Raw genomic sequence first — 60,948 nt, forward strand, 5'->3', positions numbered from 1 at the left:
CTTGAACCACACGGAATGTTTGACCAAGAAAAGAAGGCCTTTCTCAAGATATTTACTTCATTAACAAATAATCTTAAAGGAAAGGCTCGGAAATATTTTCACTTCTCTATCAATTTGGGCGGTATCTACTACTATGAGCAATAAATAGTAAGATTTTGTTCATAATTTTAAAATTCTTAATTTATTCTTCAAAATCTATGTCATCCCCTCGAAGTAATTCACCTTGGCCCCAATACATTAGTGCCAACGTTTCTTCCAATCCTCGAAACAGTTGTTAAAGCCAGTTTCCGAAATAGATTTCAGTGCGCCTAGCAATTCACGTTTAATATCTTCAAATGACTCAAAAGGGTTTCCCGGAGCCGTTGTTTGCTGAATAGCCAGAAGTCACACAGAGCTAAATCAGACAAATGCAGTGGTTGTGGCACGATATTGGTTGAAAGTTTGGTGACAAACTCACGAAAAATCAATGCAGTATTGTGCAAAAACCATGAGTTGTCGCCCATAATTCCGGCCTCTTTTTATACTCTCGCAACAAAGTTGCTAAGGAGAGTATTATAGTTTTGTTCACAAACAACCGTTTGTAAGTCCTAAAACTAAAAGAGTCAGATATAGGGTTATATATACCAAAGTGTGATCACTGACGGGTGACGATTAGAGTTGAAATCCGGATGTCTGTCTGTCCGTCCGTCCGTCTGTCCGTGCAAGCTGTAACTTGAGTAAAAATAGAGATATCATGATGAAACTTGGTACACATATTTCTTGGCTCCATAAGAAGGTTAAGTTCGAAGATGGGCAAAATCGGCCTACTGCCACGCCCACAAAATGGCGGAAACCGAAAACCTATAAAGTGTCATAACTAAGCCATAAATAAAGATATTAAAGTGAAATTTGGCACAAAGGATCGCATTAGGGAGGGGCATATTTGGACGAAATTTCTTTTTTAAAGTGGGCGTGGCCCCGCCCCCTACTAAGTTTTTTGTTCATATTTCGGGAACTACTTTAGCTATGTCAACCAAACTCTATAGAGTCGTTTCCTTCAGACATTTCCATATACAGTTTAAAAATGGAAGAAATCGTTTAATAACCACGCCCACCTCCCATACAAAGGTTGGTTGAAAATCACTAAAAGTGCGTTAACCGACTAACAAAAACGTCAGAAACACTAAATTTTACGGAAGAAATAGCAGAGGGAAACGGCACCCAGGCTTTTTTTAAAAATTGAAAATGGGCGTGGCGTCGCCCACTTATGGACCAAAAACCATATCTCAGGAACTACTAGACCGATTTCAATGAAATTCGGTATATAATATTTTCTTAACACCCTGATGACGTGTACGAAATATAGGTGAAATCGGTTCACAACCACGCCTTCTTCCAATATAACGCTATTTTGAATTCCATCTGATGCCTTCTCTGTATAATATATAAATTAGGGACCAATGATGATAGCGAAAGAAAACTTTACACAAATACGTTATTTGAAAAATATGTTAATGTCGGATAATGAAATCTCGATTATCACTTTATCATGCGAGAGTATAAAATGTTCGGTGACACCCGAACTTAGCACTTCCTTACTTGTTACGAATAGCTTTTCTTAAACGACGCATAACACTCAAATAGTTGTTGTTGACAGTTTGGCCAGTTGGAAGTAATTTGAAGTTCACCACACCTCGATAATCGAAGAAACTGTTAACATAACCTTGAATTTTGACCTGCTTTGACATGTTTTTCTTGGCTTCGGCTCACCTTCGGCCGCATCGTCTGATTCCGGGTCGTAAGCATAGATCCAAGACTCATCAATAATAATACGTTTCATGACATCCTAGTATTCGGAAAGCATTGTTTCACCGACATTAACACGACGCTGTTTTTCGAAAAAATTTAGTAATTTTAGATCTAATCGCTCTTTCACTTCTCCCAAATGATCTTTCAAAATGGTTTTCACTGATCCTTCTAATTTTCCCATGATGCCAGTAAGATGTCTGACTGTTATTCGTCTATTCTCAAGCACCAATTCCTTTATTTTGTTGACATGCTGATCATCAGTTGATGTTGACGTGATTTGTTGTCAACTCGTTCTCGACCTTCTTTGAATAATTTGTACAAATCAAAAACACATGCGCGCGACAAACAATTATCACCGAGGGCCTTTTCCAACATTCTGAACGTTTCGGCACCAGAAATTTGATTCCGGATACAAAATTCAACAGAATTTTATGTTGAAAGGCAACCGTATACTAAACACTAATGATTATATTGATACGACCTTCGGCACAAATGTCACTGATAGTCACACCAACCCATAAAAAAATAATTCTATGAATCCGTTTTCGTGCGAAATTGTAATTAAAAAGTCTCACTATCAGCACTAGCTTGAAATGTTTGATAAATTTGGCGTTAAACGTAATTTTCGAAATAAAGAAGTAGAGAGGTTTAAGAAATAATTATTTGGGAACTAGAAATACACACTAGAACACTTTTCAAGGCAGTTAAGCAATTTTTATGTTAAATAAAACTGACTGGAATTTCATTTCATTAGACATTTAAATTATGTTGTAATCGAACATTAATCTAGTTAAAGTGTTCAAAAGCTGCTCCTTCTTATTTGTACATATATAGGTAGTCGAAAAAGTCTTTTCGTATTTTGTCAATAGATGTCGTTGCAGTCGTATATCTCCAGTGCTACCACTCACATTGCATCATAGCATATAGTGTTGGAAAGGTGAGATTTTAAGTTTCATAAATAAAAAAGTTACGGCTGTTCAAAAATGAGTGAAAATAATGAAAAAATTCGTTATATTTTGAAACTTTTGTAAAAAAAAATGGGAAGAATGCCACGCAAGCCACAAACAAAAATGGTTTGGGATATCAATGAATTTCTTTATTCCTGTGAAAGTACATTCGATGCCATTATACTATGTATATATGGAACTCGATTTCTTTTACATGGCCAACACGGCCAAGCTTGCAGAAGTTCAGACGCTGTACTCAATTTTCGATAGTTTTCAAGCATAAATCGGCCGAAACTGCTGCAATTTCACGTTCGATATTCGTACGAAGTTCATCAATCGTCGTTGGCCTAGACCATAGAATCAACGTAGTCCCACCGGAAATAGTCTAACGGCGTCAAATCGCACGACCGAGTCGGCCAATTGACTGGGCCATTTCGTGAGATAACACTTTCACCAAACTTGGTTTTCAATAAATCGATTGTGACATTCGCTTTGCGGCTTGAGGAGCCGTGCTGTTGGAACCACATTTTGTTCAAGCCCACATCATCCAATTCGGGCCAAAAATATTCGATTCTCATTGAGTGGTAGCGATTCCCACTCACAGTAACGTGGCGGTCTTGATCATCACTAAATAAGTAAGGCCCAGGGACTCCGCCGACCCATAGACCGCACCAAACCATATTTTTTCGAGATGCAATGGTGACTAATAGAGTACGTGTTGCTGCCTGGCCAATTACTTATTGATGAAGCCATTCAGCTATAAATGAGCCTGATCGCTGAAGATGATTTTTCAATGAAAATCCGAATCATTTTCAAGTTGTTGCTTAGCCTAATTCAAGAACATACGACGATTCTGGTGGTCAAGCGGCTTCAGCTCTTGTGCCATTTTGATCTTGTAAGGATGCAGGCCAAGATCTTTTCGCAAAATGTGCCACAACAGCGGCACACGGATGCCCAACTCTTGAGAACGACTTGTGAGAGACTGATTTGGTTCTTAAAGTTTAGGTCACTGACTCCGAATTTCGGTAGTAAATTTTAATAACTTGGACTCGTTGTTAGATCGAATATCTTTCTGTGATGAAATGGCACATCTTACTGAAGAGAAATGTTAAAAAGAGCGGGAAAAATTTGGCGTCCTTCCCTGGCGGCTCTATTTAAAAACCCATAAAGCCGTAAAAACCATAACTCAAGGCTCTCGAATTTTGTTAAAATCTTACAGGATTGTGTACAACCCTATGTTTCTACAAAACTTCAATTACTTATTAATTTGCGAAGTGTTTTATTAATGAAATACTGAGCTCCTCGCGAAAACTATATAAATAGAAAACTTACAAATTTTTGTTCTCAGGAATGCTTCTACCGATATTTTAAATGACCAGAGGCCAGACAATAAATGACATTGATAGCAAATTGGATCGTGTAATTAATTTATTTATAAACATAATTGACATAGCACGTAGCATAGCAAATACCTGAAAACATACAGTAATAACTCGTTAATGTGAATGTATTGATTCGATAGATTTCTAGCAGAGCCTTACTTGTTTGAGACGGAGTTCTTATTTGTGGAAAAAAACTGCTTGATATCGAAATATAGATTGATGAGCGTTATCTGGGTTCTGTTCGTTGCGGGAAATTGGCATTAAATATATCTAGGAACGTTCTGGACATATCGTTCATGAACACTTCGATCTGCGAAAACATTGCCAATTGCGTCTTCTCACTTTAGCTCGCCTTCTAAGGGATGTTTTTTAGCTACACAGAGGATACTTGGTTTAAGATTGGAAGTCGTGAGCTGCTTAAGCCATATATAAAAGAATCGTTTCTGGTCATTCCCAAGAGATTTTTATAGAGAGGAGAGGAAGACCTCCACTCGGTTGGAAAGGCTAAGAGGAGAAGGACCTGGCTACACATCAAATCTCTAATTGGTTCCAAAAAGGGAAAAAGAAGAACGACTGGCGTGCTGCTGTAAACTCGGCTATAATCACGTAAGCGGAGTCTACGCCAACATAGTAGAAGAAGAAGCTAAGGATATTTAGTACCGACCGTCTCAAATTGGAAGGTAATATTTTCCCTGTGTTCATCCTCATAATTCTAGTTTCATGTGTAGAACAAAAACTGTTGCTATGCTTGAGGAGAGAGTTAGGTTAAGAGATCGATCCTAACAGGGATCTCACATTGACAGCTTAGAATGCCGGTTTGTTGTGATTAGGAGAGTTTTAAGAGAACAAAAAATTTTTGAAAATATAATGGGGGTATTTTCGTAATATACATATATGAATTGATAAGAGTCGCTACGTATACAGACCCCCGAGGTATTGTGTGAAAACTTCAGTAGATGTAGGGAAACTATATGCCAAAGTTCACAATTGTTGAAGAAATAAAACAGTTTGTTCACAGAGGCCAAACTGTACAATATGACGCATAGGCACCTGCGTAAGAAGACTACGTCAAAAAGGCTCCGTTTAAAGTAATTAATTCATTAACGGGGCAATCGAGACGTTTTGAGCGACACCTGTTATTAATTAATTAAGTTAACGCTAGCAAAAACTTTTGACTCTTTAACGCTTTAACGCCTTAAGTTGGTACCTAATAATTAGCGTCCAACGTAAGCGACAACAAAATAATTGCTATAAATGTAAGCATACTTTAAGGCGCGCAACCATTAGAGTGTGTGTTTCGAAAGCGTAAAGGAAAATGGCTGGATTCCTACACAAATTTAAACAAGTGTACTTTCGTGTATTCCCCTCAGAAGCAGACAAAGGGCAAATCGGTTCTATTGAATTTAATATTTGGTTGTCACAAATGTCGGGTGTACCGTTATCGCCATGGTTTGTGCCGCTACAGCGAACACGGCTTGTGAATGGATTATTGCTGACCTACGGTAGTTTTTTGACTTTCACAAATTTCTTCTACATTCTTTTTGAATTCTATGATTTGTACATCTGTTGGCCGGATTTCTACGCGTTCACGCAAAACTTCTGTCTGACAATGTCACATTTTGCCGGTGCTTTGAAGGTTCCTGCCTTATACACACTTATATTTTCTTTTATTAATATGAAGTCGAGATTTTTTGCAGATTTATAACGTGTTGTTTCACTTAAGAACTCTGCAGGGAGCCATTTTGAAGCTGAAGCGCGCTACGAAGTCGTACATTAAAACGGATGCGCAGGTAAGAGTGCAAGGCTAGACTTATCTGTTCATGTGTTTTGATATTCAGCGCTTGATTCAGTTTTGAATTTCGCAAATTGAATAAGTGCTGAAAGCCTCAAGGTCCGAAGAGTCCAGTAGGGAGTTATAGCCATAGGCTGGCGATACCTTGCTTTCGTGCTCCAGCACGTGTTAACGTATTCCAACTAAAATACTTGGAATAATACTGTTTATAAATATATTTAAATATTTTTCATATAATCTCTTTACGTTAGCACAAGATATTTGCCCGCGCTGAGATGGAAAACAAGCTCTTTCTCGTCATTTATGCCACTGTAGTGGGTTTCACCGGATTTGTGGCGATGGCTTCAGTTTTTATAAGTAAGAAAATAATTCCTTAATTGCAAATTATGTATTTAAGCAGTTTTGCCAACACAGTTTTTCTTGTTGGATTTATAAAATATGCGGAAAAATTTATATACACGGGTAGCCTTCTATATTCCGGGATTGAAGAACAAAAACTAATATTAATCATAGAAAGTCGTTCCATTGCGTTTCAAAATATTCTCCTTTGAGATGTATACGTTTTTGCGCGCATTTAAACTGAAGGGCATGATCGAGGCTCAATACTTCCTACCTTTTAAAATAAAAAATATTTTATTTATTTTTTGAAGGTTATCTCCTTTAAATGTTGGGCGCGCCTACTTTTCAGATGGTCCATCTGCTGAGTTCAATTTTCCGTGACTCGTTCGAGCATTTCGACTGGTAACTAGCGACTGACATGCGTGATATTTGGCTCGAAGGCCTGAATCGAAGCGGGATTGTCCGCATAGACTTTAGACATTACATATTCCCACAGGAAAACGGTGTGATATCATAAGATCAGGTGGCCAATCGACCGGCCCAAAACGTGTAATTATTTGCTCATCGAAGTGTTCTCTCAATAAATCCATCGATTGATGCGATTTGTGGGAAGTGGCGCCGTCTTGTTGAAACCAAATGTCATCGAAATCACGAGCTTCAATTTCATGCATTAAATAGTCGGTTATCATGGCGCTATAAAATACGGTTACGTTCTCACCGGCAAAGTTTTTGATGAAATATGGACCGATGATTCCATCGATGATTCCACCGATCCACAAACCACACCAAGTTGATACGTAGAACCAGAGTAACACATACACAATTGCGTTTTTGATATTGTTGACGTAGGAACTCTCAGCTATCCATGCTTCACCTCAACAGGCAGCAATAAACCCTCCACCTACCGGTATACTACTTCGAACTTATTCTTTTGAAAGCTATTTTGTTTGTTGATATTCCTTCTGAAACAGTTTGACTCATTGATATATGTACCGTGAGATGATATTTTAAAGTATATTGTGTTTTGAAATCGGTTGGCAACACTGTTTATATTTTCAGGTATATATAAATCTACTGTAACGTTCTTCGATATTTTTTTCAGATCCCGATATGGCTGGTCAAATATTTCCATATCGTGTTGCAATGCCCGCTTGGTTGCCGTTCTTTTTGCAGGTGGTCTATATAGGCGTCACTGACTTCATGTTCGCCGTTCAAATTGTCACGGTTGATTACTTAAATATAAGCATGATGAATTTACTACGATGCCATTTGAATATCATCAAATCCACTTTTGATGATCTTATTTTGGATGAATGCCACGTGAGAAGAGATATGAAGCGTATACGTGATCCCAATGCACGAATGGCTGACATTGTGGATCATCATTGCATACTAAAGTCGTGAGTACTCGTAGAATGAAATATTTTCAATTTATAATAGCTATTTTCTGACGTCACATTACATCTTAACTCCCTCTCAGCTGGTTCTTACGCATTGTCATATTGCATACCAACAATTTTCTTTCCTTCTTCTTTTACCCTCTTTTGTCTTCAGCGTGCGTGATGACGTTGAACATATCTTTCGCCTGTCCATATTGCTGCAATTCTTTACTTCTTTGGTTATATCGGCGGTGACGGGCTTTCAGGCGACTATGAACTCCAGTAACTCAAACAGCGAGATGATAATATATTTTTATTGCTTTTGCATTTTTACACAGCTCTTCGGCTATTGTTGGTTCGGCAATGAGGTTAATGAGCAGGTGGATACTGCATAATTTTGAAGTCCCAATTCCGAATATTTACTATATTTATGATTATTATTGCTCTTTTATTTGTTCTTTGTAGAATAAAACTCTCGCTGCTCATGGTTACGGCTCGTCTTGGTATCACTTTGATCAACGCTTTCGAAAGTCACTCGCAATTTTCCTGCTTAACGCCCAACAACCGTTTAATTTCACTGGCGGTGGATTTGTTGACTTGTCATTGCCCAGTTTTACGAACGTACTGAGCAAGGCTTACAGTTTCATCGCTGTACTCCGTCAAATGTACGAACGTTGAGCGACTGATTGTATTGTGAACAGGTCTTAAGGTTTAAATATAATATAATTTTGGCTGTGGTGTATTCACTTATGTTCAGGGGTTAATAAATATAATCGGATCCTAATACAAGGCTCCATCGTGTGGCTTCGTTAACATATTCGAAAGATGATGGCTTGAAGACCATATCGTAGAATAAGAAGGGGATCCTTTTCGAGGTTCCCTACTTTTTCAAAGAAATTTAATGGGGAATGTTTATTGTCATTCGAAAGAACTTTCTTCGGCATTCATTTTTTGAAGATTATCTCTTTCAAAGTCTGGCCGCGGCTACGTTGCAGGTGGTCCATCCGTTGAGTCCAATTTTCGATGACTCGTTCGAGAATTTCGATTGGTAACTGGCGAACGACACGCGTGATGTTTTGCTCAATCTTGGTGACCAGCAACCCGCCCAAAACAAAAAATTATCTGCTCTCAGCAAATCTATTGATAGATGCGATGGGTTGGAAGTGGCGCCTTTTTGTTGAAACCAAATGTCGCTGAGATCACGAGCTTCAATTTCAGGTATCACACAGTCGGTTATTATGGCGCGATAACGGTCGTCATTGTGGTTACGAAATACGGACCGATGATTCCACCGGAACACACAGCGCATCAAACCTTTGCTTGAACGATATTGAGTTTAACCCCACTGCACCATTCCTTAGCCAGGCTTAATCCCCTTTTTACTAAGTCGCAGAGAGTGTCCTCGAATTTGGCTCTAGATGTAATAATATTATCCGCATATCCTTGATAGCGGCTTTCATTGTTGGTTAACAAAACTAGTGGTCCGTCCACGATAAGGCTCCATAATAGGGAAATAGCACTCCACCCTGTGGGTAGCCTCTTGTAATGCCCAGACGAATCCTGACATACCCTATTGTGGTCTCAGCTATTTTAGTAGGCAGTACGGCCTCTATCCATCTGGGCACCGGTGCTGTCACATTCCTTTTTTTGCGCTCTTGTGAGCCATGTTGTCAAAAGCACCTTCAATGTCTAGGAAGGCGCATAATATTACTTTCCCTTCTTCCAGCGAACTCTTTATCTTCGAGGTTAGCTAGTACAGAACAGTATTAGCTGATCTGCTTGCTCTGCAAGCATGCTGGTTCGAATGCAGGGGTGCAATTTTCAGTGTCTTTGACCTTATTTCACAATCCACGATCATTTCTATATTTTTTAGTAAGAAAGAAGTAGAAATTGAAAGTTTTTTTGTAAAAATTCTACATGCCGAGTTACATAAAACCGAGGTTAATGGTACTTTAATATAATGCATCCATATTTAAAAAGATAAATTTTCAATGTTTGTGCATACATATTTCATTTGGATAATGCCGAAAGCTTTAATTGAAATTTTTATCGCATGTGGAGATAATAATTTCTTTGCACGCTTGCAGACGGTAGAAGCAGAAATATTTCAGAGTTCATGGCAAATCACTGAGTCATCTGGCGATATGATAATTGGTTAAAGTATGCCGCCATTGCGCCGCTTGGTAATTAACATGTCTGAAACTGACTCGATTTTAGAGCAGTTAGAGTCTTTGACGGCTTTATGATGTTTAACTTGATAACTACAAGAAAAAAAAGAGTTCTACAAATCGAAGTAAAAATGTAAAAATTTGTTTCGATTGAAGAAGACTTTCCTACTGGGTGCCAACATTTTATCACAAAATTGCTTTCTTCTAAAAAAAAGTTGTGTATGTCGAAAAAAAACATCAATTCTAAAGTGCTCAACTTCCAGTACACCAATGTCAGGGTATGAGCTGACGTCAGCCACGACCACGGAACATATGGTTTTTGCATGGGCTGTTTATTTTCCTGTCAGCCAAGATATGCGCTTCTTCGTTTCGGCCTTCGAATTCAATTTCGAAATCTACTAGGGTATTCTAGTTTAGATGCTTGAATTTTAGGCATTTTATGTCACTCGTTTGAAAAAACTTTGTCTTTCCGCATGGACAAGCATATTCAGATCATTTCTGAAATCTTATATATGGTACCATTTATAAATATACATATATGTATGTATATATATACATATATTTCGAGTTAGAGAGACTTCGATTACTAGAACTTATCATCAAAACATAAAATTTGACATAGTTTTATTTATTTACTTCGCTTATGTACATAAAAAATTTGTTCTATAATTTTTGGATGACCATAAATTTTTTGCTTGCTTGTTTCAGTAAACAGAACATTCTCTGGCATTAATTTTTTGAAGATTATCTCTTTCAAATGTTGACCATGGTTACGTCTTAGATGTTCCACCCGTTGAGTTCAATTCTCGTTGGCTTCGTTCGAGCATTTTGACTGGTAATTGGCTGAATGACCCGAGCGACGTTTGGCTCCAAGGCCTTAATCGAACCGGGATTGTTCGCATAGACTTCAGAATTTACATATCCCCACAGGAAAAAGTCTAACGGTGTGATATCATATGATCTTGTTGGCCAATCGCCCGGCCCAAAACATGAAATTGTCTGCTCACCGAAGTGTTCTCTCAATAAATCCATTGATTGATTCGATGTGTGGGAAGTGGCGCTATCTAGTTGAAACCAAATGTCATTGAGATCACGAGCTTCAATCTCAGGTATCAAATAGTAGGTTATTATGGTACGATAACGGTCTCCAATGACGGTTACGTTCTCACCGGCATCATTTTTGAAGAAATATGGACCGATGATTCCACCGGCCCACAAACCACACCGGCCCGTTGTTTTCTTGATGCAATGGCAGTTCTTGAATTTCTTCAAGTTGCTCTTCCTCTCAAATACGCCAATTTTGCTTGTTTACATACCCATTGAGACAGAAATGGGCATCCCCGCTGAGCAAAATTTGGCTCGAAAACGTCGGATCTTCTTGGAACATTTCAAGAGTTCATAGAGCGGAGCGATATCGCTTAAGAAGGTCCAACGGCTTCAGTTCGTGCCCAAGCTGTATTTTGCACGTTTTCAATTTAAGATCTCGACGAGGAATGTGCAAAGTCGTTCCCTACATCAGTCCGAGTTGCTACGAACGGTGCCGAGTTGACTCTTCACGGTCTCCGTGTACCTCTTAGCTACGGCTGTTATATTTTTTTCGCTGCGTACTGGACGTGGTCTATTCGGTCGAATATTAACCAATAATGAATGCTGGGTTTAAAGATGAGTAATGGTGTTGCGAATAGTATGCTCAGTAGGCCGATTATGTCGACCATATGTTCAGCGAAGCGCGCGAAACACATTCTTTACAGAACGTGAATTTCCGAAATAAAGTTGAACGACTGGTAAACATTGTTCAGGCGTAAGTCTTTCTAGAATGAAATGCCCAACAATACTGAACAAAAATAACATGACGCGTGATCAGTCAAAAAAAGCTATTGAAAAAAGTCTTTCTACTTGGATCACCTGTTATTAATATTCGTGTTTAGATAGGAATTTAAAATTGCAAAGTTATGAATTGTCTACCTGAATACATATAATCTGTAATAGATCATTTGAAGGGTTAAATATGCGCGACGACCTCTACGTGAGTCGCTGTTAACAAAATTTCCTTGAAAAATGTGACTTAGAAGATCAGGTGCCAATTTAAAAGTTCGATTTATGGAACGAAATTTGTATGAAATTTCATTTCTATTGCTAATTCAAGAGTTCAAGTTATGGAGAACTTCGATCAAAACCCTTGGATCCATCTAAGTGGACAGGAGTCACACCACCGCCATCGCGCCCAGCGAGCTCTTGGAATTGTTCAGAGTGCTGAACCTTTGTGACCATGTGTGTGATATAGAAGAGGGCACAATAGAACTTGAGTCGCAGTGCAAAACTTCAATTAATTAACATCTACATACTTATCTATCTTCGGGTTATGGAAGTTCAGCACTGATTTATAATAGCTTATTTTCCGAGAATTAAATCTAATATTTAAATTTTTTACTGTGTCGTTTAAATTCTTACCTCCGAATATAACTCTATACCCCAAAATGAGTACCCTTGTTTGGTGGCAAGATTTGATGTGCGCCAACATGTGCAAATGGTAACCGTTATATATGTATATATGATACAAGTACACATAAATATATATCGGATCGGATTTACGTGCTTAAATGTTTATTTTATCTTTCTCAGAAACACATCCATATTTATGATAATTTTCGAAAATATTCAAAATTGTTGTACTAAAGAATATCTAAACAAGTAAGGAAGGGCTAAGTTCGGGTGTCACCGAACATTTTATACTCTCGCATGATAAAGTGATAATCGAGATTTCATTATCAGTCATTTACATATTTTTCAAATAACGTATTTTTGTAAAGTTTTATTCCGCTGTCATCATTGGTTCCTAATGTATGTACTACATATTATACAGAGAAGGCAACAGATGGAATCCAAAATAGCGTTATATTGGAAGAAGGCGTGGTTGTGAACCGATTTCACCTATATTTCGTACATGTCATCAGGGTGTTAAGAAAATATTATATACCGAATTTCATTGAAATCGGTTGAGTAAGTCCTGAGATATGGTTTTTGGTCCATAAGTGGGCGAGGCTACGCCCATTTTCAATTTTTAAAAAAAGCCTGGGTGCAGCTTCCTTCTGCCATTTCTTCCGTAAAATTTTGTGTTTCTGACGTTTTTGTTAGTCCGTTAACGCACTTTTAGTGATTTTCAACATAACCTTTGTATGGGAGGTGGGCGTGGTTATTATCCGAATTCTTCCATTTTTGAACTGTATATGGAAATGCCTGAAGAAAACGACTCTGTAGAGTTTGGTTGACATAGCTATAGTAGTTTCCGAGATACGTACAAAAAACTTAGTAGGGGGCGGGGCCACCCCCACTTTTCCAAAAAAATTACGTCCAAATATGCCCCTCCCAAATGCGATCCCTTGTGCCAAATTTCACTTTAATATCTTAATTTATCGCTTAGTTATGACTCTTTATAGGTTTTCGGTTTCCGCCATTTTGTGGGCGTGGCAGTGGGCCGATTTTGCCCATCTTCGAACTTAACCTTCTTATGGAGCCAAGGAATACGTGTACCAAGTTTCATCATGATATCTCAATTTTTACTCAAGTTACAGCTTGCACGGACGGACGGACGGACGGACAGACATCCGGATTTCAACTCTACTCGTCACCCTGATCACTTTGGTATATATAACCCTATATCTGACTCTTTTAGTTTTAGGACTTACAAACAACCGTTATGTGAACAAAACTATAATACTCTCCTTAGCAACATTGTTGCGAGAGTATAAAAATTCAATAAGAATTTGTCTATATACATACATACATACATACATATGCGTACAAGTATATTTTATTTTTTAAGATTTAAATATGGTAAACACTTCAGGTTTTGATTATTTTCCAAGAAATCATTTGGCGTTCCACTAAATGCCCGAGCTCATAAAAATTAGTAATGCTGTCCTATTTTCTTGTTTACTGCTATAAATTAGCGTACTTTGTTCGAAGAAAAACAAATAAAACCAAAATGAGACGAACATACTTTATGAGCAAAACTCGACGAATGCGCTGCAGCTGCTTTAGAGAGACAAGCGTATTCTAAATGCAAATGATTATTTTGATGTGACATTTGGCAGAGATGTCAATGACAGTCATACCAACCTAAAAAAGAATATGTCAACAAATAGGTTTTCACGCGAAATTTATATTAAAAAGTTTCACTATTTATTGGCCATCGTAGTAAGTACACAAATCGTAATGGTTTAGGTCAACTTACAGTGCGTTGAAAAAAAAACGTTTCTAAGTGTAGGCAGCGTTTATTGGGAAAAATATTATAAATAATAATATTATTAAATATTATAGTTCCTACTTCGATATCTTTAATGGCCTGATGGCAACTTGCAATTAAATTTTCCTTCCCAAGCGGCATCGCTTCGTTCTATAAGCTCTTGAAAAGTTTCAAGAAGATCCGACGTTTTCGAGCCATGTTCTGTTCAGCGATGAGGCCCATTTCTGGTTCAATGGGTAAGAAATTCAAGAGCTGCCATTTCATTCTCAACAAAAAAAAACCGTCTGAAGTGGTTTGTAGAATCATCAGTCCATATTTCTTCAAAAAATTTTGCCGGTGAGAACGTAACCGTCATTGGCGACCGTTATCGCGCAATGATAACCCACTATCTGATGCCTGAATTTGAAACTTGTCATCTCGGCTTTTGATTTAAACAAGACGGGATCACTTCCCCTACATCGCTTCATTCAATGGATTTATTGAGAGAACTTTTCGGTCGATTGGCCAACAAGATAATGTGATATCACATCGTTAGACTTTTTCCTGCGGGGATATGTAAAGTCTAAAGTCTATGCGGACAATCCCGATTTGATTCAGGCCTTGGAGCAAACCATCACTCGTGTCGTGCGCCAGTTACCAGTCGAAATGTTCGAACGAGTCACCGAAAATTGGGCTCAACGGATGGACCATCTGAGACGTAGTCGCGCCAACATTTGAAAGAGATAATCTTCAAATAATAAATGCCAAAAAGTAGGGAACCTCGAAATGGATCATCATAACATCTCTAATGGCTCGACTCAACATATGTTGGTTAATATTTTGGATTTAAACCGTGTCAATGCTGGACTCGTACCAAACGTCCCGAATCTTTTGTAAATAAGTATAATCGTTCTCGAATGAAGGTCGAAAATGAGATGCTAGTTAACGTAGCTGAATAGGTCAAATTTGATCAGATAATATGATTAAATATAATTAATATCTTTTTCATAGCATTATAAAGGGTACATTATATCAATCATCATTATATCAATTTAGCGAAAATTTTTGGCGCCGTCTTCGGAACGACTACTTTGAAGCCAAAGTGCGAAGTTGAAAGCATTTCTAACAATATTTTTATCACCGCAAGATGATCAAGATCATCTTTTCAACCAAACTGGTTTTATTCAAAACAACATATAGTCAATTAAGCATCAAATCAGCGTCAATAAAACAATTCTTATTCACTCCGTCAAAGAATTAATTAGTCGGAATTCAAAGTGTTGAATTCAATTTATCGTTGCTGGGGTTGTTAACTCTTTGCGACATATTTTGCGGTTTTATGCCTTGATATCTGTCGCTTCTCGTTGCAGTTACTTAATAGCGTAGCGTAAGAATTTTGGTTTTGCGGTTTCACGACATCTGGTTATTACGATATAACATTGTGGTAGGCAATGGTTTGGAAATGCTAGTCATAGAATTATAAAAATATATACAAAGATATAAATATTAATGTAAATAATTTATTCAAACAACCGCGAATACCAAATCAATAATCTATAATCAAATTGTAGTCCATATCAAGCATCTAAAAAGACCAGTGGTCACAATTAGTTCCTCTATTAACCATTCCCTCGACAGCCGGCTTTACGTAACCGGAACGAACTCGGATTTTTATCCCGCCAAGGACTGTCAACTCGGCAGATCTCTGCCGTTACAACAACAACAACAACAACAGTTCCATTATATCCTTTGATACAAGGATCAGTTCTTTACCTAACCTATTCATATCTAAAAATATTTTCAAGCTTTACTGACTACACATTCTTTTTATAGGCTACTTATATAGGTTACCTCTTATGTTAGGTTACTCAAGTCTTAACCAAATCATAAATTTAATGAAAAGATGCAGGGCGATCAGTCCAACTTATGTATGCATATCAATCAATCGAAGTATTTATGGGCAACGCATTCAAACCTTTTCGATGATTTCACAAAGTCCGCACAACACAGTAGAAAGCGAACAGTTTATGATGCGCGTGGGAAGCTGTGAGACTGCTCTCCATTTTGAGAACAACACGAGAATTTTCTCCGTAAAGTTAAAGACGTCATCTGAGCAGAAATCAAACTTCCAATTACTTACTATAACAATTCGAAGCACCGATCAACATGCATGAGTTCATCAAATCTCATGCAGCAACACAGTTTATAGCATCTTATTAGTATTTTACGCCTCTGGTGATATATGGTAAACAAATCCATTTAGATGGGTGCAGTTTCCATTTAAAAACATATTCACCGGTGTAAATATTTGTAGAATTCACGGTCGTGATAAATTATCTAAACAAGTAAGCTGGTATTCGTTACTGTTGCCAATTGGGCAGAAGAGAAAGAGAGTCAACTTGAATTTCGAAGATGAAACTTGTTGTTCTGCTTTGCAAGCAAACACAACCATATACTTATGTATGTATGCATGTATCTATGGGGATATATATGTACATATCTGCGTATCGAAGCATCGAAATCGAATCTGAAAATGTACAAAAATACAAACAAACAAAAATACGAGGAAAGTTTGATAAGTCTAAACCTAAAATGGCATATACCTACTTGAAGCTATGTACATATATATTACTTGAGATCGCCTGAAGGTAAACTGTTGGTATTGAAACTTTCGTATAAAATTCTAAGTATTTGCTTTGGTCGGATCCATAAAGACTGTGTTGCTTCACCCACTTCGCTTATCGCTTCTTGAAATATCGAATGATATTTGATCTCTCATCAGAAACGGGAAGACTCGATAATGCTAGAGCTAGACAGTCGCAATTGTTTTTCATAAAGGCTATTAATTACTTAACCTCACCGGTTTAGTTATTTAACCGACTAGTGTCGGGAATTATTTAACGGATTTTAAGACCGAGTCGCTAAAACCAGAAAACAATTTTATGCGCGAGAGCAAAAAGTGAAATAAACAAATATCTTTGTGACACAAAATTTGTTTAAATTAAAGTAAATTTATTTAGAATCAATGTTAGGGGTTAATCTATGTAAAAACATAATATTAAGAGTTATTTTTATTCAAGATAATTCATTTCTTTCCATATTTTTCGAAACTCATAATTGCTATGGAATCAGAGCGCTTGATAAAGAAAGTATTATCTAAGTAGATAATGTTATTTTTAAACTCTACTAGATATACCTACATATAATATAAGCATACCAGGCAGGCTGAAACTTTAGAAAAGAACTTTTTTTTGAAAATATCAAAAATATCAAAATTCAATATATCGTGGACCAATCTTCCAATAGCTATAAAATTTGAGAGGTGTCTTTTGATGATTAGGTCTAATTACAAAACATGTACGAGTATATGTATTTGGTTTGTAAGGCCAAATGATGACGAGCTAAGCAATATTATCTTATGTTTGGTGGGGGAGTAATATTGAAAGACACGTCATCTAGTGGGGAATATTTCATTTCATTTCACTATCTTATATAACTAAATATAACGGATGATCCAAGTAGAGGTACTTTCTTGTTGGCTCACCCGTTAGTCGTGTCAAGCTGTCATGTTATTTTTGTTCAGTATTGTTTGACCTTTCAGCATGGAAAGAAATACGCCTGAGCAAAGTTTATAAATCGTTCAACTTTCGCGGGCTTCACTCAACTTATGAAACATTTGAAAGAGATAATCTTCAAAAAATAAATGTCAAAGTATGCATGTTCTTTTGAATGACAATAAACATTCCCCATTAAATTTGAAGTTTGTGTGTTTTTTTCTTTAAAAAAATAGGCAACCTCGAAATGGATCATTCTTTATGTGTATGTTTGTATGTATATTGTACATTGTTTATGCTGAATGGTATGTGGTTTTTTTCAAGTGCGCAAGTGCATTGTACTCAATTACATAATATAATCTTCGGTCAATAGGTTAAAAGCATTTACGTGTATGTGATTTAAGATTGGTGGACTATATGTGTTCCTATAATCATGAGTGTTCCATATCTCTTATATTATATTATTTAATATTATACTAAAAGAATTAAATATACAAGTATTGCTGCATCTCGACTAAGTGGGGTTCTTTGTTACCAACACACATGTTCATTTTTGAATAATGTGTGTTAAATACTTTAGGCACTCTCTGATAGAAAAAATATACAATTTTTAGTGTGTCTGGTACTCCATCGATCTTAGCATGGTTCGGATCTGTTAAGAAGTATATTATAAAAACGACGCACTCGATTGTCTGGATGTTTTAGATTTTTTTCTCAGTGGAGTTGTTTGATTGCACGAGGTTCATGAACTAAAGACGCGATTGTTACCTCATAGAAATTTTTTTTAATTTAACGAATTTGGATTTAAGAATTAGCTTCAGCAGTGGTTTAATCTTTTATTTCACTGCCTTTAAGGGGTCACCATTCTTTTTCATAGAAACTTTTTTTCTACAATAGAACTTTTTTTCTTATATCATGAGGTATATCATGGAGTGTATGAACAAATTTTTCGGAATTTTTTGTTGACATCTGTCGGAGAAATAACTGGGTGAATGAGATGCGTTTTTCACTGACGTACACGATCTCTCATGTTTGGATCATCGGAAACACAAAAACTCAATTTATTCTTAAAAAGTACATACGTGAATGGTTATCGTCCCTACTAGACTCATGAAAAAATGTTGATAAATAAAAAAGTAATTAACGTTTTTTTTTTAATCTTTCCCCATGTTTTTTTACATAAATTTTGTCATAACATTGTCAATGAATTATAAAAAATATAGAAACAATAACCAGGCGTTTTGTGAACATTAAACAAAAAATTAAGCAAATCGGTTGAGTAGTTCGAGCGGAATCATGCCCGCCAGTTTAAAAAAGTGTGTGTTTGAGAAAAACGCGTTTAAAGTTTGAAGTACTGCCAGATGTGCACTCCGAGCGCTCCGAACGACGAGCGGTATTATTATTTTTGGGCATTTTTTGAAACCTTCCAATGGCAAAGTGGGTTTCTACATTAATTCTAAGGGTATAAGGGAACAGAAAATGCAAAAAAAAAAAAAAAATTTTAAAAGATTACCCTACTGACCCCTTAAAATGAACCCGCAAAAAGTTATTTGTAAACAACTTTTATTTTATTATATATTCCTATGTGGTGCCCATTAAAAGCAGAGTTGTATTTAGGTTGAAGTTTTTTTTTGGCTTAAAGTAGACTATAGACTCAAAAATATTATTAAATTTGTGGAATACTGACAGAATGCCACTTTCCCCAATCGAGTCGGCTGTCGTATCGAAGTGTTTGGGTCAATAAGCTTCAGTAGGTAATACTTTAAATCCGTAGCTTCTTAGCGAACATATTTTATTATGCAGTGAACTATGTTTGTCATGAAGTGGATAACCTCGAAGACTCTATAAAATATTCATATGTGGTAAATGATTGACGTGATAAGCTGAATTGATTTAGCCATGCCCGCCCCTTTTGGGAATCGATCTGATTTTGCACACGCTCTTTTCGTGTCCAGAAGCAGCGCATATGTACTATATAGCAGCTGTCGATATCGAACCACTATAGCATATACAATGCTGCCATCCGAACTGTCCGATCAAAAACTCAAGATGCAGATCGTTTTGTACTTTTATGTGTTATAAAAAAAGCACTTATGAAGGGTTATAAAAATTGAATTTCTGGATTCACGTTTACACGTAGAGGCTCTGTTGAGTAAGATCGTTTCGAAGATTGATCCAGTAGCCGAAATTTATTGAAATCAAAATGTCTAAATAAACCCACACATATATTTACTAAAGCCAGAAAGAGAGAAATGCGATTCTCTTCTGTCTACTCCCTAAATTAATTGTCGGAGTTTGACCATTTTTAGGGCTCTGAACTAGCAAAACTCTTAGGGTCAATAACTACTATGTATGTATATGTATGTACATACATATGTATATGAAACAAACTGACCTCGTATTAAAATCGAAACAAGAAAAAACGTTAACTTCGGCTGCACCGAAGCTAATATACCCTTCACAGGTGCATTTCTTTTAGTTACTATGTGTTCAGTTTGTATGGAAGCTATATGCTATAGTAATCCGATCTGAACAATATTTTCGGAGATTATAAGTATTGTTACCTTAAGTAGTAATCCATGTCAAATTTCGTGAAGATACCACGTCAAATGCGAAAGTTTTCCATACAAGCCCTTGATGCCGATCGTTCGGTTTGTATGGCAGCTATATGCTATAGTGAGTCGATCTGAACAATTTCTTTCGATATTACATTACTTCTATGAACAATAACTCATACCAAATTTCGTGAAGATATATCGTCAAATGAGGAAGTTTCCCATGCAAGCATTTGATTCCGATCATTCAGTTTGTATGGCAGCTATATGTTATAGTGGTCCGATATCGACAGTTCCGACAAATAAGCAGCTTCTTGAAGAGAAAATGACGTTTGCAAAATTTCAAAACGATATCTTAAATACTGAGGGACTAGTTCGTATACATATACATATACAGACAGACGGACAGACAGACAGACAGACGGACATAGCTAAACCATCTCAGCTCAACATATTGATCATTTATATATACTTTATAGGGTCTTTGACGCTTCCTTCTGGGTGTTACAAACTTCGTGACAAACTTAATATACCCTGTTCAGGGTATGATAAAGAATTAAAAAGTAACAAATTAAATAAAAAATAAAATGAGACCGCAATTAATTTTGCTTTTTAATTACATAGCTTCAAATTGGTAAAGTATTTTTGTTTATTTTTTTGTTTTCAATTTTTGTTTGCATTGACATTTTGGAGGCGTAAATTTCGTACATATTGTCTATTTGTGCGTGTGCGTGTGTGATATTTTCCTTTTAATGGTTTAATTACCTGCACACTCACACACTTACAAGGCATATACTGATTTTTAAGCACACCGCTGTGTTTGTTAGCATTTATTCGGTGCCACAGCCTTTGTTCTTCGATTCCCAAAGAACATCGGCAGTTCGCGTTCACCACTTGTTGGGCACGCCAGCAATTATCGTGTCGTGGCGACTTCGTTGTTTCATTCAAATCAAATTCATTTAGCTTCGAGTAAGTTAAGCATAATAAATGTTTATTGGAAAACTTGAATTGGGTTGACAAAAATAAATCACATGTTGTTGTTGTTCTTAATTTGTGTACATTAAAAGATAAATGAGTTTTTTGGCTTTTAATACAAACAAAGTGCTTGAAATTGTGTCAATAGTAACATTTTCATATATGTACTACACTATGCGTTTGTATAAAGTGGCTGCATAAAGCTAAAGAGCGTCGTTGTCTCTTACTTTGAAAGAATCTCTTTGATATTTCCTCATTTGTGCTGTGTTAAGACTTGTTGCTTTATTTATATGTTTGTATCTGTGTGTTTTGCGGTTCAAGTGATCCGGTAATTTAAAAAAAATGAGAAGAAATTCAAAGGATTAGCAAAAATTGTTAATCGTTTTTAGTGTGAGGAAAAGAAAGTGCCGTCAAATGCGTGAAATTCCTCCCTTAATGTAAAAAATACAAGAAAATGTCTTTTTGAGAAAAATTTGTTTATGAAAAAATTCTAGGAACTGTTATCTGAATCTGATCTAATTTATTTTTTTTTAATGGGTGCTTTTCGAAATGAATATGAGAATAAGTTCTTCTTCTTCTTAATTGGCGTAGACACCCCTTACGCGATTATAGCCGAGTTAACAACAGCGTTCCAGTCGTTTCTTCTTTTCGCTACGTAGCGCCATATTCCAAGCGAAGCCAGGTCTTTCTACACTTGGTTCATCCAACTGAGTGGAGGTCTTCCTCTTCCTCTGCTTCACCCGGCGGGTGAGAATAAGTTGGCTATTTAAAAAATACTAAAAAGACACTTTTTGGGATGGCCTTCAGCTCCTTCAGCGAATTCGGTTTTATCTCTACGATGAACTCAAAAAGTGTTCCACGGAGCGGCAATTTCAGTTTGGCGAACAAGAAAAAATCCTACGGAGCCAATTCTGGTGAATACGGTGGTTGATCAATAGCATTCATTGTGTTTTTGGCGTTAAATTTGGTCACAATCGTGGTTCAATTCGATGATAATTATCATTGTGTAGAATCCATGAGTTGTTCTTCCACAATTTCCGTTGTTTTCGACGGATTTTCTTACAAAAACGTCTCAATACGACTAAATAGAACTCCTTTTTGACCGTCTGCTCACCCAGAAGAAATTTATGATGCATCAAAACTCAAATATTGAAAAAAATAATGAGCATCACCTTGATTTTTGAGCGGCTTCGGCGTGGTTTTTTGGGTTTCGGCAAGTTTTTTTTTCCCTTTATTCCGATGATTGTTGACTTGTTTGCATGTTAAACTCATAAACCAGTGTCTCATCAGCAGTTATAATGTTCTTCATGAATGTGGGATCGGAATGCGCACGATCAAGCATACCCACAGAGACCTGTATACGATACCTTTTTTTTAAGAAAATTCAGCTTTTTCGGGATGAGTCGAGAACGCGTTTCATACCCAAAATATTCACCAAAATCATTCGAACAGATTCCAGAGGGATGGCTTCTCACTAACACTAGCCTGTCGATTTTCACTTCACTTTCTTATATTTTCTTCAGTTGAAGAGGTCGAAGGTCGTCCTGAACGAGGTATATCTCTCGACCGTCTTTGAAGGCTTTGTACCACATGTAGACTTGGGATTTTGATAAAACTAAATCACCGAAAGCCTTTTCCAACATTCGCAACGATTTCGCACAAGAAATTATATCTCTCGACCGTCTTTGAAGGCTTTGTACCACATGTAGACTTGGGATTTTGATAAAACTAAATCACCGAAAGCCTTTTCCAACATTCGCAACGATTTCGCACAAGAAATTTGATTATAAATACAAAATTTGAGATAAATTCTTTGTTCGATATTTTTATCCATAAAAATCACAACGCACTACTGAGGTGTCCCGACTTATGTAAGCAGCTGCTGTAAACAAACTGGTTGACAGATCGGATTCATATCTGGCATTGTAATTAATGACAGTGTTACCTATTTTATTGGAATATCATTTAGCCGGGGAATTTAATTAAAATTTCCGTGTGTTTTTTATCTCAATATACATACATATATGAACGTATCATTCAGCGAAAGTGTAGGCCGGTGTACTGTCACAGTAAAACTCAATGGATGGATCTATAAATTCGACTAATACAGCCTCTTGCCCGTTTTTTCGTCTCCAGGTAGTCGATGAAATAGACTTCACATTGTGAATCCAGTAAATAGTGACTATATTCTTTCCGGCCATTAGGAAAATCTTTGCCTTCGCAACAGGTTCCCTGGACGAAGACTTTTTGTTTTGACTAATCCTTTTTTGGATTATGGGATATCGGATGATGGAGCACATATCGCTTTGCCCTCAATTTAGTTTTGATTTGTCGTTCAGGCTGTTCGTCTTTTAGATCTGTTGTTCGTTTATCCGGACTTGAGTGAAATTGAGATATCTGGATAAAGCTCTAATAGATTTGGTAAAGGTTGGGGTTTGATTCGTAAATAACGGGTCTTTTTTTGGACGTGTGATATTCAACGAGGCAATACTTTTTTGAAGTTGGTCTCTTTGCAAAATTTGCAAATCGTGCAAATATATTACAAAAATAGTAGTTCGAAAAAAATAGAAAATTATGTTTTGCGATGAAGCTCATTTTTGATTGAATGGATAAGTTAATAAAATGTTGCCTTTGGCGTGATGACAATCCACAAGCCATTGATGAGGAGTCAATAGTCAAATAGTCACTTTTTGTTGTGCTCTACGGACAGAGGGAATCACTGGTCTATACTTCTTCACAAATGAAACAGGCAATGCAATTACAGTCAATGGAAAACGCTATAGAGCTATGATTAATGCCTTTTCGTGGCTGAATTGGAGCATGTGGATGACCCTTGGTTTCATCAAGATGGCGCTATGTGCCGTACAGTCAATGAAAGTATCAATTTATTGAAGGTAACTTTTGGTGAGCGTATTATCTCATATCGTGAGCCTGTGGCGTGGTCCCCAAGATCATATAATTAGCACCGCTGGACTACTTTTGGTAGGATTATGTGAAGTCGCTTGTCCACAGAGATAAGCGCGGCTCGATTGACGATTTGGAACATCATATTCCGCATGTTATTGCTGAAATACGGCTTCATTTGCTGCAAAAAGTGGTCGAAAATTATGCCTCTCGATTGAAATTTATTCGAACAAGTCGCGGCGATCACTTGTCCGCAATTCTTTGTAAAACACAATGGCAAACACTTATCTCTGTAATAAAGCTAAATTCTTGGCCATAATATTAACATCAGTAAGTTGATGAATTTATTCCCATATACTCAATAAATCGGTAATTTTTTGAATATTTTAAGTTACTCTAAATAACACAAAATGCGCTAGTATGTCAAAACGTTCATGAGTATTTATATTCATTCATAATAATTTTTTTCATTGAGTTATAAAATTCATAAGAAATAAAAAATTTTCCCAAAAATAATCAAACTTTAACTGTTAATATCTTTTAAACGGTTGAGTTTACGAAAAAGTCGTGGAGACCTTTTTTATAGAGCATTCAATTTCCTAAAAAATCTAAGGAACAAAATATTTTTTCAAGTAGTTGGAAGCGAGATATAAATTTTTCTATCTGATAATAAGAAAAAATAGAAAACTGTATGTAGGAGGACCTTACCGTTACAATTTGGAACTCATGCTTGGAGAGGCTTTCATAGAAGTGTCTAGGAACCTATTTTCCGAGTACCAAACGAAAAAAAAAATTTTTTTTGAATCACCCTAATATGTATAGTGCTTTCAATATGTGCATCACAAAGGTGTGAAAACTCATACGTTTGATTACATTAAAAAATATTTAAAATTAGTATTGTTGGGGAAAAATTCTTAGAAATTAATGGAAAGATATAAATAGTTTCTGGTTCAGTAAGAATGTGGTTGATATAACAAGAATAAATGTGGATAATACGAAAACGTACAGGTAAAATTATGTGCAAATAAAATTTCTCTATATATATACATACATATTATATTGTACATATATTTATATGCATAATATAAATATACACATATTTTATTAGTCATGGAACCAACCATAAATTACTTTAATCCCCACAAGAAACGACACACCTATAGAATACCTTTTTTTATTGGTGTTAATTTTAAATATATTTGGGAGATAAAAAAGAATAGAAGGCATAAAGTACAAAAAAAAAATAATTTTAAATCTGAGCAAATTTGTCGCGGACTGACAAAAATACTATATTATCGCAAGCATGCCAACGATTAGTCCAATTTTTCATACACTTGTTACAAACCACAGCTGGGATGGCCTTAAGTGCCTTCAGCGAATTTTGGTCTTTAAGGTTTCGGCTCATTTTAAGAGCATCATTTTACATTTGCTGACAGTTTTGACCTCATATTTGCAAGCCCACGTCCTGTAGGAAATACAGATGCGTTTAATGAATGAATGTCCTAAGCTAAATTGTTCATGCTGTCTTTTCTGACCTCTACTCGAGATCGTGTTTCGACAGATTGAGGTCTTTTTGTAAGAATCTAGCGTTGACACGTTTCATGACCAAAACATTCACCTGAATAGTTGAGTCGATCCATAAAAGATGCTGATATCCTCTGCTAAGTCTCTGATGCCAATGAGACGATTTTGAAGCACTGTTTCTTCAACTTTATACGAATTATCGTTTATAACAGAGGTAGATGGACGACTCTCATGAGGCAAGTTTTGAATTGAAAGTAAAACTTGAATATGAAAACGAAGCTGCCAGTTTATTAGTCATCACTTAACTTTTACAACCACTTACTCTGAATGGACATTTGCTTAATGAATGCGTAACACTGCCAAAGGTCACATTTTGAAGACCATAAGTTCACATAATGTGGGCGTCACGTGAATGAATTTCATTAACGATTCAACATAAGTTCTGGGGAATCCAGATGTGTCACAGCAGCATACAAGCCCTATACATACAAAGATATGCGAATTAAGAAACATTTTATCTTTTATTATCTCAGCATTTCCCAGAATTTGACGCTTCTCAAACAATACTAATGTTTGGCCAAATCTCTTTACTACTCTTTGGAGTATGCCTACTCTTTGGTAATGCACGAAGTGCGTTGTCAGAGATACCCAATTGCGTCTTTGAAGACACGGTCAACTTGACAGCCAGCACCAAATTCGGCAATGGCTCATACCTCCATGAGGGACTGTTGGTGCCGGCACATTTGACTGGCCGATATGACTATATCGAGTTGTATGATGGTGAACGTAAGCGAGTGGAGCTACACGTACGCGGTTGTGTGTGTAAACTGAAGAAGTGTGTGAGATTCTGCTGTCATCCCAGAGCGGATATGTACCGGTCAAGTAAAGACTCACAGTCGCTCTGTGCTGAAGAGCTGAATGAAGAGCTCAAATACTCACCGTACGTAAACGTTACGCTACATAACAGTAGTCGCGTCATGATGCATGTGCTGGATGAGTTTGTCGTGCAGCAGGGGATACCATGCGCAGGTGGCTATATGCTAATGCCACATATATACGCAGAGGATCAGTGGGAGTTGCGAGAGGTAAAAAGTGTAATTTAATTTTATTTGCTAAATATATTTTTATTTATAAACATTTCATAGGATGGTACTTTATATCGCCTAGCTGACGCGAAGAACTTATCTAGACGTGAGTATTGCCTGCAATCGATCCCAGTTGGAGACACATATGTACTAAATCCAATGAACTGTCCCATAATCTACGAGGCACCTCCAACACTTATGCTGAATACGTTAAGTAAGTATAGTAAGCGAGGCAGAGAATGAGAGGAAGAGAGTAAAAATGAGTGAAAAAGAGTAAGAATGAGAGCAATAGAGTATGAATGAGAGAGAAAGAAAAAGTGAATGAGAACGAGAGGGCGGGAGCAAGAGAGAAAGAGAGCGATTGAGAGTTAGAGAGAAAGAGAGAGCCCATTTTCGGTTTTAAAAAATTATAAAAAAAAAAATTTTGTTTCTTTCCAGTTATGCTGATTTCGGCGCCATTTCTCTATATAACCATCCTAGTTTATTGGCTAATTCCGGAATTGTGGAACTTGCATACCAAGTGCCTAATTTGTTATCTGATTTCATTAGCTATTGGCACGACGTTGATTGTAATGGTCAATATGCGAGGAGATAGCTATGAAAATACTATTTGCGCTATTATTGGTGAGTTTTTTCATTCCTCTGTAGTTTAGTGATATACATATCTATATTTAAAATACATATATCTGATGGATCAACGAGTAATTCAATGGATGCAGGGTCATGTGTTTCGCCAGAAGATTATAGAGCTATATAAAAAAAATCATTTTAAAATGTTTATGGAACCAGATCCAGAATAAGGGCATGAACCAATGCGCGTTTCTTGTCGGAGAATGGAGCTGAATTCTCAAAAAATCATATAATTAGTAATTATAATTAAAGCTTTATATATAAGGTTAAGTGAGTGGGGCTTTCAATGTAGTCATAAAATGGTGAACAAGCTGCTGTCTAAACTATTCCTACTTCCTACTTCAAATGTCGATCGAAGACATTCATTTGGAGTGCGGCTTTCTCTCTCCTGACTCAAAATCTCTCACAGTTTACACCTAGCAACGAGAAAAGACTCCTGAAAAAAATAGGTTAATTACACTCAAGGTTACCTAAGCACCTAAGCCTTGTAGGATTTCAGATTATATGCAGCAGAGGCAAACAACGGGACACCACCGAATAGATTCATGCGGGAAAAAGATTGTGTCCTTGCAATAAATGTTAAATCTCAAAAAACGATATAAAAAGCTATATATTAATATATTTTTTTTCTTTTCGCTAGGTTTCGTCGCCTACTATTTTATTACAGCCGGATTTTTCTGGCTCAATGTGGTATGCTACGATGTTTGGCAAAATTTCTGCCGCTCCAAAGGCAATGTACAACATTTGTCTCAACGAAAACAATTTATGTATTATTCTCTCTATGGTTGGGGATTACCAGCGCTAATGACCGTCCTCACCATGGGTTTGCAGTATTCAAATCTACCAATCTACTTAAAGTCGGGTATTGGATATTCACACTGCTGGCTAAAGAGTAAGTTAATATGAACGAATAAAATTGAAAAATTGAGCGAAATTTTTGTGTGACGTCACTCTAGCAATACAGACTGGCTGATAAGAAAAATTAATTCTAATAACTTTTGGTGAACATCGTCTTAAACTAAAACCTTAACCTTTCATGCGTTTCTTCAACCTTGAATGTTGAGTAAATGTATCTGCAGCAAAATTAAATCGCTAAGTGACGTCAGCAAAAGCGCTGTTGTCGACCAAAACCATTATGAACCGATTAACGGTGCGAGAAATAGCTTAACTGTTATACTATCTGCTTAAAAAAAATATATATAAATGTTATTAAATGTATATTCTTCTCTCATAAAGCTGACGACTGGTCCGCTATGATCTATTTCTATGGACCATGCCTGCTGCTCATAATTTTCAACATTGCCATATTCGTTTTGACCATAAAAAAGATATATAAAATGAGAAGTGAAATGCATACATCGGTTGAGAGCAAAGATAGCAGACGAAAATTGCGTTCGCATAAGAATAAGTGAGTCTCCTCTTGGTTTTTATCGTTACTTTATTGTATAAATACGAATGTTTTATTATATTCCAGTCTTTGGCTCTTCTTTCGCCTCTTCACTGTCATGGGTATCGGCTGGCTGTTGGAGATAATCGGGTATATGGTGGGCAATAATAGTGATTACACGATTTTCTTTCAAATCGCAGATGTCTACAATGCTGCACAGGGCCTGATCATTTTTGCCATTCTGGTGTTGAAGAAGAAAGTGCTGTTGCTCATAAAGAAAAGGTAACAAACATATGAACTTTCAATAAATTGGCAATATAAAACGTTTTTATTGGATGCTGCGCTAAAGAATTCTGTGCACGAAGAGTTCGGACGCCACAGTTTCTGCCGAATCGCAGTGCTCTGAAGAAGAGATAGCCTTGCGAAGTATGACAAACGAAGTTCCACAGATTTTGAAATAAACGAAAATGGGTAAAAACAAACGTTTTCTAGTACCGTTATTTGTGTTATATGCTGTTTTATGGTGGTTTGTTTGCATTATGGTTGCTTGCTCTCTTGGGGGTTTTGGGGTTTCGCGTTTCTTTAATCAATGTATGCCTAGTGTTATGACTAACCCATACTTTTTCACATTAAAATATAATGCATGGTTCACACATCAACTACTTTTTAAATATGTATTTAACCTTCTGATTCCTGAATTTTTGCATTACTATTATTTTAATTTAAATATTACTCCATTTTTAGGCCATATCAAACGAAGTGTATTATCAAAGTGGATTCTCCAAATCGAATGCAGTTTCCTGCGTCCTTATTGTGTGAGTATATTTCATTGTTTTTGCTGTTTTCGGTATTAAAAGTGCTTAGTTTGACAAAATTTTTGTCTGCACAACCTTTTTAATGAAGTAGGAGATCTTTCCCAGATTCTTTTTTCGCTCTTATCAACTGCAATTAGATTTTGAGATTTAAGATTGGCATCCTTTTAACTTTTCGTTTCGGTATACAGTTTTTAGAATGGTCATTGAAAAATCTTATAAGCAATGGTGAGTCGGAGTACGTGTGAATTGCTGCCTAACCCTTAGCGCATATTTTGCTTATTGACGAAGCCATTCAGCCAGAAATAAGCCTCATTGCTGAAGATGATATTTCGATGAAAATCCGAATCATTTTCAATCAAATTCCAGTTGTTGCTCAGCCCAGTTCACGAACATACGACGATTTTGGTGGTCAAGCGGCTTTAGTGCTTCCGTCAATTTAATCTTGTAAGGATGTAGGCCAAGATCTTTTCGCAAAATATGCCACAACGACGTCACAGAGATTTCCAATGCTTGAGAATGACGTGTGTGAGACTGAATTGAGTCTTCCTCTATTGATGCACTGTCGGCAGTAATATTCTCTTCTTTGTCACACTGGCACGGGAACATTTTGTGGACCGATCGTCCGATTTTACATGCCCGGCCTAGATCTAATATATTAGGTTGTCAAATATCTCCCGTTCGCTTTTGTCTTTTGAATTTCGCGGCTATGTGTAAAGCCCTACAGAGCTCGTATCTGGCAATACTCTACATCTTTGAAAGGTCTTAACATAACCTAAAAAGCGACGCCATGCATGATTAGTTTTCAACATTTAACATGGAGTTCACTAACGCCGAAATTCGCGCACAAAAAAGCTTGATGTTTCGGTGCCGCATGATTTGACGCAAACAAACCTTCTGGACCGCTTGCAATATGCTGCTGAAACGGAACGAACTCGATCCATTTTTGAAGCGGACGGTGACTGGCGACGAAAAATGGCTCACATATGACAATATCAAGCGAAAACGGTCGTGGTCGAAGGCCGGTGAATCGTCCCAAATAGTGGCCAAGCCGGTATTGACGGCCAGGAAGGTTTTGCTATGTGTTTGGTGGAATTGGAAAGGAATCATCCACTATGAGCTGCTCCAATATGGCCAGATGCTTAATTCTACCATCTACTGCGAAAACTGAACCGCTTGAAGCAGGCGATCGACCAGAAGCGTCCAGAATTGGCCAACAGGAAGGGTGTAGTGTTCCACCAGGACATCGCCAGACCAAAGTTGATGACTCGTCAGAAGCTACGGGAGCTGGGATCGGATTTATCGCATCCACCATATAGCCCGGACATAGCGTCAAGTGAACCTGTTCCTGTTCATGGCAAACGCCCTTGTTGGTGTAAAGTTGAACTCAAAAGGGGCTTGTGAAAAGTGGCTGTCTGAGTTCTTCGCAAATAAGGAGGGGGGGTATTATGAAGTTGCCGTCTAGATGGAAACAGATTATCGAACGAAACGGCGCATATTTGAACTAAATCCGATCACTGCAACATTTTTTATAAAGCATTGAATAAAGAGCAAAAAAGCGGAAGGGAGATTTTTGACAATCTACTATTTGCCAGGTTATGATCGAAGCAACAATATTTCTATTATAGAAACTGCCTCTTCAAAATGCAAGTGAATATATTTTCTTAATAGAAAACGCTCTCTTTTGCTTCTGTAAGCTGGATTCTTGGCACACTTTCTATTGTAATTGTGGTTCTCAAGTAGATGAGACTATCTCTAGTTGATTAAGTGGAGGAGTAGTTGAGGATGTGTATCATTTTCTCAAAAGTTGTATGACAACTAGAATCTGAATTGGTCATAAAATAAAAATAAAAATTAGTCTTTAAAATTAGAATAACACACTGAATTATCAAGAAAGATTTTTTATAAATACCCTCTAGTTTGGGAAAGTAGGAAGTATATACTTTTTGTAATTCCTCTTGATACTGATAAACGCCCATTCTTACTTTTTTTATTTTTATTTTTTTCTAGAGAATGTTGGAAACTCGAAACTGAATCTTGGAAATGAAGAGATTAAACATATTTATTAAGCTATTTTAATTTATTTTGAATTTCGTAAGCATTAAGTGGATTTTTTGTGTTTATTTTTAAGTGCACTTTTATTTTATACCGAGTTTAACATACATTAATACATATGTACACAGACTATGATTAATAATGTGACTTGTTGCCGGGTCCGTTATCAAGGCAGTGAAACTTAAAAACTTGCAAAATAACAAATTAAAGAGGAAGTAAAAACGAAAAATAAGTATACCATTATTATTATTATTATTGCTATTTTTTTAATATTTGTAAAATCCGAAATACAGGTTATGAGTGCTAATTGTAAATTCAGATAAATATTGGGTAAGCGAAAAAGTCTTTTCGTATTTCTAATCAAACTTCAGCATGTTTTTTTATATTTATAATAATAAATAAATTGACAAATATGTACCATTTTAGTCGGCCACTGTTAGCCATTTTTCCGCTAGAGACAAATTTCACTGCTGGCTTGCGTGCCATTCTTTCTTTTTTTTATACGAAAATTCATTTTTCATTTTTCCCCAAATTTTATTTTGGCTAAATGAAGCTTAAAACCTCACCTTTCAAACATTATATAGTGAGACACAATGTGGTTGGTAGCAGTGGAGAGCACCTATTGACAAAATACGAAAAGACTTTTCCGACTACCATATATACCATCCAGCAACCGATGAGTCGACGTTACGAGTTTTCGAGAGAAAAGTTCTGCGAAAGATTTATGGTCCTTTGCGCATTGGCCACGGCGAATATCGCATTCGATGGAACGATGAGCTGTACGAGATATACATATATGCGACGACATTGACATAGTTCAGCGAATTAAAAGACAGCGGCTACGCTGGCTAGGTCATGTTGTCCGGATGGACGAAAACACTTGGAATATCCAATTGGCGCCACGTAGCGAAAAAAAAGAAACGACTGGCGCGCTGTCTTTAACTCGGCTATAATCGCGTAAGCGGTGTTTACGCCAATTAAGAAGAAGATATATACCATCTGATCATATTTGATTCGGATTAGTACATTTAAACTGTCCCTGCATGTCTGATCTTCATAATTCATCTCTGATTATGATATACTACTGTGGGCAAAAAATAGTAAGACTTGTTAATTTAAATTTCGATCGAAAACACATTCGTCGAAATATTATTTTCAATGTTGATATGACTGACAGTGACATCTGTGCCAAATGTCAAATCAAAACAATTATTATTGTTTAATATATGTACGTTTGTCTTTCAGAAGTTCACAAAGTGCATTCGGCGATCTTTACGATGAGTGAAATTATTCAACAAAGAAGTTCCATTAAATTTTATGAGCAGAATCACATTTTTAGGTGCCGAGACGTTCAGAATGTTGGAAAATGCCTTCGGTGATAGACAATTTTTTAGGAACATATTTCCATTCAAGGGTGATACACAGATTATAGTGGCCGTCGAATTTTTCGATACCATTTTTGTAGTACGATTTGTCCATTAGCTTCAAAACAGGCTACAGTTTTGGCGATAACTTCTTCATTCGATGAAAATTTCTTCACAGCGGGCATTCTTTTGAGATCTCAGAAATAGTCGCTGGGACTAGATCTGGAGAATACGGTGGATGCGGAGGCAATTCGAAGCACAATTCATGGATTTTTGCCATCGTTTTATCAGACTTGTGAGACGGTGCCTTGTCTTCGTGAAACAGTACATTCTTTTTATTTAAAGGCGGTCGTTTTTCGGCGATTTCGTTCTTCGAATGGTTCAATAACGCTATATAATAGTCTTTTTTGATAGTTCTTCCTTTTTCAAGGTAAGTAGTCAATAAACTTAAATTCATGCGCATCGTAAAATACAGACGCTGTAATCTAGTTAGCCGTCTGTTGCATTTTTCTACGGTTTCATCGTATACAGTCCACTCAGATGACTGTCGACTTGGAGTTTGGAGTGAAAAGTTGGAGTAATTTTTCGTCCATTATCACATATCGACGAGTTTAACTCGAGTTTATTACGCTTGAACATCTCCAAACACTGCTTTCAACCATCAACTCGTCGTTATTTTTGGTTAATTTACACAGAACCTTCTCATATCCAAATATCCGTGAATGACAAGATGTTTACATTAAGTATCTCTGGCACCTCGCTATGTCGAGGAACTTCACTTTACGGTCATCCAAAATAATTTTGTGAACTTTTTTTGATGTTTTCGTCGGTAACAACCTATTTTGTGCAACACCGTCTTCGGTACTCATTTTACCAGTTTTTGCCTCAACGTTATGTTTTCTTATCAAAAAGCAACATTTTATCAACACGAGAAATTTCTTTTTATCTATTTTTAATAATAGCAAAAGTTGCTTCACGCAAATTGATATGATTCACATATTAAAGATCCGACAGCTGAGTTCTAAGTCTTTATTTTATAGCTAATAAATTTTAAGTCATTTGTAGAAAATTTGTATACATATTTACAAATGAGACTTTCTATTTCAGTTATTTGAAAGCTTCAGCTTTTAAAAGCTTTAGTGCAATTATTTACAAGATCAGTTGTTTCTCATTGAAGGCAGTAAAGTGTAGCATAGTTTTAGGCTGCTACTTGCTTGACAATATTAAAAGCTTTGCGGTTTTAAAATTAAATTCTTAATGCAATACGTATTTTATATTATTGGCGTAGTTGCTTGCGGTTTTTTTAATTATTATATTTTTCTTCTAACCGCGATTAAGAAGGGTAGTGTTGGAATATGTATGACCGACATAAAATGCGTTAAAAGAATTGTATTTGGAATAAAATGTATTTTTAGAAAATGAAATTACGTGAAGTTTTTAAAAGTACCGGAGACGATATATGTATGTATGTTGTCAATCAAAATGACTTTGATTGAGCTAACTGAAACTTATTGAAACAGGATAAAGTAATCTTTATTAAGACGATACACTGAAGCAAATAAATCGAAATAGAAAATTGTATTGAATACTTAGAAGGACGTTGACTTCTTAGTTATCAAAAATAAAAAAAAATTGAAAACTTCTAAGAATTGAGAATTGAAAAGGTTTGCTTGGGAACCATATTTTCCATATTGAAAATTACAGAAAAACGAAATGGATGCCAGAATCCAGCCAACCAAGCGCTTATCTTACTTATAGTATATTATTCATAATTGGGAGGAATAAAAGCTTATTTACAACAATATGAAAGTGAAAAACAATAATCAGAGACGAATAGCAGATTTTTGTTATATCATTCTGCTTTTTTATTGGCTATTTTGAAATGATTGTTATAAATACTGCTTGGTCCCATTTCTCTCCATAAATATGTAAATGTTTACAAGTAATTCTTTTATATCATATCAATGCCAATATCAGAAGAGTTCCACTGAAATTCAACAACATAAATTATAGTTAAATTATAGTATTGTTAAATAAAAATCGGCAAAAATTTCAGTACGGGCTCATAGATGCGAATTATAAAAAATTTCTTCGTCTGCAAATTGACATGTGAATTTAAAAAATCTACTTTTTATTTGCATACAACATAAATACATATGTACATATGTATGTGTATCGAATGTTAATATATTTGAAAATATTCCCCCAAAATTTGATGATGGCGCGGTTAATAATTTTCGAAATACCAACGTATTTGTCAACATTTTTTAACTTCTCGGCTCTTAAAAACTTTAAGCACGCTTTTCTGGAAGAAGATCGAAGCGGCTGGTTCAATCGACTGGCTATTAATTTGAAAATTTTTACTTTCAATCTTCATTTATAATTTTGTCAGATAATTCTCGAAGCTATCAGATTTTTGATAATAATTTCGAATCCTTCCAAAACGACATCGCTTAGCTCTATGGGCTCTTGATAAGTTCCAAAATGATCCGACGTTTTCGAGCCAAATTTCTTTCAGCGATGTGGCCTATTTCAGGCTCAGTGAGACGAAGAGCTTCAAGAGCTGCTATTTCGTCCAGAAAAAAACAACGGTTTGGGCTTGTGGGTCGGTGAAATTATCGGTCCATATTTTTTCAAAAATAAACATTTACTAGAAACATTAAGATTATTATATGAAATAGAGTAGTCTTGTATATGGGGTAAATAGGGTTTGTTCGCAAAGTAATAGCACTGAGTCGATTTAAAAAAAAAATATTCAACCAATCGTTACAATTCTTTAAAAACTTTCAAAATAGACGTCACGGAAGGCATTCTCCGGAATAGTCTTGAGAGCCGAGGTGCATGCTGCTTGAATCCCCTTTGTCATCTTGCCGCAAATTCTGGTCGTCAGTGAGCACTTTTGGGGCCATCTTCTCGCACATCTTCTACATGTTCAAGTGTTCCGTGACAATGTCATGAACCACAGATTTTGATAAATTTAACATCTGGGCAATTAAACGAATACTTAGTCGACGGTCTTCCAGCACGGTCTTCATCAGCGACCTCTTTCCGGCCCTCCAAAAAGGCCAGGTGCCACCGAAACACAACACTTCTTGCTAAAGCAACATATGGGTAAGCCTGCTTGATCATATCAAACGTCTCTGTCGCAGATTTACCGAGGTTCACACAGAATTTAATCGCATACTTCTGGTCTTACGAACGCTACATTTTCGGCTTACACCACGCACAGAAACATGTCGCGTGAAAATGTTTGTACTGACTCTCCAGGTGCTCGGACACAATTGACCAGCCGCTCGTTCATTCGTTTGAGATAGGAACGTCCTCTGCCGAATCCAGTCGGTGCGCGCACGCTCCAAAGTATAGTCACGGCAGAAGAAAAACAGTTCTATTACTTTCCGGACAAACCCTGTATGTCTACATCGAAGTTCTTCAACGTTTCCAGTGCAGTAGTCGGTAACTTGTTGTTTTTTTAACTTTGCTTCTGCCCACAATGGCATTGCTATTGATCAAGTTTACCTTTGAGCTGCAAACGTCGCACGAAGTTGTCACTATTCAAAAGGCCTTTAAATCTATATATCAATAAGATTTTCCACTTCTTTGGTTTTGAAAGCACATACTTTTTCTGGAAGCAGCAAACTCTACACTGAGACCCTGTAGTATTCTTTGCAAGTTTCACCCATTTCACTCCTCTGAGTTCGCCACTGACTAAAGTCTATGCGGACAATCCCGCTTCGATCCAGGCCTTGGAGCAAAACATCACTCGCGTTCGGTGTCAGTTACCAGTCGACATGCTTAAATGATTCATCGAAAATTGGACTCAACGGATGGACCATCTGAGACGTAGCCGCGGCCAACATTTGAAAGAGATAATCTCCAAAAAATAAATGGCAAAGAATGTTATTTCGAATTGCAATAAAAATTCTCCATTAAATTTTAAATTAATGTGTTTTTTTCGTTAAAAAAGTACCTCGAAATTAATCACTTTTTAATAACACTTTGGTTTCTGGATTTGAGATGATTTCAAGCAGAAAAATTTTCTTCACCGTCATATATCTTTTTTCGGAGATCCTGCTGGAGATCGGCTATGGGATCAAGGAAATTTAAAATATGCATCACCATTTATTAAAGTACTTTAAATTCTATAATTTTTATTACAAACAATGCTTCTTCAAAAAAAAAACATTTTTTCCTTCTTGCATATGGATATAACAGCTTAAGAGGTTAGGCCAATGTGAGATTCTCAACAGATCGTAAAAGATATTTTTATTAAACTACACTTTAGCGTTCTAAAAACATTATTCCTGCGTTTGCTTCAATTTGGTTAGTTTTTTCGGTTAATTTTAGGATTGTTTTTTACAAGTCCGACATTTTGTGAAAAAATAATAGAATGCCCCCAATAAAAACATGGTACATACGTCCTTTACTAGCAAGGGCGACGGTAGAGACCCTATTGATAAAGATGACTTGAGTTTGAGCTCAGTAGCCGCCATTTTTTTTATCAATCCGTCAATATACATACATATGTACATATGTAAACTGAATACTTCCAAATACATGTTGAATAAAAGCCTGAAAGGCAGAAATTGATTTCCTTTTTCTTCGCTATTGAAATAAATTTTTAAGAAAATTCCAAATATGATATGTAAATCATATACATATGTATGTATCTACATATAAACATATATGTATATATACATACATGTGCATATAAACATATAAACATTATATGTTTATAAGTACATATATATTTAAAGTATGCAGAATTTAGATAAATTATTTCAAAATACATACTTACATATAGTTGCACATATCTACACACATTCACAATGTTTTTATTAATCTACATATGCATATGTATATACATACAGTTGTAATACATGCATATACCGCGATATGTGTACATACATATGCATGTATATACATATGTACATATGTATGTTTGCGGGAATTTCGATAGGGACTGAGTGCTCGATTTCAAAGCAATTTTCGAACAGTTACAATTCATTGAACAGACGGTGTAGTTCATAACATAAATAACGGGAATAAATTAAGTTTTTTACGGACCTAATAAGACATATACACACATACATACATATGTATGTACATGTGTATATTTGCAGAACAGAAATTATCCGTGCGGTGAAAATTTATGTAAATACTTGTGAAGAGAATTATTTGTACTGCAAGTAATTAGTTGTAATATTAATGTGAGTTAGAGTGCGCCTAAAATTCCGGCGGCGCGGATAAATATCCAGATTCTTGCAAATAGAGCGCGAATAAGTTTATTTTGAATGTGAGTGCTGAAAATTGTTATTTCAAAAGTGAGAAATTTGATATATTTCGATGCAATAGAATTTGAAAAATAAATAAATTAATTAAATTAAAAAAAAAAAATATAAATAAATTCAAGAAAATTTTATTAAACTTTAAGTATATGGTATATGGTTGAATATTAGTAACAAAAAATATTAAAAATTAAAACAAAATACTTTAACTTTATTTTCTATCGCGTGCTTTTTTATTAATTTTTTTAACCTTTAAAAAGTGTTAGTCATTATTTGGGTTGTCATATTCTATTAATGATAAAATTGATTTGTGATAGCTGAAGTGTGATAATTGCATTACTGATTAAAAATACTTCTGTGAAAATTAAATACATACAAATGTACATATGTACATATTAAGGTGGGCCAAAAGAAAGTTTTTATTTTTATTTTTCTTAGTTACCATGAAAATCTCATCCGACATGACTAAAAACAAGTTCTGGTAAAACCTGAGCTCTTAATATTAATATTAAGAGGTGCCTCAGCGACATTTTCGATTTCCCATATAAATAACACAGGAAATTTTGTTCTTTTTGTTTGGATTTTTAATGTACACAAACAAATAATTGGTAAGCGATAATCAACACTTATTCTTATAGGAAATTTACCGATCTACAAAAAAGGTCTAGAACATCTTTTGGCTGAGTCAACTCATTCAAAGTTATTCGTAGTTAAAGTCCAACAAAAAATTATAAAAATGATTTCCACAATTTTTCATCTTATATTACAAATTGATGGCTAATAAACATAATAAATCATATTTTTCGTAAAACTTATCGAGTGTTTAGCGATGTAACCATAGAATTTTCACAAAATAATAGTCCTTGTTGACAGTTTGGGCGGTCGAAAGTAAAACGGTGTGCACCACACCTCGATAATTGAAAAAAACATTACCTTGATTTTTGACTTGCTTTGACGTGGTTTTTTCGGCTTCGGTCACCCTTGCCATGATATTCGGCCGATTGAGCGTGTGTTTCCGGAACGTAGGCATAGATCCAAGACTCATCACCAGTTATAATACGTTTCATGACATCCCGGTAGTGGAAAGCATTGTTCCACACACGTTAACTCGGCGCTATTTTTCGAAAAAAATTTAATGATTTTGCAACCAATCGTTCTTTCACATTTTTAGGCCTAAATTATCATTTAAAATGCTTTTCATTGATATTTCCGATATTCCAACGATGCCAGTAAGATCTCTGACTATTAAGCGTCGGTTCTTAAGCACCAATTTCTTTATTTTATTGACGTGTTGTTCATCAGTTGATGTTGATAGCCACATGGAATGGAACTTCTTTGTTGAATAATTTCACTCATCGTTAAAATCGCCGAATGCCTTTTATGTAGTTCAGAAATACTGTGAGCGTCAAAAGTGAGTCAACACCTATGGAAATTTTGGTTTTCGTATAATTACAAGCTCAAATCGAAAGTCACATCAATTCTAATTATACAAGCATAAAGGTTAATTCAATACTAAAAGAACAAGAGCAAAAAAACAACAATAAATAAACGGTGTGATTTTTTAAATACAGTTAAACTAAAACATACCATATTTTACGCGTCAAAAGTGAGTCAACATTTCTGTTTAAAATTCATTGCTTGGAGATACCGTTATATTTCAAGAAGTTTTTGCATGCGCATTGGTTGGCAAAGTAAATTCGGCATTTTCCTTCTTCATTCGTAGTTGTTATTTAAAGTGAAACAGTCAGTGAGGTAAACAAATTAATATACATAAAATCATGAGAACCGAAATATCCTTGGAAACCAGGAAAATCATTATTGATTTAAAGAAAAATGGGAAATCTTTGCGACAAATTTCTAAAATTGTTGGAAGACATCCCACATCTATAAAAAAAATTGTGGATAAATTTAATAACCATAAGCAATTAGAAAATTTTAACCGATCAGGCCGACCAAAACGGCTGAATGAAAGGGAAGTAAGGCAAATAATCTCTACAGTTAAACAGAAACCTGGTAGTAGTGCAGTAGAGATTGCGAAAGACATCACAACGGAATCCGAAAAGACCGTAAGTGCCAGCACAATTAGAAGAATTTTGCATAAAAATGGGTTTCATGGTCGCCGACCGCGAAAGAAGCCATTTATTTCAAAAGTTAACAAAGCCAAACGATTAAATTATGCCCACAAATACAAAAACAAAGATTTTTCTTTCTGGAGCTCTGTCCTTTTTACTGACGAAAGTAAATTTGAGATTTTTGGTTCAGAAAAGCACAGAAAAGTCTGGCGAAAAAGGAATGCAGAATACAATGAACCAAATCTGCAAACTACGGTAAAACATGGTGGAGGCTCGGTAATGGTCTGGGGATGTTTTGCAGCTTCTGGAGTTGGTGAACTTGCTTTTATTGAATCTACAATGAATGCGCGAGGTTACTTGGAGGTATTAAAAAGCAATGTTGCTCCAAGCGTTGTTAAATTGGACTTGCCTAGTTATTGGATCTTCCAACAAGACAATGACCCCAAGCATACCTCACGCTTGGCGAAGGAATGGCTACTATATCGAACACCAAAACAGCTGGACCATCCCCCTCAATCCCCAGACCTAAACCCAATTGAGCATATATGGGACTATCTGGACCGGCAAATACGAAAAAACAAAAACATCTCGAGTAAAGAGTCCCTTAAAGCCGTATTGCTGGAGGAGTGGAGAAAAATACCAGTGGAGTACACAAAAAAGCTGATAGAGTCGATGCCACGAAGACTAGAAGAAGTAATTAAGGCTAAAGGAGGCCAAACCAAATACTAATTTGCATAAAAATATACATTTATTCTTTTATTTTAATTTTAAACAAAAGTGTTGACTCACTTTTGACGCGTAAAATATGACATGTTTTGGTTTAAGTGTGTTTAGAAAATCACACCGTTTATTTGTTGTTGTTTTTTTGCTATTGTTCTTTTAATATTGAATAAACCTTTATGCTTCTATAAGTAGAATTGATGTGTTTTTCAATTTGAGCTTGTAATTATACGAAAACCAAACTTTCCACAGGTGTTGACTCACTTTTGACGCTCATAGTATAAGCGTATACTAATACTAATTATTATTTTGATGTGACGTTTTGCACAGATGTCACTGACAGTCATATCAACATAAAAAAAAAGATATTTCGAGAATGGGTTTTCGCGAGAAATTTAAATTAAAAAGTCTTACTATTTTTTGCCCACAGCGATATACGCTTGAAAATGTTAAATCATTGAAGTAGTAGTTTTTTTAAGCACAAAAATCGCCGTTTAAGGCTAAAAGTAATTCTTAGTATATAGTATATATATAATATATGAAATATATGTTAAGGTGGTAAAAAACCTCCAATATTTTTTTAGCTTGACACTCTGAAAACCAGGCATCTTACGATTTTTCGTAAAACTATGAAACCAATTTTGTTCAGCAGTAAATTTTCTACAAAACTATCAGTTTCTAGATTTGTAATGATTTTTTGTCTTCATTGAGCCATAAATTCAAAAGAAAAAAACCTTAAAATAATCTACTGTTAATATCTCTTAACTGGTTAAGTTTACAAATAAATCGTAAGAGGCCATTTTGTAGAGCATTCAATTTCCTACAAAATCTATGAAATGAGATATTTTTCCAAGTACTTGGAGAGGAGATATGAATTTTTCTATATGATAAAAAGAAAAAAATAGAAAATAGTCAGGCGAATGGCTCTTCCGCTTCAATTAAGAGCTCATATTTGGTAAGACTCTTTTAGGGGAATCTAAAAACATATTTTTCAAAGTACCAAGCGAAAAACAAAAATTCGGATATTTTTTTTTACCCACACTAATGTATATACCTTTTTTTTAATTTAAGTCAGAAATAAATAAATATAAAATGAGCAAAGGAAATCGGTGCAATTAAAATTTTAAAGAAAAAACAGGAACAATTTAAAAACATATTCATACATATGCTGGACCATATTAATTTCTTCTTCATCATTTCATATGTACAATTTCGTCCAGAAAAATCGCTACATCGTCTGGAAGTTGTAAATTTATAGCGTTCCCAACTGCTGATGAACTTTCGAATAAGATTTATGTGTCAAAAATACAACTTTAGGTCAAGAAATTATATTTGACAAAAACTTATTTATTGCAATTTAAAATATCCTAAACCAAGAACAAATAATATTTATATTAAGAGCACAAAGCAGCTAAAGAAATCGCGCCGGCTTCAATTTGTTGGCTTCTTATATTGCAGGGGTGATAAAAATATAATAAGTAATTGCTTTGCTTATCTACGATAGTTCTTTACGGCATTTTATTACTCATAATTCAGCGTGTACAACAACACTATTCTTATCATTTGTTTATAACAAAATTTGAGTCACCGCCGTCATGCTATTCATCTCCACAGCAAAGTTTGTTTAATTGAATACGATCACGAGTACTCAAGAGTAATTATGACGCGAGTGAAATTGTGAGTTTTTTAATTATTTTTTTTTATAAGTCTAAAAAATATCAATGAAAACTGTTGGTAAAACCATCCAAAGCAAAATCCAGCCTGAAATTTTTCTCTGTATACTATTCTTACGCACCCAACTGTTTACATTTACCTAGTAACACGTGGTTACTGTTAAAGTTTTCAGCAAGAGACATTAGTGTCTTAAAATCTGCTGCCATAAACATGTTGCTGAAAGAAATCCGTGTCGTATACAACAGAAACACACAAACCCAAGCGCACAAATTCCACTCACAGCCAAATAGTAATCACACGCATATTTAACATACATATGTATATTAGGGTGGTTGCAATGGTATTGAAATAATGTTTTCTTTTTTATTGAGTGCCTTAAACATAAATTCAAAATTTTTTAAATAAATTTTCTCAAAATAATATTTTATTCGTTCGATAAGAGCATGTTAGTGTTAATACTCAAAAATTAATATTAATTATCATTTAAGGAGTTATAATATTTCAGGTGCTTTTAGTTGACTTTTTACCGAAAATATTGGTCAACGTCTGAGATATATATTCTAAATTCAGAGATACTCCTAACAACAATGTCCTTGTGTCAAAAATGATTTGAATCCGTTATGATCTGAGAAGTCACTATGAAAATTTGAGATCACCCTAGTACACACAATCATTCAAAATATTTTCTAATATAAATAAGTGGTTAAGAGTATGCCAGCTAAAGAATATAAGAAATAATTATTTAGAATCTATTGTAGAAACACTTGGCTCTGATAAGATAAGTATTTATAAATGTAATTACACCCAGGGGTATAACTTCATATGCATTTTAAAATTCAATCTGCTATCCGCACTAGATAAAATAAGCTTGTTCTAATGAAAAATCAACAACACTTGGCAGACACTAGCAAATTATTAGAACCAGTTCCAGTACGTAATACAGTATTACACAATAACAATTTAATTGTATGTTCGTTCGTCATTCAGTAAAAATATTCTTTTAAGGGGTTAACATGGGTTTGCTCGGTTAAAACACATTTTTTTCTCATATAAAAAATTAAATATATTATTGGAATTATTAATTGTTACCAACATACACTATTAACAAAGAAATACGGAAATTTTTGGAAAGAAGTATTTTAAACGCCATGACACCTCAGAAAAAAGAAGTGCGTGCGTTGGTAGAATAACTCCTTGCAAGATCATCAAAAGTGAAAAATTCCTGTTTTTAGAATTTGGACGAAGGGAATAAACTGAAAATTGGATTTTTGGCAAACATTTTTAATAGGAAATTAAAATTTCAGTGAAAATTTCTACACATTTTTTTTTTCAAAAAGTTGTAATCGAAAAACAAATATTTCGTTCAAGTCTTTAGGAATTGTATCTCAAAGACCTGTGTAACATTTCATGAAGAACGGTTGAGTAGTTTTCAAGAAATCTTGCCAACCGACTACAAAAACACAGTTTCGAGAAGAACGCGTTTAAAGACGGCGCACTTAGCCCAGCTGGCCTTGAGCGCACAAATTCTCAAGGCTGTATCTCCGAAACAATTACTCAGATCAACTTGAAAACTTAGGACAATATTTTGTTGTAGAATTTAATAAGATAATAAGAAAATTCAAGTTTTTGAAACCAGTAAACCCATGTAACCCCTTAAAAAACAGCCAAAACTGTAGGCCTTCTTATGCACACACACGGAGCATTAAATGGAGGGTGGCCGTGGTTAACATCCGATTTAAACAATTTCTTCACTGTCTGCGGAGATACTGAAAAGATTTGTCACGTGCATTTGTTTTTTAATATACAGTGGCGGACAAATGTCTAACTACATACACCCCCTCTTTTCGTGGTTCTGAAACCACACGAATTTTTTAGAAAAATGTGAAGATAAAGCTTATTCTAATCTTATTTCTAATCACAAAAAAACAAAAATTTTAAGAAGAGGCGAGCGGCAGACCAATATAAAAAACTTCAAGAAGTAAATAACATAAAAGTATCTATCCATTCACAATACAAAGAACTTTAAATAATAAGGGGTTCCACGGCAGAACACTACATAATAAGCATATAATCTCAGGAAATAAAGGAAATTTCCTTTAGAATTCGCCAAAGACCGGGTTATCAGATGAGTCGAGGTTCAAAATTATTGGTTGTGATCCGATTTCATACATTTTCATTGTCGGTAATAGTTGGAATAAGCATTGCCCTAAGCGAATTTGGCTTAAGAACGGGTTTTATTACCAGATAAGTCAATAAGGCATTTTTTGTAGTGATAGAAAAAGAAATTTTGAGGCAAAACTAAGGCTGAGAAGGCACCGAAGAATTTTTTTTTTTGATTTTGCAGAGGTGTTGCGACCTCTGTAGTTGGAATTTTAGCTTTTATTGAGGGTAATAAATGTCGTTACAAATAGAAGTTGCTGATAGAACATAAGTAAATTGATACTTTTAGTGGATAATTTGGAACTCAATACAAGTTGAATCTTTCAACAAGATATGTAAGTATCTAAAGCATAGTGTGCAAATTATTAATAGTTGGCTGTTTTATTATGGTCTCAGACAACTAAACATAATATCTCAAAGCCAGGTTTTGTATACGTATATGTATTAGAATATGTCTAGAAAATATTAAGAGGGAAGCATTAGAAAAAGCAAACAGATTTTTATGCTATTATTTATTTTTAATGCTTGGAACAGCATTACATCTGCAGAGCTGCCAAATTTAGTAGAATCGATGCCAAGATGATTTCAAGTTTCAAAATGTAATAATAACTAGAATTAGGTAGAGCTTTCGCACTTAAATATGTTATTTTATACAGAATGTAAACTTTTGTCCGTCACTGTTGCTTTAGTGCTTTGTGAGATATGTATGTAAATTCCATCAGTTAAGGGGTTTTTAAAACTATTCAAAGAATTGTATATTAATTTATATGCTAGTTATAGCACCTTATAGGTTTTCGATTAACGGAACTTTCTGGGCGTGGCAATTTCCGATTTCGACCCTGTATAACACCAACCTTTCATGGGTGCCAAGGAACACGTGTAACAAACAGACGGACAAACAGATATCGGAAACTCAACTTGTCTCGTCATCCTAATAACTTTAGATACATAACTGTATACTATACTCTCGATTAGTTTTAGATATTACACACAACCGTTTGATGAACAAAAATATTCTACTCTGTAGCAACGTGTTTCAAAGTATGAAAAACACTCAGCAATGTAAAATATTTCAACCAAGATAAAATAAATTAAAGGCGCAAATTCATAAAAAAAACTTTATTAAAATTAACAGTAATTTACTGATAATAACATATTTCGTAAGCAATAAGGAAATTCCAAAAATAAGCAATTTTATAAAGTGTATGAAAGAAAATACAAAGCCTTTTATGCCTTATCAAGTTTTGCTCTAAAGTTTATGAAGTATTTTGCACAGGCACGATAAGAAAATTAACCTTTTTTAAATATATATTATTATGAGTACATGTAAATATACAACAGTGTGTATTAGGCAACAAAGGCGGTCGCCGTGACCGGACGGCTTAAGTTCATGACCCTAAACAAACAGTCGGTAATCAATATATGTGTAACCTTCAGAGTTGATATAGGGGCTAAGTCTGGAGGTAATTCGCTCAATTTATCCATTTTAGGCACAAAGATACACTGATATCAGTAAAACATATCCCGTAATTTTCATTAAGATACTCACATATTGGCAGACATACATATGCTTTGTAAAGTCACCTGGAAGTTTGAAAATCGTTAAATTAGGTAAATGGGAGTTAAGCAAAGTATTTACACGATTCAATCCATTTTTTACGCACCGACGTACCATTTTCAGTTAAGCAAATAGCGAAGTGAACTTTAAGGCAACGAAGAAATCCATCGTTGAGTAAACCTAATATTTTTCACTCGAACTTGATAAGTTTCTAGTGTGAAATATTTGTTTCGAGATAATGCACTATTTGCTTTCTGACGTGTCGGAAATGTCTGGGTTTTCTAAGCAATGATTCAAGAGTTTCTCAAAACATTAATTTTAACATCTGTAACAAAAACAAGCTTATATACCATAGTTCTTGGATGTTACTCATTCAGGCTAGAAAGTGTTCGATAAATAAAGTTTCGTTTCTTTGAATAAACTCTTGATTACTGGATTCTTACAAGAGACTGAAGGTTGCATATTTAGATAAGACGCACTTATAGTATATTTTGCAAACATACATACATACATACATATAATTTACAATCAAACAACGCTCTTCCCTTTGACTCACTGTTTTGATGTAAATTAGTATTTTTTAAATCCACTCATATCAATTTCCTCAAGCTATGAACTTGGAAAAACTGTTTCTTTATTTACATTCTTATTCTGATTTTAATTATTTTTGCATTTTTTTGCGTTATACTTTTTTCATTAACTGTCGGCTCGCTGGTCACTCGCATTTTCAATTGTTTATGCCTCATTATCGCGTAATTACTCATTTAAAAAACATTTGTAAGCTTCGAACATAGTACTGTTATCAGTCAAAGCTTGCCGGTATATAATATAATGCCATACGTGAGCGGCTGGATAAGTTGTGCGCTGACCAATACAAGGTTCGTTCCAATGTAAACAGGACTTAAAAAAAAAAACAAAACAAATGGTTTTTTCGGCGAAATCAATTTATTTTATTCAAAATAGTCTCCTTCTGCTTCAATACAGCTTTTTTGCACGGTCCAAAAGCATGTCGAACGAGTGTTTTAGCCCGTTGGCCGCTATGGCCGCCAGTATGCCGGTGCAAGCCTTTTGAATGGCCTTTGCGTCTGCCACTTTCCTTTCATGGGGAAATGAATTTTTCCGAAAAGGAAGAAGTTGCACGCTGAATGCGAGGAGTGGTTAATGGTTAAAATGTGATTTTTGGTCAAATAATCGGTCACAAGCGTCGAATCGAATGTTGGATTCTGAGTTATTTTTGGTCGTCAGTCAATTTGTGCGGAACAAACCAAGCACACACCTTTTGTAAGCCCAAATGTTCCGTCAAAATGCGATAAATCGATGTTTTGGAGATGTTCAATTCCATTTCCATGAATTTTGATTTTGGCTGATATTTGATGATTTCCCGCACAGTTTCGATAGAATTTCCGGTGGAAGCGAGCGAAATTGGCGCGCCAGGCGTTGACGCTTGTTGAAGTTGGCACGGTGATTTATACGGCGGTGATGATCCTTTGGCTTCTGGTGAGGAGTAGTTACTCCCAGAAGGCGGTGATGGTCCTTTGGCTTCTGGTGAGGAGTAGTTACGCCCAGACGGCGGTGATGGTCCTTTGGCTTCTGGTGAAGGAGAAATATAATTAAATATCGCCTGAACTCGTTGAACTCCGGTTAGCAACTCACTCAGCACTATCCCTTCTCTCTAGACTGTACTTACGTGCGACTCGCCTGTTAATCGCGTTAGTTTGGCAACGGTGCACTACGGTGTGCAAGCAGCGGTACTGACGCTGTTTGAGGTAGCCCAACGGTGCACTAGCGTGCAGGCAGCGGTAGTGACGCTGCTCGAGGCCGCGCAGCTGTGAGTATGCGTACTTACAACTAGTAACACCAATTTTTAATTTAGTTGTACAAATGCACAAATGAGTACTTGCAACTAGTAAAATTAATTTTAATCTCTGGCCTTGTCGTACAAATGCACAAATGAATACTTAAAACTAGTAAAATTAATGTTGAGCGCCGGCCTTATGGGTTTAGTCGTACAGGTGTAGCACGCATCTTTCCCTGCCGTATCGCACCAATACTCGGTCGCCTTCCAATTTCTGCAGGGCTAAACGTCGGCCTCGGAAGAATAGCATTCGCTTGGGGCGCTTGATGAAATGCTGTCGCGTCATGGTCAGCCCTTTCAGGAACGCTGGAATTTCTTTCGCTGGAGTTATTTCTGCGGGCGACGTGGTAAGCGGGGCTGCTGGTGCGCTGGTCTCGGCCATGGGACTTTGTGTCGCCGTCGTGGTCGTTTGGGCCTCTGGGTGAATCGGTGTCGGTGTTTGGCCAGACGCCCCATCGACGGTCGGTTGGGCCTGTGTGCTTAGGCGTGTAGCGGTTAGGGGTTGGCCATCGATGGCGATAGTCAGGTCTCGCTTCCTTAAGAAATCCATGCCTAAGATGACATGTTCCGAAAGCGTCGGTAGAGCTGATACAAGTAGTCGCGTAGACTTGTTACCCAGCTCTATTGCAACAGGATACATTTTCGTGCTAGGTATATACGTCTGGTTAGCTAGCTGAATGCGACGTGTCTGGCGTCTGGCTTTGATTTGGTGGTTATCTAGATGGCGTTGAAGTTCTTTACCGATATATGTGAGCGTGGCTCCGGTGTCCACCAGAGCTTCTATCTGCATGCCTGCGACAGTAATGGGCAAATAATAACGGCCATCTTGTTTCCCTTCTGGGCACGGAAGCGTTGTTCTGAGTGCTGTTGTACTGGGTTTGGACGGAGTAGCTCGCACTGTCGCATGTGTAGGACAATTGCAGTCTCGCGACATGATTCCGTCGCGTCCACAGCGAGAGCAAAATATTCGCTGCTGGTTGCGACATTGGTGCCTTCGATGTCCCGGCTGATTACATCGCCAACAAACTTTCTCGCGGCAATACTTAGTACTTACCGCCGTCAAAAAGTGATTGGTGTTTCTTGCTTGCCTGGTCTCCTCGCCTTTTAACAATTCGAATTCTTCGGTTAACTCGAGTAGTTCGTCTACGCTGTTGAAGTCGCTTCGACGGACGTATAAGCGATATTCCACCCTTAGACCGTCATATATACGTTCGGTGTGATCTTCCTCGCGAAATTTCGGGTGCTGGCGAATAAGCGTTTGGATGGCCAACACATAATCCTTTGCTTTCTCTCTGGGTAATTGCTTGCGCTGATGGATGGTTTCTTCCAGATGTGCGAGGTGTCGTTTCGGTAAAAAGAACCGTTCAGCCCAGTAACGAAAGTCGACCCACGTGTTAATGACATTGCGTTTTATACGAAACCATTGCAGCGCTTTGTCTTGCAAAATTTCCGGCATAGTAGCTAGAAGCTGGTTATTTGCTATAGAGTAGCATTCGGCGAGTTCCTCGCATCGCTCCAGAAAGTCGTGTAAATTTTCGCGACCGCTGTAGCGTATGTTCCATCGCCGCATGGAGTTTATAACCTCCAAATCTGGCAATTTTGCAGCCGATGTGATGTCGTCACGTGTTGCTATTGCTTTGCTCGGGATTCTTACCGTGGTGGTTGGAACAGGTATGGAGGCATTACCTTCCTCTTTCGTTTCCCTTTCCAAAGCTTTCACTAGGACCTCCGTGGATTTACTGTGGCGCTTTGCACGGATGCAGGCGCTCAGCTCGCTACGGAGATCTACTACGGTGCGCCCTTCGACAGCGATGTGGTGTCGTCTGCACTCGGTGACTAATCGTTCCTTTTTTAGCCAATAAATCCAACTAGTCGTGTCCGTCTCAAGCGTTTGAGCCTTATTCGCTGAAGTACTGCGATGCTTATGATTGTGTAGGGGGTGTGAACCTGATTCATGAGCGTTGGTGACCGTTTCATGTTTTTCACTGTCACTCACAAAGTCAAGTCCCTGCTCGGGCGCCATTTGTAATGGGGTTTCGTCCATAGCTGAGGTATGCTCAGCTGCTCCAGGGTCAGCCTTGGGACCCACGAACCCTTAGCAAAGAAAAGTGTTTACTTTCGTAAAGATGTATCCATACCCCCTTATGTGGACAGCCAGACCAGCGTGTATTTATACGGCGAGTCAGATGGAAGCGAACGAAATTGGCGCGCCAGGCGTTGACGCTTGTTGAAGTTGGCACGGTATTTATACGGCGGTGATGATCCTTTGGCTTCTGGTGAGGAGTAGTTACTCCCAGAAGGCGGTGATGGTGCTTAGGCTTCTGGTGAGGAGTAGTTATACCCAGACGGCGGTGATGGTCCTTGGCTTCTGGTGAGGAGTAGTTACTCCCAGGCGGCGGTGATGGTCCTTTGGATTCTGGTGAAGGAGAAATATAATTAAATATCGCCTGAACTCGTTGAACTCCGGTTAGCAACTCACTCAGCACTATCCCTTCTCTCTAGCCTGTACTTACGTGCGAGTCGCCTGTTAATCGCGTTAGTTTGGTAACGGTGCACTAGCGTGCAGGCAGCGGTAGTGACGCTGCTCGAGGCCGCGCAGCTGTGATGCCGCTATATCACAACGCAACTACGGTCGAGCCATTGCGCGAAAACTAACACATCGGCAGAGTCATTGCGAGCACTGGTATTTCACCGATTTGGTGTAATACCTTTTCAACGCAACGCCTGCGAAGACTTACAACATCAATTGGGCAGAGCCATTGCGAGCACTGGCATCACCCCGAGGTGTGATGCCTTTTCAACGCAATGCCTGCGAATCCCATCGAAATACCTAATTCTACTGTATATAAGGCAGAGCCATTGCGAGCACTGGCATCACACCGAAGTGTAATACCTTTTCAACGCAATGCCTGCAAAATACTTAATTCTACTGTATATAAGGCAGAGCCATTACGAGCACTGGCATCACACCGAAGTGTGATGCCTTTTCAACGCAATGCCTGCGAATCCCATCGAAATACCTAATTCTACTGTATATAAGGTAGAGCCATTGCGAGCACTGGCATCACACCGAAGTGTAATACCTTTTCAACGCAATGCCTGCAAAATACCTAATTCTACTGTATATAAGGCAGAGCCATTGCGAGCACTGGCATCACACCGAAGTGTAATACCTTTTCTACGCAATGCCTGCAAAATACTTAATTCTACTGTATATAAGGCAGAGCCATTGCGAGCACTGGCATCACACCGAAGTGTAATACCTTTTCAACGCAATGCCTGCAAAATACTTAATTCTACTGTATATAAGGCAGAGCCATTGCGAGCACTGGCATCACGCCAAGGCGTGATACCTTTTCAACGCAATGTCTACCACCACTAGCTACTTACTTACCGCTGCCTATTGCTGCTGACTGCTGGGCGACCGTCCTCGCTGGCGAGCTGGAAGAAATGATCGCATTCGGTGTGAAGTGCTTGCTTATATAGCAGCATAGCGCAGCTTTCGTCAGTGTAGTGAGGTAAGTTGTGTGCCTAGCTTTGGTCAATGCGGTGAGGTGAAGTTTACAACGTGCAGGATAATTATAGTATGGTGGAAAGCTCTATGTTGATGTATGGTGAGGGTAAATGATGTACCGTGTTGAAGTGAATTATTGTAAGTTGGTGAAAGCCACGTTACAAAATGTTATGAAATTTTCACTGGACAATCGATAAATATAGCAGATTCTAACGCACTAGTCGAAATATAAATGGCGCCACGAAGGGGCGCTAGATTCAAAAAGTCTTGTTTACTTTGGAATGCACTTTGTATAATTATTACACGAGTTCAACGCCTACAACGAGAGAGAATCAGTGTCGTGATAACTCTTTCCCAACTAACCGCAACTCAATGAATTTTAATAGTTCAATAAAGATTTTTTAAGATCTACGTAGACTATGCGAATTTTACTCTCCAACTTTGAGTTGAGGGTCCACAAATCACAATTAAATCAAGTTATTGTCGATAGTTTTTCGTCAATTTTTCATCTACATAGAATATAATTTATTTGATCAATGAATTAAAAGACTAGTGATCTAAATTATATTCGTAATCTCAAAAATTATCCCAAGTGCTTTCTGATTAAAAGTCCATAAACATCCCTCCAAGCGTTAAGCAATGTTAGAAGAGTCTTACACAATCTGTGGGTTTCTCAAATACTCCTAGTCTAGAGATTTACTTACAGCGACCCTTTACAAGTAATATCTACTTAGTCTAGCGACTAATTGTTGTTGGGCTCTCAAATCAATTGTTTCTAACCCTTGTTAAATATATTATGGGCGAATCATGGATATGGTTTATTAAAGAGAAAAAACTATGAAACTTCTTTATGATGGATATAAATTCAATTCAATGAACGTTATCAGTTTCCCAATACAACAATTTTCATTAAAGACTTTCTCAAAACTTCCAGTGATCCTCAACATTTTCAATTCCATAAACTGATGAAATGACGACCCGTTTTTGCAAACTGCTCATTTTAGCCGCTATACTCTATCAAACGTCTCTAGCTGATATACCCAACTGCGTATTCGAAGACACTGTCGTCTTAACCGCTAGTACCAAATTTGCCAATGGATCGTACCTCTATGAAGGGCTGTTGGTGCCGCCACATCTAACAGCCGAATATGACTATATTGAGCTCTTCGAAGGCGAGCGTAAGCCTGTGGAGCGGCATGTACGCGGTTGTGTGTGTAAGATCAAGCAATGTGTGAAGTTTTGCTGTCACCCAAGAGCGGATATGTATCAGACAAGCGCGACTGCCACGCCCCAATGTGAAGAAGTACTTAATGAGGAGCTCAAATACTCGCCACTTTTGAATGTAACATTGCGAAACAGCAGTCGGGTCGTGATGCATCTGCTGGATGAGTTTGTGGTGCAGCAGGGGATACCATGCGAAGGTGGCTATATGTTAATGCCACATGTATACGAAGATGATCAGTGGGAGTTATTTGAGGTATGTAAAACTAAGTTGCGAGTACGAAGTCTTCAACTGAAGAAGTTATCCGTTTTTTGTTACAGAACGGCACATTGTTGCGCGTCGGCGATGCGAAATATTTCTCGAGGCGAGATTATTGCTTGCAGGCCTATAATACGAGTGAAGAGTTTGTGTTGAATCCGATGAATTGTCCGGTTGTTTATGAAGAGCCAGCAACGCTCATGCTCAATACGATAAGTAAGCGAAAGAGAGATACGGTCGCTGAGACCGAGAAAGTGAAGGGAGAGCGATAGTGCTTATATTTAATTTTGTTTTCCTTTCCAGTCATGCTGATTTCGGCACCATTTCTTTATGTCACCATCCTGATCTATTGGCTCATACCGGAATTGTGGAACTTACATACGAAATGCTTGATTTGTTATCTACTTTCGTTAGCTATTGGCACGACGCTCATTGTTGTGGTCAATATGCAGTATTCAAATTTAGAAACTTTTAATTGCGCTATAATCGGTAAGTTTTTCCAAGGTTGATCAATATATGGTTCCAACAGGACGGTGCCACAAGCCACACGTTGGCCGCCTCGGTCTTATTGAAAACCCGTTACTGTATATCGTTCTGCGATCGTTTGCTAAAAAGGGTGTTCTTCTAAGATATTTAAAAATTTGGTGACATTCCACTCAACTAGCGACGATATTTAGATCTGTATGAAACTGCTAAACCAACTGGCTTTCCCGATAGTTCCTGTAGACCCCATAAAATATACGAGATCCCAATTAAATATAAAGCTTTATTTCAACAGGTTTCGTGACATACTTCTTCCTAACTGCCGTTTTCTTCTGGCTAAATGTGATCTGCTTCGATCTTTGGCAAAACTTCCGTATGACCCAAGGTGCAGTGCGAAACTTAACACAGCGTAAACGGTTTCTTTACTACTCACTCTATGCTTGGGGCATGCCAGCGCTGATGACAATAATAACAGCCAGTTTGCAAAGTTCAAATTTACCACAAGGACTCAAGTCGGGCATTGGAAATACGCACTGTTGGTTGAAAAGTAAGTGGTTGATATATAGCCTTAAACGTGATAGACCCCATTTTATTTACATATCTAATATTATACAAATTTCCAGTTGAAGACTGGTCAGCGATGATCTATTTCCATGGACCCTGCCTACTGCTGATTATCTTCAATATCGTCATATTTTTCCTTACGGCCAATAAAATCTATGAAATACGTAAAGAGCTGCAACATTTTTCACGCGGCGACTGCAGCCAAAGGCATTTGCGTTCGCAGCAAAATAAGTGAGTATTATATTATTCATATGGCCACATTCATGATTATCATTTTTTTTTTCAATAAAAAGTAAAAATTTGCTGAAATCTTTCAGTGTATGGCTCTTCTTTCGCATGTTCATTGTAATGGGTATTGGCTGGTTGCTGGAGATTATCAGTTATATGGTTGGCAATAACAGTAAATATGCTCTGCTCTTTACGTTCACCGATGTCTACAACGCCTCACAGGGGCTGATCATATTCATATTGCTGGTTGTGAAAAAGAAGGTGCTATTGCTGATAAAGAAAAGGTGATTGGAAGTTTAGTTTTCTCAAAATATTTGTTTGTTGTGTGTCAGTGAGTTTCCGTATGCTTCGGATAGTAATTTTTAGTAAGGGGTTCTTTGATTGAGGAATATAGTATATTATAATTCGGTGCTTGATAGTCATTTATTAAAGAGGTCGCGCAAATTTTGTTGAAACTGTAGACAAAATTATTATTTCGTTAAAAAAAAAACTTAAACAAAACTTAAAACTATCAAAAAGAAGCCGAATTTAGCATTAATAGGTCCAATGCTTTAAAAGTGGTTTCCTGAATTTTAATCTGGTTCAACAATAATGATTTAGTTCAAAATAAATCAATGAAATTCTCATGAAAAAATTAAGTAATACACATTACTCCAGGGTTTCCCAAAGTACAGTCAGTTCTACAAACAGGAACGGATCCGAAAGTCATGTGTTCGTAGCCTCAGTTTGTTTTATGCCCTTATAATAATAATAGCATGGTCAAAGGACCGAAATCCAATAACCAACAAGGTGAATGCTGAACTGATTACCAATGCTCATTTTGTTGTTGTATTCTCCAGTTATTGCATTCTTTGATTATTGTTTTTTATAAAACGGTAGTAGCGATTCCACAGAAAGGAACTGCGATGTAATTGAGTTTTTCGAAACCAAATTAGAATTTTTATATAATTTGAAGGATAATATGTGTTGTAGTGCGAAATATTCTACATTTTATTGGCAGAAATATTATTTTTTTCAAACAAATAAAGTCAGATATCGAAGAAGATTCCATTGGTCGTACTAATCTATCCGATTTAAACCAGTAGTCTATTCGATTCGCTATAAATAATATATTGGCAAATAAAAGCCAGTTTTACCATGAAAAGGGTATACTAAGTTTGCTGCGATATTTGTAATACCACACTGCAGTGTTTTCGTCCATTCTGATGACACGACCTAGCCAGCGCAGTCGTTAACTCTTAATTTGCTGCACTATGTCCGTTTCGTCATGTAACTCGTACAGCTCATCATTCATCATCATGTGCAAAGGAGCATAAATCTTCCGCAGAACCTTTCTTTCGAAAACTCGTAGCGTCGACTCATCAGATGTTGTCATCGTCCATGCCTCTGCACCGTACAGCAGGACGGGAATAATGAGTGACTTATAGAGTTTGGTCTTTGTTTGTCGAGAGAGAACTTTACTTCTCAATTGCCTACTCAGTCTGAAGTAGCACCTTTTGGCAAGAGTTATTCTGCGTTGGATTTCGAGGCTGACATTATTGTTGGTGCTAATATTGATTTCAAGATAGACGAAATTATCTACAACTTCGTAGTTATGACTGTCAACAGTGACGTGCAAGCCAAGTAAAAGCAAACGTCAGATACTCTAAAAAAAAGGAACGTACAAAATAATCAGTCTGACGAACCAAGCCAATTTGGTAATGTCCGCCTGTCTGTCCGTCCGTCTGACCATTAGTTTTTGACATATCGATCTGAAGTTTTGCACCCGTCCTCTTCTAAGCAAGGAGCTGTTTATTTGTCGGTATGACCGATATCGGTTCACTATAGCATATACATAGCTGCCGTACAAACTGAATAATTGGAATAAATTGCTTGCATGGTAAGCCTTTTCATTTGATAAGATATCTTCCAGAAATTTTGCATGATTATTGTCTAATTTCTAGCTGCCTTTTTTCTTGTTTTGAGTTAAACATGCTTGATATGTAATACGATCTATTCCGAAGGATTGAGTACCTTAATAGTATGGTTTAGGCGGCCTTATTCACTTTATAAATTTTTTCGAAATTACATATTTTCTTATGTATGCAGTTCATAAGAATAACTTTTATTACCTAAGCTATAAATAGTACTACTAACGACTCACCTTTTTAGATTTACTAAATCGGATAACACTTTGCAGCTTTCAACTAGAAGATTTACGAAGTCCAGCACGACCGCCATGGAGTTATGTAAGTAGTTAAAGTGAAATCCTGAAATGAAATTGTCTTTTGAAATATTTTATAATTATATTTAATTATTATATAATAACTACAGTATTCGAAAACACATTGAACTGAGTATCGAAAACATTTTTGAATTATTTCTGACTATAACTTTTATACTAGATAATTTTTGGAAAGGTTTTCAATAAATCCCTAAAAATTTAGGGTTGGAAGGTTAAGAAATTCCGTGTAAATAATATTTGACGAATTTAGCATAGTTTTCTGTGAACAAGGAGGATTAAAGTAAAATTTACCAACTTTTTTATAATCTTCTAGAATCCGATTAGTACAAATCGCCTGAAAAGAATTAGATTTGAGAGAAATAGCATTTGTCCTAGCAAAAAACAAGTTAGAAAAGCGAAGTTCGTTAAGAGATACCAATAAAAATTATAGACTTCAATCAAGTATATTTTCAAACAAATTTATAGAAGAGTATACCTAAGCTATCAGAAGAGTATAAGAGATATTTCGAAACCAATTAGCTTGAACTCATAGATTACTTGTAAGACCTAGCTTTCAATTCGGGTCTGTTGCCATACATGCACTTAATAGGGATGACGAACAGTTTTCAGCATAGTTTTTAATAGTTCCAGCGTGAATCTAAGAGATTGACAGATGAGACATATGTGTATTGATTTATAATACGAAATTTTTTTTAATATTAAGATTATACATATATCAAGATCATAACTACATAATCGCTTTTTAGACCTTTATTTTTCTAACCACAAAATTAGTCAGTCTTCTCTTTTAATTTTAAAATCACTTTTAATTTTTTTTCTTATAGCCAATGCTGAAAGTCGATGGAAACTTCGGAACTGAAAATCAAATCAATCATGAGGAGTCGAGAGGGTAACTGCAAAACATTCGAATAAAAATAACGGTAACCGTGGGTATTAATATTTTATAGTAAAATAAGGTTTAAAGATAAGGCACCGGTTTGTCGAAGCCCAAAAGCATCCAAGCAAACGCGTGTCCGCCAAAACCATTCACCAAAGAACAGTAAATATTTTTAAGTACTTAGTTTTTACCAAATGCCAGTATATAGTATATGACAAGAAGTGGTTACATGATGTTGCCACTTTGAACAATCATAATTTTGTATTAATATTCGAAGATTAATAATATCAAGACTATATTTTATACATTTTTTATATTAATATTTAAAAGTACAAATACACTCATAAACTAAAGCTGTCTTCGATTCGCCAAACCTTGAAAAGTGACGAAAGAAGCAATAAATCATATATGGCATAAAGAAAGATAATACTCTAATTAGATGCCCTCATACATTTCTGTATATACTTGTAAGGATGTTATTTTTGTTGCTTTCAAATATAAATTTTTTGAACGTGAATGCCGAATTCTAATAGAGAGAACTTAACATAGATCAGGCAAATCGAAAACGGTTTTTATCATTTGAATATATGTAGGCATATATGTATGTTTTTCTCTCAGTGTATACATAAAACATTTAATTTATTATAAAATATACAGCAAATTTATATAATAGATATTAAGTATTAGTAATAAATTTTACGCAAAAATGTATTTTTTATTGCAAGAAATATGATTATTTAAATAAAATAAAATAAATAATATATTAATATTAAAAAATTTTTTGTTTTTACTTAAGCGCATTTATTGGCCTCTGTACCAGAGTAATTAAATTACAACCCTCCCCTATATGCGTGACAGCGGAAAACCATTCTTATTCCATATTTGATTTCCGCATCCAAAAAAGAAACAAATCGTACGTTATCATTTCGTTACAATTTATGAGTCTAGAATATGCCTAAATCCGTATACCAAGGGTCTAACAAATCGTCGCTATTTTTTATAAGATACAAAGACCGATCCATTTCGAGGTTCCCTACTTTTTTAAAGAAAAACCATGCAAACTTCGAATTTAATGGAAAATGTTTATTATTTGTCGAAAGCACATTCTTTGGCATATATTTTTAGAGGATTATCTTTTTCAAATGTTAGCCGTGACTATGTCTCAGATGGTGCATTCGTTGAGTCCAACTTTCGATGATCATTTCGACTGGTAACTGGTGAATGTTATGCCACGAAGCGGGATTGTCCGCAAAGACTTTAGACTTTACATATTCCCACAGGAATAAGTCTAACGGTGTGATATCATACGATCTTGGTGGCCAATCGACCGGCATAAAACGTGGAATTTACAGCTCCTAGAATGGTTTTCTCAATGAAGCCATTGATTGATGCGATGTGTGGGAAGTGGCGCCGTCCTGTTGAAACCAAATGTCGCTCAGATTACGAGCTTCAATTATAGGCATCAAATAGTCGATTATCTTGCCACGATAACGGTCGCTATTGACGGTTACATTCTCACCGGCAACATTTTTGAAGATCGAATCTTCTTGGAACTTTTCAAGAGTCCATTTAGTGAAGGGATGTCGCTTGAGAAGGTCAACCGACTTCAGTTCTTGCCGTAAAATGTGCACGTTCTCGATGTAAAATGTGCCCAGTCTTTCCATACGTCATTCCGAGATGCTGCGAATGGCGCCTAATCGACTCTCCACGGTCTTCGTGTATACTTTGAGTTACGGCTGGAATATTCGGTCGAATATTATCCAATAATGAATGCTGGGTCTCAAGATGGGTGATCGTGTTGCGAATATAACGGTCAGTAGGCCGATTATGTTGACCACAAGTTGAGCGAAGCGCGCAAAACACAATATTTACAGAACGTGAATTTTTGTCATAAAGTTGAACGATTTGTAAACGTTGTGCAGTCGTAAGTCTTTCTATAATGAAATACCAAACAATACTGAACAAACATAATATGACAGCTTGACACGACTCACGCGTGATCTGTCAAAAAAAGGCTATGAATAAAAGTACTTCAACTTGGATTAGCCGTTACTTTATTTGCAATAAGTTCCACTATAAATCTACGATGTTTGAAAATTTTGAAAAATTATTCTTAATTTGGAAGGTGTTCCTCCTAATCATAGTGTAAGGTACATTTGGACTATTCTCACACCAATCAATTCATCCATATATTTCAATTAACGGGTGTGACTACCCAGAACTAACAGAATACATTTCATTACGGAAAAGAGAAAAAAAATTAAGATCTAAGAATATTGCCATCAAGGTATTAGTTATGAAAGTTGAAAGGGAAGGGTCTTCATTGGTTTCTATAACGGAAGTTATGTATAGTATGTAAACTTTTTGTGTTTTTACAAGTGTTAGGCAAAGAAGGTATTGAGACTAAAATCAGCTAAAAGAAAGTATTTATGTAGTCAAAAGTGAAGTTGTAAGGAATAGTACTGAGCCATAGAATTAATAGATCGTGTTAATATAGTATGTGAAAATATGATGTGAATTTCGGTTCAATAAGAAAATAAATATATGTACGAAATTTATATGTCTCAACGGGATTAAAGTAAAGTTTCGAGAGAGTCTGTCGTAAGTGTGATAACAACGGCAAGTTATTAAGAAAGTTTGTCATCAAAAACCACTGCCAGCGACTTGCAGCAAAGCCTATCTTCGAGAAATATGTATATGTAAAGGATTTTAGTGCAAGAAGTATATAATTTCGGTTTTTGATTACATATATATATATAGTATATAATGTATATGTATATAAATATATATAATAATACATATTTATGGAATTACATATTTCTCTCCCATCTCTATCTCTCCATATACAACATGCATATTTGCGGTTAGATGGGTTTTTTGAAGCTGATTTATTCGCATAAGGAAATTTTTTTGTCAGTTCGGAAGGGTATTCGCGATCAGTTAGCAGACAAATTGGATCCGTCGTGAAGTTATGAAGCTTCATTGCAAAAATTAGTCTGTATTTTGCGGAGGATTGGGTGAAAACAATTTTGTTTGAATTATTTGAGTGAGTTTTAGTACGCTTTAGACTGAGACGAAAACAAATTTTTTTGGGTTTTCGAAAAGTGTCTTCAAAGATTAATTTATATTAATATCTACCATCAATTCTTTTATTAACTTTCATCGACATTTTATAACTTTATTTAACAGAATCGCGAATACTGTGATGTTTCATAGTTATACATATATCAAGTGTTAAAACCGTTATTTTTATTTGATAGAGTGCTTATGAAAAACATCAAAATTTTAAAGAATATCTTGATAAGTGAACGTTTCATGGTTTTAATTTTTTCCCCCAATATGTTGTGCGTATTTATAGTCTCCGATTCACTATTTCTTGGTTCGACTCT

General features: G+C 36.3%; 4 protein-coding genes across 10 annotated transcripts; 3 read left to right on the forward strand and 1 right to left on the reverse strand.

Moving 5' to 3' along the window:
* Positions 1-5,417: 5,417 nt before the first annotated feature.
* Positions 5,418-8,369, forward strand: LOC120777913 (odorant receptor 85b-like). Its single transcript, XM_040109496.1, has 6 exons — positions 5,418-5,753; positions 5,815-5,907; positions 6,161-6,266; positions 7,351-7,648; positions 7,803-8,007; positions 8,093-8,369. The coding sequence occupies exons 1-6, from the start codon at positions 5,433-5,435 to the stop codon at positions 8,303-8,305; spliced, it is 1,236 nt and encodes a 411-aa protein (XP_039965430.1). The 5' UTR covers positions 5,418-5,432; the 3' UTR covers positions 8,306-8,369.
* A 12,651-nt stretch (positions 8,370-21,020) lies between these two features.
* On the forward strand, positions 21,021-31,566 carry LOC120777460 (G-protein coupled receptor Mth2-like). Its single transcript, XM_040108783.1, has 10 exons — positions 21,021-21,098; positions 26,066-26,617; positions 26,678-26,831; positions 27,056-27,241; positions 27,888-28,139; positions 28,484-28,655; positions 28,722-28,916; positions 28,984-29,105; positions 29,379-29,449; positions 31,457-31,566. Exons 2-8 carry the CDS (start codon positions 26,102-26,104, stop codon positions 29,093-29,095), a joined length of 1,587 nt encoding a protein of 528 aa, XP_039964717.1. The 5' UTR covers positions 21,021-21,098; positions 26,066-26,101; the 3' UTR covers positions 29,096-29,105; positions 29,379-29,449; positions 31,457-31,566.
* A 6,314-nt stretch (positions 31,567-37,880) lies between these two features.
* Positions 37,881-58,208, forward strand: LOC120777851 (G-protein coupled receptor Mth2-like). Of its 7 annotated transcripts, none has more exons than XM_040109388.1 (9): positions 37,881-38,186; positions 52,638-53,180; positions 53,246-53,399; positions 53,487-53,672; positions 53,962-54,213; positions 54,290-54,461; positions 54,524-54,742; positions 56,638-56,686; positions 57,507-58,208. In XM_040109388.1, the coding sequence occupies exons 2-9, from the start codon at positions 52,674-52,676 to the stop codon at positions 57,573-57,575; spliced, it is 1,608 nt and encodes a 535-aa protein (XP_039965322.1). In that variant the 5' UTR covers positions 37,881-38,186; positions 52,638-52,673; the 3' UTR covers positions 57,576-58,208. The 7 variants fall into 7 exon arrangements, with proteins under 7 accessions (XP_039965322.1, XP_039965325.1, XP_039965320.1 ...); XM_040109391.1 differs by having other exon boundaries at positions 37,881-38,158; positions 56,610-56,686; XM_040109386.1 differs by having other exon boundaries at positions 37,881-38,158.
* LOC120777850 lies at positions 48,264-51,622 on the reverse strand. Its single transcript, XM_040109385.1, has 2 exons — positions 51,584-51,622; positions 48,264-50,605 (listed from the first exon to the last, which is right to left on the reverse strand). Exon 2 carries the CDS (start codon positions 50,231-50,233, stop codon positions 48,335-48,337), a length of 1,899 nt encoding a protein of 632 aa, XP_039965319.1. The 5' UTR covers positions 50,234-50,605; positions 51,584-51,622; the 3' UTR covers positions 48,264-48,334.
* Positions 58,209-60,948: the final 2,740 nt, after the last annotated feature.

The sequence above is a fragment of the Bactrocera tryoni genome, chromosome 5, assembly GCF_016617805.1.
Source record: "Bactrocera tryoni isolate S06 chromosome 5, CSIRO_BtryS06_freeze2, whole genome shotgun sequence".
In the NCBI taxonomy this organism is placed as follows: domain Eukaryota; kingdom Metazoa; phylum Arthropoda; class Insecta; order Diptera; family Tephritidae; genus Bactrocera; species Bactrocera tryoni.

Coding starts and splice junctions, on each gene's coding strand:
- LOC120777913 (XM_040109496.1), top strand. CDS start 5,433: ATGGCTGGATTCCTACACAAATTTAAACAAGTGTACTTTCGTGTATTC. Junction 5,908..6,160: donor ACATTAAAACGGATGCGCAG/GTAAGAGTGCAA, acceptor TCTTTACGTTAG/CACAAGATATTTGCCCGCGC. Junction 7,649..7,802: donor CATCATTGCATACTAAAGTC/GTGAGTACTCGT, acceptor TTTTGTCTTCAG/CGTGCGTGATGACGTTGAAC.
- LOC120777460 (XM_040108783.1), top strand. CDS start 26,102: ATGTTTGGCCAAATCTCTTTACTACTCTTTGGAGTATGCCTACTCTTT. Junction 26,618..26,677: donor ATCAGTGGGAGTTGCGAGAG/GTAAAAAGTGTA, acceptor AACATTTCATAG/GATGGTACTTTATATCGCCT. Junction 28,140..28,483: donor TTCACACTGCTGGCTAAAGA/GTAAGTTAATAT, acceptor TCTCTCATAAAG/CTGACGACTGGTCCGCTATG.
- LOC120777850 (XM_040109385.1), bottom strand. CDS start 50,233: ATGGACGAAACCCCATTACAAATGGCGCCCGAGCAGGGACTTGACTTT.
- LOC120777851 (XM_040109388.1), top strand. CDS start 52,674: ATGACGACCCGTTTTTGCAAACTGCTCATTTTAGCCGCTATACTCTAT. Junction 53,400..53,486: donor GCTCATGCTCAATACGATAA/GTAAGCGAAAGA, acceptor TTTCCTTTCCAG/TCATGCTGATTTCGGCACCA. Junction 56,687..57,506: donor CACGACCGCCATGGAGTTAT/GTAAGTAGTTAA, acceptor TTTTTCTTATAG/CCAATGCTGAAAGTCGATGG.